Source organism: Pelobates fuscus, chromosome 3, assembly GCF_036172605.1.
Source record: "Pelobates fuscus isolate aPelFus1 chromosome 3, aPelFus1.pri, whole genome shotgun sequence".
NCBI lineage: Eukaryota > Metazoa > Chordata > Amphibia > Anura > Pelobatidae > Pelobates > Pelobates fuscus.
The window spans coordinates 40830918-40903006 of NC_086319.1; positions in this window are offsets into that span (position 1 = coordinate 40830918).

Genomic DNA, 72089 nt, shown 5'->3' on the forward strand with positions numbered 1-72089 from the left:
AGCTGCATTGAGATCATTAGCAAGATCCTCCCATGTAGTTCTGGGCTGATTCCTCACCGTTCTCATGATCATTGAAACTCCATGAGGTGAGATCTTACATTGAGCACCAGACTGCGGGAGACTGACAGTTATTTTGTGTTATTTGCGAAAATTGGCACAAACTCTTGTCACCTTCTCACCAAGCTGCTTGGCGATGGTCTTGTAGCCCATTCCAACTTCGTGTAGGTTTGCAATCTTGTCTCTGACATCCTTGGACAGCTCTTTGGTCTTTGCCATGGTGGAGAGTTTGGAATCTGATTGATTGCTTCTGTGGACAGGTGTATTTTATACAGGTAACGAGCTAAGCTTAGGAGCACTCCCTTTAAGAGAGTACTCCTAATCTCAGCTCGTTACTTGTATAAAAGACACCTGGGAGACAGAAATCTTGCTGATTGATAGGAGATGAAATACTTATTTCACTCATCGACATGCAACTTTTTTGACATTTCTCTGGATTTTTTTTTTGTTATTCTGTCTCTCACTGTTAAAATATACCTACCATAAAATTATAGACTGATCATTTCTTTGTCAGTGGGCAAACGTTCAAAATCAGCAGGGGATCAAATACTTTTTTCCCTCACTGTATAAACCATCATAAATTTAAAATGATTATGTTGCTTGGAGTCTGTATATGCAGTGTTTCGCAATGACTGCACCTCTGGCAACATCACAGGGGGCATCACTAGCTAGCCCTGGGCAAGAGTTCCGAGCTGACTAGTGTCAGTTCTGTGCATGTTTGGTATCTGTCGTCAACACACACAGCATGCTGGTGACAGAAAGCCAATAGCGTCACATTGCCCCCCTTAATGCGGCCTATGCTCTCCCCTCAGTCAGCCTCCTTGACATCCATCTCGCAACAACGAGGGCGTGGAATGTAAATAGAGCGGGATCAGGCTTAGGGTGAACTTGGACTAGAAATGCAATAGAGGGGAGTTTTAGCTCAATGTCTTTCATTGTATTGTTCTAAAGTTTTATTAAGGGAACATTTGTAGTTTTAGTGAGTATGAAACATCAAAGTGAGCCAAATATTACACTTGTGCACAAATCCCTTTCGGCTGCTTTGAACGAATGACTCATCTATCTATTTAGATAAATCACGAATGACTCATTTAGTTTGTCTGTAGATCGTCAGGCATTTGTTTCATTCAACATAGCTGAAAAGTTTTGCAAAAGTCTACCAAATATATAAAATAATTAAGTTAAACATTATATGCTTCAGCAAGTTTTGTGGAGTATCACAATGGGCAAAGCACACACTTTTAGTGTTTAAAATGATTTTATGGGGGGCTGTTTAGAGTAGCAGGTGTGTTTGATTAATATGCATTAAATGCCTGAATACAGAAGATGAACTATTAAGGCATATCTAATTATTGCTTAACAGACTGAATGCTTTATGAATTATAATGCATCATACAAAAGCAACTCAAGGTGGAGAGAATATTAACCCTTAGTAAATACACATACACACATATTACAGAAGGTGCTATAAATATGTATTATGTATTTAGGACAAAAGGCTCTCATTACTGCTTCTTAAAACATATCCCGAATAGTTAAAGTCGAACTTAAAGCAGCAACATATAATATAATGCAATCCTCTGATTATAATGTTGAATAGTGCAGCATTCTTAGTGAGAAGTGAGCACAAAGGTTAACTATTATATTGACTGATCTAAAGCGTTCGGCATATTTCAATGATACAATTAAAGCTTCTATACATTCTAAGAGGCAGCAAGGTGCACCATTCACTATAATATGATAATGAGCAATATTCTAGAATGACAGTCAATGTTCTATTATAGTAAATGCCACTGCGCCCAGCATTAGCCCTATGAGAGCAATATGTCACACGAAAGTTGAAATATTTCAAAGAAAATACATGTGACTATTATAAGGAAGTGACAGAGAATGTATTAGGCCATCATCCTTTTGTACAATTAACGTGATTCTTAGAAAAGGTCTTTAAGAGCTAGTGTTATCTCCTGAGGGGGGGAACAAACAGAATATTCTATAAAGACAAAAAGGCAGCATTGTTTGAATGGCAGGTAATAATATAACCAGGTGGAATAATTAGAGGATTAGTTTGAAATGCTTTATATGAATAGGATGCATGTGACAAGTTCCTTTCCCAATACTGCTGTGATTGCTCCCTCCATTATCACATGTAGTTATACAAAAGAAACCTTTTGACTCACTGTGGAAGAATGGATCATTTCATTATGTAAAAACAATAAATATACAATCTGTTTCTAGAATTCTGAATAAATTATGGACCAAAGGCCATCAGTACATGACAGGTGAGGTATAAATTCAGTTCAGCGTGTATTGTCTATTCGTTTTCTGTAATTAACACTTTGAATGCTAATTCAGCAGCAGATGCTTCTTGTAGATCCATATATTCCATACATGTATTTTATGTGTGTTCTACATGCGTCAGTCTCTCTGCCAATCTTCCAATATATCCTTTTCTCAGTGTCGCGTCACACAGTTTTTATGTTCTTCCCACAATGTTACTTTTATATCTTTTTCTGGCCAGGCGCCATTTTGGATGCTGGACACTTCTCCCTTCCCCTCCCCCTACCTCCCCTCCCCCCTTCCCCCCCCCCCTCCCCGACATTATTATATGGTGTTTTTGTTTCTTTCTTCAATTCTGATGAACAACGCTCTCACATCATAATAGCAATCATACTGGCACATTCTCGCGCGGCAATTAGGGTTTTTTCTTATTCTTACGTAAACAGTACCTTGTACTAAGAACAGAACCTGTCTTGATTTTCTTCTGGAATCCGATAGAGAGTTATACACCATTTGTATTTCTTAGTATTCTGACTCCATCTTGTTTTCATCATGTGTTTCTCTGTTGTCCCAGACCTTGGCTAGTTTATTGATTATGTATACCTCTGTTCCTTAACTTTAGCTTGTCTCTCAAACTTCTCCTACAGTCTTTAGGCTGTCTGTTTTTTGCTATCTGCATTAAGCCCAGCCAACCCCAAGTATGGAAGGTGGCCACTAAAGTCAAAGAAGAGGGGTGACAATGGAGTTTGAAGGCAATAATGGGTTTTGTTTGGCGGTGGGGCATACAACTCCCTCTTTCTTTTGTCTTCTTCTCAGCTAGTTGCCTTTTCATTTATCCCATTCCTTGTCTTTTTCCATTCTTCATTCTTCATTCTTCATCTCCTCCATTCCCCAGAATATCATCCTCTTAATCTCATTTCTCCTCACCGTCTCTGTTTTTCCCTCCCAGATCCACTTCATGCATCCCCTACTAATTTCTCAATGCTCCTTTCTTCCCAGTGTTATCAACTTTAATAAAGCCATTTAAAAATCACCTATTTTGGAAGGATTATCAATTGACCAATTATCTTCTCTGTTTTGTCTTCATTTAACCTTACTGTAGTCAGATACTGTGTCACAGACGTACCTGTACCTTGCGTTTGCCGCATTGCTCTGGTCCCGAACGCTCCATGAGGCTGCGCAGCCTGAATAGGAAATATACTCACTTTCATTTCTGCGAACAGCTCCCTTAGCTGGTTTTAAAATAAATTGTGAAAATCATGATGTCACGCCATTAAAGGGACCACGTCATTTAGGTGACCACATGCTGTTTGGAGTCACAGAGATGATGTGGACCCATGAGAACTCATATGAACCGATTTATTGTCCGTTCTCGCCCTGGCTTATTGCCCTATCTGGGTTTCTGTTTAGTTACACATTTAGTGATTCTACGACTCTCTTGTGATTTCCTGTTTTTTACTTTGACTTTATTTTGACACTGTTAACCTCTGGTATCCTATCCCGTTTGATCTGTGTATTTCTGGCATCCTGATCCGGATTGTATTTTGACATGTGTATACTGACCTGGCTTGTTTTTCGTGTATCTGTATCTATGTATTTCTGATCTCATATAATATAACATAATGCAAACCTCTGATTGTAATGTTGAACAGTGCAGCATTCTCAGTGAGAAGTGAGCACAAAATTAACTAGTGTATTGACTGATCTAAAGTGTTCGGTATATTTCAATTATACAATTAAAGCTTCTATACATTCTAAGAGGCAGCAAGGTGCACCATTCACTTTAATATGATAATGAACAATATTCTAGAATGACAGTCAGTGTTCTATCACAGGTACCCTTGATAAAGGCAGCCAGTTGGTGCCGAAACATTGGGGGGTTTGGTAACTCGTGTTTCTGTCTTGTGGCTTGTAAGAATATTTTTGGTATTTTACCATTACATTATTGTATTTGCCCTTGCTTCTGTCATTGTGTTTATCTTTCTTGTATGTTTTCACTTTGGTACTTTTTGTACATAATAAAGTTTTTTGAGATTGTTATAGTGTGCATTCTATATTATATAGATATTTGGATATTTGAAACATTTGAGGGAGTGTTTATATGGTTTGCACCTAGCTATTTAATACTATTGTGTCTTTCCATGTGCTGTTGGTTTGTGAACTATTGTAGTAAATGCCATTCTCTTCTAAATGGTCTTCCCACAAACTGTATTGCTATAGTTTTTAACGAATGCTTCCGCCAGGCTGATGTTCCTCTCCAGTTGCTCCTCTCACATCTCGTCCTATTGTCAATTCTTACAGTGGCTTCCTGCATCCTACTGGAGTAAATTCAAAACACTAACCCTTACCTATAAAGCTCTCAACAACTCTAGCCCTGTTACATTACTTCACTGATTCATAGATATGCTCATTCTCTGTCTCTCTGATCTCCTGTCCGCTTCTCACACCCTTACTGCTAACTCGCGCTTGCAGGACTTCTCCCGGGCGGCTCCCTTAGTTTGAAACAACCTGCCTGCCATCATCAGACTCTCCCATACTTTATAATTGCTTCCCTAAAAACCCATCTCTTTAGGAAAGCTTATAGCCTCCCAGAGTAACCTCTGTCTCACAAACCTGTCTCTAGCTCTCTCCTAAAGAGCTGCACTCCATTATCTCTGTAAATGCTTTTGAGCAGGGTCCTCATCAGCCTATTGTTCCTGTGACATTTTGCATTTGTCTAATTTATTGTTAATTTTCCCCTTTTTATAATATTGTAAAGCACTACTGAATATGTTAGCGCTTTATACAGGGAGTGCAGAATTATTAGGAAAATGAGTATTTTGACCACATCATCCTCTTTATGCATGTTGTCTTACTCCAAGCTGTATAGGCTTGAAAGCCTACTACCAATTAAGCATATTAGGTGATGTGCATCTCTGTAATGAGAAGGGGTGTGGTCTAATGACATCAACACCCTATATCAGGTGTGCATAATTATTAGGCAACTTCCTTTCCTTTGGCAAAATGGGTCAAAAGAAGGACTTGACAGGCTCAGAAAAGTCAAAAATAGTGAGATATCTTGCAGAGGGATGCAGCACTCTTAAAATTGCAAAGCTTCTGAAGCGTGATCATCGAACAATCCAGCGTTTCATTCAAAATAGTCAACAGGGTCGCAAGAAGCGTGTGGAGAAACCAAGGTGCAAAATAACTGCCCATGAACTGAGAAAAGTCAAGCGTGCAGCTGCCAAGATGCCACTTGCCACCAGTTTGGCCATATTTCATAGCTGCAACATCACTGGAGTGCCCAAAAGCACAAGGTGTGCAATACTCAGAGACATGGCCAAGGTAAGAAAGGCTGAAAGACGACCACCACTGAACAAGACACACAAGCTGAAACGTCAAGACTGGGCCAAGAAATATCTCAAGACTGATTTTTCTAAGGTTTTATGGACTGATGAAATGAGAGTGAGTCTTGATGGGCCAGATGGATGGATTGGTAAAGGGCAGAGAGCTCCAGTCCGACTCAGACGCCAGCAAGGTGGAGGTGGAGTACTGGTTTGGGCTGGTATCATCAAAGATGAGCTTGTGGGGCCTTTTCGGGTTGAGGATGGAGTCAAGCTCAACTCCCAGTCCTACTGCCAGTTTCTGGAAGACACCTTCTTCAAGCAGTGGTACAGGAAGAAGTCTGCATCCTTCAGGAAAACATGATTTTCATGCAGGACAATGCTCCATCACACGCGTCCAAGTACTCCACAGCGTGGCTGGCAAGAAAGGGTATAAAAGAAGAAAATCTAATGACATGGCCTCCTTGTTCACCTGATCTGAACCCCATTGAGAACCTGTGGTCCATCATCAAATGTGAGATTTACAAGGAGGGAAAACATTACACCTCTCTGAACAGTGTCTGGGAGGCTGTGGTTGCTGCTGCACGCAATGTTGATGGTGAACAGATCAAAACACTGACAGAATCCATGGATGGCAGGCTTTTGAGTGTCCTTGCAAAGAAAGGTGGCTATATTGGTCACTGATTTGTTTTTGTTATGTTTTTGAATGTCAGAAATGTATATTTGTGAATGTTGAGATGTTATATTGGTTTCACTGGTAAAAATAAATAATTGAAATGGGTATATATTTGTTTTTTGTTAAGTTGCCTAATAATTATGCACAGTAATAGTCACCTGCGCACACAGATATCCCCCTAAAATAGCTATAACTAAAAACAAACTAAAAACTACTTCCAAAATTATTCAGCTTTGATATTAATGAGTTTTTTGGGTTAATTGAGAACATGGTTGTTGTTCAATAATAAAATTAATCCTCAAAAATACAACTTGCCTAATAATTCTGCACTCCCTGTAAATGCCAAATAATAATGATAATAATACATCCAACCCAGTTCTACCTTGAATAAAATATACTCTTCCCTTACCAGTTGTCTATATGTATCCTTTCTCTTTCAGATTGCTGGTTTGTTTGAGTGGAACACTCATTACCGTTTGTTCCTGTAAGTCAAACTTGTGAGTTTAACTTACATGTATATCTTGTGAATCCACTGCACAGCACTATGGAAAATGTTAGCGAATTATAAATAATAATATTAATAAAAATCATCACCATCGTTTCCTCTCCTCCTGGTATCACAGTCCTCCCCCTACCCAACCCCCCGCCCCCACCCCACCCGCCTCCAGGATCATCATCATCCATCCTCCTAGTGTTATATCCATCTTCTACAAATGTCATTATCTCTAGAATTGTAAAGTCAGTTTTAAATAAATTGCAATGTGTCCGAATTTTGGACGACCAGAGTACAGTTCAAATTTAAGGTCAAAATAGCTGATCCAGAAAAATTGTCCCAGCCAGCTATGCTTTCAGTTTGGCTGCTTTGGTCTTCAGTTGAAGATTTGCTTTTATTTAACCTTGAATTCCCTGCAATTCTTACTATAGTGAATAACCTTGCTAACGTAGTTTTGGCATGACAAAACTGTGTTCTTTTAATACAATTCAAGCACACATTGTTAGAGCATAGGATTGTGCTGAGATTGTAAACCACAACTGCATTATCGGAAGCCTGTGGAGAGAGAAGCATAGGCCTCCATTATTACCGGGATATGGCTGTCAGAACCTACTAACTCATTGTATCAGACTGATCTGGTAGAACCTTTAGCTACAGCTGTATCATGCTCATTCCACCTACAGCTGAAGGATAGAATATATCCGAAATATTAGGCATATGCTTAAAATCTAGTTTCTTACTGATTTATAAAAAAACTGAAAAAAATACCTATCCACTCAATAAGATATAAGATGGTCAATCAGCAATGTGAGTTTTTAAGTATCTTTATACTGAGCATATAAAGACATGAAACATTTGTGTATCAGTCTATTCTATTAATGGGATCCAATTGAATGTCCTTTCTTTATATCTAAGCAGCTTTCCAACAATCAAAATATTTCTGGTAATCGGTATACTTCAAATAGCATTTTGCTAAAGTTGTTCCTAACAAGTCAATTAAAATGCTACAGACATGTCAAAGTATGTACCATGCACATTCACATCAACTGACACTTAAAGCTCAATAGAAATACATTTGGTAATATACCATAACAAGCTCTTTCACTAAGACAAAACAAAGAACAGAAAAATATCATATGTGTTTTCAATATATTTAATATAAAAAAAAGCAATTGTTTTTAAAAATAAGTAAGCTTACAATGAACAATGAAGTATGGATTTTCCTGAGCTATTTACACCAACGCGTTTGCTTTTTTTGTATGCTTACCTTTTCCCACTTTAAATGCCTTTTGTCACTAGATATTCTTTGAGGCAGAAATCATGTAGAATGTATGATTGTTACCATAAAGTGTTAGCATGGCCTGTTAAAAAACCTGTGAAAAATATGTCCGTGGTAGAGGGAAGCTCATCGTTAAGTACGCCAGTGAAAGAAAATGCTTTGGTTCCAATAAAAATATTTTCTACGATTTTCAAAGTATATCTTTAACGTAAAAATATTCTATACATAGGTCTACCTGTAGGTGAGTCAAAAAACTTTTTTCGCTGTTGAGTTAATCAACATCATTCAGCACTCAGTGTTCATCATTCAGTGTTATGTTGTCTTTTTTTCACACTTTGTTTACAGTAGCTAATAACTGCACTTTTGCTGGTTTTCTGCCAGTGTTATCGCTTTGTCCTTAAGGAGCAAATCAATGTCCGTATATAGTTCCTCTGGATGAAATCTCGGCCTGTTGCTTCGTCAAGATGTCTGAAACATGAAGGAACTGTAAGGTATTTTGTAGATTTACAGGAAGGGGGGGGGGGCTTTACTAAGCTTGGAAGCCCTGTCATTATACTGTTATATGGCATAGCAAACATGGTGGATTCAATGAGGTGTAAATCCCTTAGTTTGAAAAGGTCTGTGTATGGCATGGAAGTCCACTAATAAGGAAACAAGCCCAGAGTGCAGGAGGTATAAAATTATCTGGTAAGCAGGGAAACTCTATCGCATGTAAAAAAAAAAAAAAAAAGCCTTTTAATTAATAATGGTCACATTTCCAGTCCCTGCAGTGTTTTACACAGATAATGGTCAGAAAAATGATATGTTAATATATAAATATATTAATAATTATAACATGGTAAAAAATAAAAATAAAGGTATTGTTAAATCTATAGCTGTCATTAAGCAAAACAGAATTAGAAACATAAGGGTGACCAAAAAAGTGTTACAAAGTCTGGAATCAGGAACAGGGTTAAACATTACAGAAAAAAATAAAGTTTCACATATGTAGAGACTAAGGAAACACATAGAGCATGAAGCATCATTGAAGAACATCTGAGCGGAGTAGCTTGGCACTCAAAGAAATAAATGTCAAAGTGCTACTCCAACACAAATGCTAGAAACAAAAAATGTTAAAGATAAAGTATTAATTATGGGACCTGAGCTTAACATAAGGAGCAACGAATATAGGCCTAATATAGAATAAGGATGACTGGAGACAGGTCAAGGTCCATAGAGCTACAATGCAGTACAATGTCTCTGTATACTGTTCCAGCTCTCTCTGTCTAACTCTAGCTCTCTAACCATCTCTGCTTTTCTAGCTCCCCCTTTACTGATCTCATCTTCAGTAATGTTTCTGCTATGACAGCTTTAGGTTTCTAGTAAATACTGATGCTGCTGTTATGAAACATCAGCAGCTACTCCTCGCTCACTTTTAGCTCTCAGCACACAGAGTACACAGAGTTAAAGCAGCAGGATACGTATAGACTCCTTATTACCTTTACAGCTGGCAATATGATTAATCTGCAGAGTCAATATGGAGCCAAGAAGTAGCTGACATGGTTAGCAGAAGCAACAATCATTACAGATTGAATCTATCAGAATCAGCTCAGTCATCAGAGTCACAGTCCCAGTCCTGCATAAATGAGCTTCACAACTTGTGAACTAGTCACAGCATGAGTGCCTTAGGTCTTAGCTGTAAAGTGACTGAGCAATTTAAAGAAGATGGTGAACACAGGGTAACTGAGCCTACACCATGCAATAATCCCGGCTGATAATCGAGATAAAAAGGGTACCCAAAGTGCGGTGACATCGGGGTGCACAAGTAGATACCAGAGAAGTGACAACACACACCCCATCCACCCGACATGAAGCTGAGACCCTCGAGCATGGCAGGCGCAGGAGGGACGGCCTCTCTCCTGCAGCCACAGCTGACCAAGGACCAAACATTGGGCCCATGTCCCCCCCTATGGATCGGTGGGGGATATCCCGGTCCACCCCCATAAGATGCTCCTGCAAAGCGACGGGAAAACTAAAACGACACTGAGACCCGAACCTGCCGTTGCGGAGGCCTCCAACATGGCGGATAGCACCCATACAGCCTACGCGCAAGAAGCATGGCGGGAAACCGAGATCCGGCTAAACAGCATCTTTACCTCCTTCTGGCAGCAACTGGAAGCCCGCATGCGGCCTCAGAGATACAAGCCGATGACCTCAGACTGGCCACAAACTCCTCCATGAGATACTCCGGGGGGGTAACAATCCCCCGACCCGGTCCTGCACACGCGAAAGCCCAGCTCCAGCAGGGGAAACCTCGGGACCACACCTGAACACGCGGGCAGACGGCAGCAAAGAGGCAACCCCCACAACACCCCCACATAGACGCCAAGCCCCGAGACTCACCCCTCAAAAGGGCAAAACCAGCCCGTCGGGACATGTGAAGTGGAGGGGCGCAGGACCCGGAGAGGCGACCGCATCAGGAAGACAATCGTGGAGCTGTCCCTGCCCAAGATGGGTGTACTCAGCCTGGCACACAGCTAGCAAAGCGCCACAGCCACCGCACAGTGCACATCTTCATGGCCTAGGGGCACCAGGCTTCCGCACACCGGAGAGAACATGACGACTGCACTGACCGACACGGAGAGCACACACTCAAAAAGGCATCGGCTGATACGGCTGGGACTTGGACTCAATACCAGGCATAGTAACTACTGTCACTCTAAGCCCCAAACGAACTCTCATGAACCTCCGTTGGCAACAATATTTTCCTCCCAGTTTTTCTGCATGAACACACAGGGTCCCCTGGGGGGAGGGTCTTACTTGTAGAGTGCTCCGATATGTGGTACTTGAAAACCTTACCCCACTCAGGGACTTCCAAACCAAACAAAACATATCTGGAGCTTATCTCCCCTGATTGATCCACCGGGATGGCGGGTTGCAGGGAAAGCAGGTGAAAAGTAAAGCTTGTTGTTTGCACTTATGCACACTTTTGGCGACTGGAGTATTTAGGAGGTCCCAGGACTTCATTTGGTTTAAAGCTGTTTATTTTTGCGCAGCGACTTATAATGTAAATATATTTGAATGCTACCATTATGACACATTAAGATATGATCCTGCATGCACTACACTATGTCTCAGCTTGCACACATATAGACGAAACACTGTTAATCTGCCTAGCATACTCTATAAACGTTGAACTAGCTAAGACTGCTCATATATATATGAACGTGAAACTCATAATTTGTCTAGCATGTACTACAACATGAAACGTTATCTTACACAACTATCACAGACAGTAAGAAAAGCTTACACTCTATCTATGTCCACCCACTGTCTATATCTCAAAAATTGTGCTGCCTATCCATATGCCACGTTATGTTTAATAAGTCTGTTACTATACGGCTTGTGACTGCTATTGTGGCTGAGCAAGCCTATTGTTATACCATGCACAACAGAAAATAAAGAATAAAAAAAAAGGAGACTAGGCATTTACAAAACCTGTTGCAATAGGACAGATTTCAAACTTGTCCCATTGTTGACACTTAGTTGCTCTTGAGAAAACTTATCCAGAGAGCCACCAAAGAGAGGGGAAGAGGGGCTGCAGACCTGAAACTAATTACAGAATTAAAGAGACACTTAATTTTGGAAATTGTATTATGACACACAAATAGGCAATAGCTGGTGTATGTTAATCTCCTTTTCCCTCAATGTCTTTTTCTTACTTCCCTTCCTCAAAGAAAAAGAATAATGGTGTTACTAAACTATTGCAAATAAATTTGTCCCACAGGAAACTGATGGGGTGCCCTCCCATGTGTCCCTATTTATGAGCCTCAAGAGAGCATCACATGCAAAGCCACCCAAACATAATGCAGCCCTGTAGTTGACACCTGTGAGTTGAAAAAGTGGTGCATGCCATGATCCAAACAGGGCACCCACAGATCCATTTAAAGACCTGGGAGTTAGTGAAGTACTGGATCTTCTAATTCCTGGTTACATAGAGATCTCTCCATCAGAATAAGCCCTTGAGTCTCTACCTGCACTGACCAATACGATTCTGGTTATATCCATGAATCAGTATAACCGAAAGCAACAAAACTGTCATTAACCCTCACTAAACTCTGGAGGAGCTAAGAACTTAAACCTTAACGGAATCTAATATCCACTACCTCCTAACAGGAACATTTATTTAGATGGATAATTCATGATTAACTGTGTTTTTTGTTCTATCAACTTTCATACTTTCTTTATCTAAATGTGAGGCAAAGACAAGTTTGATGCATCCATGCTTAATCAGAGTCTAAATGAACTTGCACCATATTAGTCTCCCCGATTGCAGGATTAAGAGGACAGGAACACTGCACTCGGATCATTTCATTCATACAATGTGGTCCGGGTGACCAGAGTGTTCTTTTTATTATAACCTTCAAACACACAAGAGAAAAAAAAAAAAAATCTAACCAAGAAAAGTTTTTCCTTCTGTAACTTAAATTTGTATTCTCTGTCCACATGTGAAAAATCCCCTGTAATAAATGAAGTGGGAGGACAGATTGTTTTGAAACAAGGCATGTGTTATACGGTGGTATGAGGTGTTTTTGAAGAGCACGTTAGACAAGTCTAAAGATAGAACGCATGCCAGGAAAGGATATGATTACCCCCATAAGATATACTAGACAAAAAGAAACCTGTCAGTGCCATAAAATCCTTATGACTAATGATTACCCCCCCAACGGAAGTCACCTTAGAAAGTTAATGCCATTGTAATAAATAGAAATAGATAACAGCAGGTGAACGATTGGAATCGAAACATAAGTATTTATCAAAGTCTTTAACGAAAGGACATATTTTCTTCTATTTGAAGCTCAATCATCAAAACAAGAACATTAACTCCCACTCAATGGAACTATTGAAAATATGATATAATGAATCAAGATTGGAGCCACTTTACTCCAGAAAGTCTTGAAAGTCTAGTTCATTATATAGTCACTGCTTTGGTAGATGTAGACCCCGGTGGGGTTAATTTAGTCAACTTCCATTGGTGGGAATTGTTTTCTAACTTTAAAAATCTTATTTGTGAGAGAATCAAGTGAAATTGTTGTGAAAAGTGCTATGGCGATCAGATAAATAATAATAAAGTGTTTAATAAGGAAAGTTACATTCAGATTACTCGGGTTTCCAAGGACATTCTGGGGATGTTACCTTTGCCCAACATCCAGTTACTATGTTACTATTTCCCAATTTAATGGTACTCATTTTATCTACCTTGGAAGGATAAATGGCTGAGTCAACCCTGCTGAATTGAACAGACTCTACTGATAATGCGTTAGCCCAATGAGCGATCCCCTAATTTAATATGACTTGCCCAATATTTATTAGAAATGCCAAAATTAAAAAAAAAGGTTTTTGTTACAATTTGCCAAAAAATGCCCTTTGTCTAATAATAACTATAAATAATAAATAACTATGAATAATAATAATAACTATAAATAATAATTTCTTTGGAATTTCAGAGAAACTCTAATACAGTTTACATACAGGGTTTTTTAGTAAAGTGAGCATTTCAGGAATTTTGAAGTGTATTTCAAATTTAAGGCTAGATTAGCCAAACCGGAACAATTCTCTAAGTCACCTATGCTTCCCGGTCAACTATTATGGTCTAAAATGTACAATTTTCTTCTGAATTTCTGAAAATTCTAAATTTAGTAAATAACCCTGCCAGGATTTTCATAAATATTTTTTTCAGAAAGATTTTCCGTCTTATGGATAATTAAAAAGTGACAGAGCCCCTTTAAGGAAGTGAACAATTCCATAAGTGTTTATGAAAAACACACAATTATTTTCACATTCTGTCTCTGTGTCGTTGAAATTCCAGTGTTGAAATAGTTAGAGAAGTTGAGGAAATGGTAGGAAACTACCTGCTTGAGAAATGTCTTTGGGCATTGATATATATATAAAATTTTAACAAGTGCATTTGGAGGGTTTCTACGTAGGTCAAGAGCAAGTCAAGTTGATATAGTCTGGTGAGATCTCGACTTGCACAAATGACCAGAGTAAAAACTTGCTGACAGCATTAACCTGCCAGAGGCCAAACAGTCAAACATAAAAAAAACAAAGTAAAACTGCAATGAGGGTTGTCTAAACATCTTATATAGCACACTTTGCCAAGGATCATTGCTTAGCAAGTAAACCACAACTAGAAGATTATCAAAACAAAAATTAGCTAGTTTTTTTTAAAAAGAACTTAATACAGATCAGATTATAGGTAACTATATATTGTATATCAGAGTGAATTTTTATTGTTATTGACATTTATATAACACCAACATTTTCTAAAGTTCTTTACAATTATGTAATTGGGTTATTTAACTAATTAACAAACGCAAGAAGAGAAGAAGGCTCTGTTCAAACAAGCTTACAATTTAGGAATTTAACTGTATGTCCAATCAGCAATAGCTTCTAATGAAAATAAAAACAGCTAACTTTCATGACACCTATTATATGGCGGGCTCCTTTGTAACATACAACATTGTCAGTATGCAATGAATATCTGTTTGGCCACCAGTGGTAGCGAGAATCGGATACTTAAAATTTCCATCCTCCGTTGTACAGACTTGCCTCACTACTTTACGGTTTAATTTCATATCTCCTCGCCATTTCTCCATGAATCCTAGTTTAGTGTATAAATACCATTGAGGTTTCTACATTTTGTGACAAGTTTTTAAAATTATAGATGAGTAATTTGGCTTTGCAGCTTCTGTGGACTTGACAATGCAAAGGTCCGCGAGAATCATAATTCATAACAATTGGAGTTTATTTTAGATTTTCTTTTAAAAAATGTAAAAATCGAACTGAAATGGAATTTTTTTTTTCGATTTCGACTTCAAATTTTTAAGTTCTTTGGTCAATTCTTAACATTTATTGAACCTCGAGCATGATTTTATATGATGATTTCAGAAGAGATGCAAATTAACCTTGAAGCATACAATAGGGAAGACTAGATCTGTTTAGCATTTTATTTCAAAGAAAATAATGGTTTTTTTTTACAAATAATTTTAATGATAATACACGTTAGGTAGGCTTTATTAATATATGCATGGATATATTTTTAGAACCTGATCTACTAGGAGTTGTTGATATTTAAGCATTAGACAGCTTGCTCTGGATAAAAGAAATTAAAACTAGAGAATATTTGGAAGCAAAACAATTTTGACTCATATTGTTTACAATTCATGATTACAGATGGATGGATTTAATCCCATTCACAAGATATTCCTGTCCTATATTATAGATACTAATTAACACATAATTAAAAAAAATATGTGCAGAATTAAGCTTGACTTTCTATGAAAGTAGTCTAATTTCATACACAGAACGTACGCAGCAAAAGAGAATCCTGTATGTGGGAGCACTTCGTAGGAGGTGTAATGGGACACATTTAAATGGTGCAACTGTTGAATGAATCAGTTTTCTAGAATGAAAAACCTATCCAAATGTTACCATATGCCTGTCATCATTACCTACAGAGCTAATTAGATATGTTCACGAGATCCCGGAGAAACATGTGAGTAAGTTCAAAGCTAAAAATAATATATATGTAAGGAAAAAGCAAAAAACACACAAAAGAAAATGTCAAAACAATGCAGATCATTTTTCATAGACATGTTGACTTATTATGTAACAAAACAACAAGACGCAACCAAAAAATCCTCAAATTTCTTTTTTTATCATGTGATATAAATGTTAACATACATTCAAAATTCCCATACTAAAAAGCATTTTCAGAACATGCAAGACTTACAAAAAAAAAATGTTACTCTGTAGTTACATGGCACATTTAATATCTCAGCATTATTGCAAATAATCAAAAAGCATAAAAAAATAAGAGTCCAGCAATCTCATACTAGGAATACTTTCTTCGGTCTAGGACACACGTGATCAGCCGTGGCCCACTATAAAGTCCAGCTTTCTTCAAGTGATCAGTATTCCATTTTTATTGGGTCACAAGCATGATTGGGATCAACATCTCACTCTTCCAAAGGTCCTTTTTAAGCCATCTTGACCCAATTAAATATGGAATGCTGTTTAGGTGTGTACTTGATCTTTCTACTGAATTCACAGAAAGATCAAAATTTTCATACTAATGTTACACTTAAAAGAACACTACAGGGTCAGGAATACAAACCTATAGTCATAAACCAACTATTTAAACCACCCACCCTCCTTACCCCCCTTAAAATGTTAATAACTCTCCTTTTTCCAGCACCACGCGGGGCTCCTCACGCTTGGCTCTGCCGCCCTCTTGGCTGACATCATCAGAATTAATGATCTCAGCCAATCAATGCTTTCCTATAGGAAAGCATTGGATTGATTGATATCACCAATTCTGATTATCTAAGCTTCTCGTCAAACATATACATTGAATCAATGCTTCTCTATGAAGAAAGTTCAGTATCCCTGCAGAGCGTGGAGATGCTAAACGTCAGTGCTGCACACTGCTCCAGGAAGCACCTCTAGTGGTCGTCTGAGGAATGGCCACTAGAGGTGTTAATAGGCTGTAATGTAAACCCTGCCCTTTCTATGTAAAGTCAATGTTTACAGCAACAAGCCTGTAGTGACATGGTGTAGACACCAGAACAACTACATTACACTGTAGTTGTTCTGAAAACTATAGTCTCCCTTTAATATTGTTTGAAAGAAACTAAATGCTCATTGTATATTTCTGACTTAGTAATTTTGATTATCTAGAAGTCTTCCATTACTATTGTTTAACCAAAAAATGTATACGGTTTCTCACCAGTCTAAATGGCCCCATACCGAATGGGGCAAAACCATTTGCTGCAGTACAGGGCCATCAGTGCTGTTAAATCTGGATATTGTTCACTGTAAAAATGTCCTGACTTTCCAGAGTGGGCAATAAACCTGAATGTGATCCTGATTTCGGCCAGCTAGAACGGTTGATATCCAGACCCGGATTGTTAAAGTCTGTGCATGAATGCTTACAATCAGGGCCCTGTTTAAAAAACAAAAAACAAAAAAACAAACACATTTCCAGAGCTAGCAGACTGCATGCAAACAATAAAAAAGAAAAAAAACTTTGGCAGTGCAAAGGTTTTACTCATATGGCTGCTGGTCAGTGCGGCATGAAAATGTAGCTCCAATATCAGTATAAGGGATATATAAAACCTCCCTTATTCCCTCACCTGTCAGGCTGCAGGTGAGGGCATATCTGCTAAACAGTGAGCCAGTGACTGAGCAGCTATTACACATTTTTTTCTCATTTTAACACATGTTTTCCCATTTTATTTTAATATCAATGTCAGGATATTATGGATTTTTATGTGGCATTTTTTCTGTGCTGAAAAGGAGATGCATTAAGAAGACTTCTGAAGGTCAATATGTTTTTTTTTTTCCTAACCGGTATTAGATGTATTGGCCAGCCTTACTATTATTAGGGTGAGTGAAGTAGGTAGGATTTTTATTTTTTTATTGGGGAGTGGAAAGGAGCTTGGGGACACCTAAGAACCCAGGGTGGGACAAATGGACCTAACTATTGTGGCTCATTCCCTAGTAAAAATACAGGGGACATGGCCAATGGCTGGACGCGCTGTTTAAAAAAAGATTTTAAAAAAAGGTTTGGGGCAAATAAAGCAATACCCACTGTTCCCACCCAAACCCCACCAATGGGTGGCAGTAGGGGGCTATTTTAAAAATCCTTTGGTGAGGTGACGTGTTATGGTCCACCGCTATAAACATCCACCCTCGGGATTTGGGTGGGGGTTTTAAAACAAATTTGGGGTGCCTTGCCTTGGGGGCCCCAAAGGTTAGAGCTATTTGTGCCCTCCAAGTTAACTAGAGGGCCTCAAGACACCCCCAAACAAAATAAAATAAATCTACCTTCCCCCCTCTCCTAGTGGTAGTGAGAGTGGCTCAATAAATCTGTCAGAAATAAATGTCAGAAAAGCACTATGAGTGAATGGTGTGTAAGCCAACCAATTAGAGAGCTATGGCAATTAAATCTCAACTCTTGCAAAACGTGCACAGCAACAGCTTCCTAGTCACTAGGTTTTTAATTGCACACAGCTGTACACAAATACAGACGTGTACTTTTAGATACACATTTCAAAATCTGTTGTTTGTAAATATTACTCTTGTTTCATCATGTTTTTATGTAATCACTATTACACTTGGGTGTCACCGAAATTTTCTTTTTGTACGAACCAAATTTCTTCAGTTTAATCATTCAATTTCAGAATAAAGTATTTTCATTTTTTTTATTTCATTAGAATGAATGAAATTCCACAATCTGTGCCCCTACTGCATATTGCTACCACTAGAAGATAACTTCCTAAATTGACACACTTGTGGAATTGCCATATTTAAGGGTACAAAGAGGAAACTGTTTATTAGACATTCCCTTTGTGTTATCCTTTTGGCAATCCCAGATAAGTATTGACGAGCTATCTACTAAGAAGCTGAAAGACCAAAACATAACAAAAAGCCCTTTTTTTTCTTAATTTTGGTCTTTAAGGTAATTCACCAATACTAAGTAAACCAATACTTAGTATTAGTAAATAAGGGAGGTTAAATTCTCTCTCCTGCCCCTACTCACTGTGCTGTGAGTCATTGCACAGGTCACCTATGCCTCCATGGTTTGTCACCTAATAAATTAATGAACTCATGGGGAAATAGTGTTTTTTCCAAATTCCACCCATGCTCCATGAGTAGTCTTCCCTTCCTGCCCCCACCTACTGGCAGCAGGAGGGGGCTCTAAAAATAATAACAGGGGGACACAGTTTACACCCATTACCTACTTCCCTCTACCCTATTAATAGTGAAGCAGGAGCAATAAACTAAATACCTGTAAAATTAAAATGTCTAACTTTTCTTCTATCTTCTTTTCTTCAGCCCCAAAAAGGGCAAACAAAAAATCCATAATTTAGCATCACAGATATTAAATAAATAAATATCGTATCACAAATAAACTACGCCCCTCCAAAAACGTTGTGATGAAAAAATGATCCATCTTCAACCCGTGAGGGCACTGCACATACTAATTACTTGCAGCACAAGGAAAGCATTATAAAGGCTTTCACACACTGTGCATTTTGAGTCAGACCACTCTGATTGGTTGGCTTCTAAGCCAGTCAGTGCTCTCACATTTATTTTCAAATATTACAAGGAGGGAGCCACAGTGTGAGAGCTGGTAGCTCCCTCCTTGTAACTAACTAAAACAAACGAAAAGAAGAACAAATTGCATGGCTGAAATTCCATCCAACAAGCAATTCGTTTGTTTCATTTGCATAAATTTGCATTCTTACTAATGGACGAAGTACCAAAAATTCTGATGAAAACATCTTTACGAATGCCCAAGTTTAATCACTATAACTGTTACGTCTGTTACGCATTTGACAGGAGGAGTCCATGAGGCAGGAATCAGCCAAGGCGAGGTATCAAAGGAATAATCAAAGTCATAGTCAAGGAAAGCTAAGGGTGAGGTCAGGCGGCACATATTCAGAGACGATTAAACAGGCGAAGGGTCAGATAACAGATAAATCAAACAAGGCAGGATAGGCACACTGACGATAACATCACAGTAAGCACAGTATAACTAAGCACTGAGGTAGAGGTAGACTGAGATTATATAGGGGAGATGTATGCACCTCACATATTGTTGGTTAAAAAGCAATTAGTCCGGGGCGGGGCCTGACCACAGAGCTGAGCAGACGCTGGTTAGAGCTGCTCCTGCTCCTTGCGGCTAACTTTCCTGATTTAAACGCTCTAAACGGACTCCAAACTTGCTGAATGGACCACCAACCAGGAGCTGAAGGCAGGGGCTACACGCTGACACCAAATATGTGGCACCAACTGCAAGAACCCTGGCACTGCAAACCAAGGCCTACCAGCATGGCTGGCGCGGGGGAGGCGGCCGCTCCCCCGTCACCCTCGGAGGCTAACAGCTTGAATCTGGGTCCACGTTCCCCCCCCTATGGACCAGTGGGGGTTATCCCGGTCCCAGGAGGGCCCCATCAGGTGTTGGGGCAACAATCCAAGCCGAGTCGATCCAGCCTTAAAATGGCGGCGACCGGCCCAGAGTCACTCATCATGACGAGAAGGGCTGACATCCTGGAGAGGCTGGATGCCCTATTTGAGGCCTTCTGGCGCAAGCTAGACAAGAGACAGGCTGCAACAAACCCCCAAGTCGAGCACTTACTGACAGCACCTCCCTCTCGCGCACAGGTCAGCGGTATGACAAGATGAAAACGGCATGCCGGAAAACGGCGCAGAAAACAGCGCGACACCTCATCGACATCCAAACCCACACGACGCCTGCACCGGACCACTGCTAAACTCCAACGCAGGTCGAAGCCAGCCTCACTCCAGCCTCCACTAACACGCGGCACAAAAATCATGAAGAGCCCGTTCCCATATCCACGCCGAACGACAAAGAGAAACGGAGCTCCGACATACGGCTGGAGGAGACCAGGGCAGGTGCCCCCTACTGAACACTCTATTTGGTTATCCAGACTTTACCTGACAGGCGTAGGCTGAACCTAGAGCACCCCGCAACCTGTCAGCCACAAGGACTAGGGCTATATGTGCCTACCAACCCATTATCACCCAGCGGTACTCTCCTCAGTTTGCATGCCTTTCATATGTTTTTTCATGTCTCTCATATGTTTTTTTTTTCCTATGCCTATCCTCTGAGCCCCAAATACATGTATTATTAATATGTGCTAGCCTCCTGACCCACAAGCTTTCCCATGGTAGCATGTAGGGAAACATGGAACCACTCTAAACACCCAGTAGGGCACCAACATCATTGTACAGCAACTACACAGAGGGGTGAACTCTCAACATAGACTGCCCACATTTAAAGTTTATTATGTTTTATGTTTACAAGTGTAAGGGCACCCTCAAGCACCAGGAAATAAGAAATCGATTTTCCTCCTCCTAGGCTAGACAGGGGTAACAAGCTTGACTTTAAAATAAAATGTGGTAGTATTCAGGGGCCTCATCCTAGCCTCTCTCGGCATGATTAGCCTATGTCTAGCAACATATTAGCACCTACTACATGTTTCACAAGCATGTATATTTGGATGTTAACATGTACTTTACTCTCGACTATCAATCACATAACTCTATATATAAGTGTGTCTATAGTCATTATCTCTCTTAAAAATGTGCTGTTTCTCTATGCCACAAAACCTGACATTGAAAAGCCTGTAACCGCTGTTGTGGCGCTACAGATTCCTATGTTATGTAAACATATGCACATGAAAAAAAAAAAAAAAAAAGTAATTAGTCCCTTTAAACAATTTCAGGTGTACTATCCCTTTAAGAGGTCGGCTTTCAGGCGTGTGCGCCTAGTGGAATTACACGTGGGTTAGGCTGGGGCTTCCCGCTGGTCGCAGCGTGATGAGGAGAGCCGCGGTACCACGTGTTTGCACTGCAAGGATGCCGGCTGACAGCACTCTTGAGTCCTCTGCATGAACCCGAGAGGAGACTTCCGCAGCCGTAGCGGGACCTAAAGGTAAGTGCGGCCATGACAATAACAAAATATTAATAATATTCTTTATGAAATGTTAAGAATCAAAACATCTTCTGATGGCTTGACACTTATCTGGGTCCTTCATTCTCCACAACCCAGAGCCTCTACATAGGTTTTACTAAAGCGTAGCTTCCCTTTCCACTTTAGCAATTTCAATTTTGTCGGCACAGAAGTTATTTGTTAAGCGTGTCAACTGAAGTGTGACCAAAGATAGGCAAAAAAACTCTTATTGCTTCATTTATCTGTAAAGAGAGGCTGAACTGTGTGTGACCAGGGCTCCCATGAAAGTATCAAACCATGCAAAATATTCTGACTCTTAACAATGATACGGCACCGTTGGTGTACTGCAGTGGTTATGGTGCTTAGATAGCACCTTTAAACATAGGTATATCCAATGACTAAGAAATACTGTATTATAAACGAGCTGGCTGGAATATCTTGCATAGTAATCTAGACTGGGCTGGGGAGAAATTGTTACATTTGAAGGTTTGTATTAGAGGTTAATGATGTGGACATGAGAGAGTACTTTTGGAGATTAGAAATTAATTGCATGAGAAGTCACAAATTAAGCCTCTTAAATGTCATAGATAATTAAAAGGGAATCAGGTTGGTCTGGTATGCCTAGTGCAACACCCAGGGATGAGGGAGTCTGACTTGAAATGAAGTGCTCAAAACTGGATATAGGCAGAGATTTCACCAAAAATCTGTCTGAAATGCGAAGTAGGGACCGATCAGGATGGATGTGGATAGTATCCTGGATCCATTACACTGGACTTACAGTGTTAACCCTAATTAAAAGGGAATGTTGAAAGGACGAGTGCAAGCTTTATTTGTTTAGTAATACATAGAGAGAAAATGTAGTAGAGTGCCACTAGTCGGTCTCTAAATTTGACCTTTCCCGTACCCGTGAAATAAAAGGAAGTGAAGTGGAAGTAGGACCAGAGATGGAACAAACAAATATTATATGAATGAAATCTGCAAGATCAGGTTAAATAGTATCTACAAGCTGAGCTAAACAACTCTATCAAACGTATTACAGATATAGGAGAGCCAAATAAAAGACAGTCATTCGACATGAAAGCCAGAAAGTCATTAGTAGGTGCTATTTTGGTTAAGTATTTTTTATTCTAAGAGAGATAAACTGCCATCAGTCAGAAGAGGCGAAGATGAAGGTGAAATGATTTAAGTGAAACTAAGGACAAATCACTCGAGCAATTTCGAAGCAAATGAGAGCAAGAGCAGTAATTAGGTGATTTTGCTTCAAGTGTGAACTTCTTTGAAATGTATGACATAACAGAAATTTGAGCTGAGGCAGAAGTTAAAGATTTATTCAGTGATTTTATATATTAAAATACCGAAGAAACGGAGTGATTGATAAAGGAAAAGGTTAAAATGGGACATTGTCAGGGTCCTAACCGCTTCCCATATCTCTGGAAACACTCCACATAATTTCCACTCTTTTGGCATCCTGTCTTGACTGAAAATGGCTACATCAAATTGACATGTGCCATTCCCATCTGTATGAAGATGACATATGAATCTGAACTAGATATTTTTCTATAAAATCCAGACTATGTGTTATCCTTAACACTAATATGTTTTTTGTTTCATACTTTAGTAGGTACATTGTGAACGATTGTGTTTATGGTGTCTGAAATGGACCGCTCTTCATTCCTCCTGATTAATGTAATTCTTGATCATTTTTCTCATTATGGCATACCTCTGTCTCCTCACATCAAATCTTGTCCTTGACTATGCTTTTATCTGTGACCTCTCTCTGTCTTGCATTAAGTCTGACCATTCCAGCGATCTATCTTTCCAGTTTCCAAGTCTTGACTGTTGACTGTATTCCATATGGACCCACACTTTACTGATGTATTGTTTAATTGCTCAAATATTCTGTTTAAAGCACATCTTCACCACTTCTGTTATAGTTAATATCAGGTGGGAAAGATCAAAGGATGAAGATTACGAGATTATATTTGATGTATTTCTGATCTGTACTGTTCATTTAAATTTAGACATTTTCACAATATTTTTACAGACATAAACTGAAATTTATGAACAGTTCACTTGCTTGGAAGATATCTGTGCACACATACATCACATTAGATAAAGTTTGATCATAAGATTGCTTGCAGAAAAAAAAGGGCTAAGGGTGAAATTTCTGCTAGATGATCTACATTTCAGTATTCAGGGGCGGGCTGGGAAGGGGGGCAGGGAGGCAATTGCCCCCAGGCTGCCCTAAACCCAGGGCCGCCCACACCCAGCAAAAAAAGCTGCTGTCCACCCCTCCCTGGCCTAAGGTAAGACTCAGGGAGGGGGGAAATACACTTTAGTGTTTTTTTTTATTCCCCTCCTCAGCCCTGTCCCCTCCTCAGTCCCTGTCCCCTTAGTCAGCCCCTGCCCTCTCCTCGGCCCCTGTCCCCTACCTCAGCCCCTGTCTCCCTTCCTCAGCCCTGTCCCCTTAGTCAGCCCCTGTCCCCCCTCCTCAGCCCCTGTCCCCTTAGTCAGCCCCTGTCCCCCCTCCTCAGCCCCTGTCCACTTAGTCAGCCCCTGTCCCCTCCTCAGCCCTGTCCCCTCCTCAGCCCCTGTCCCCATCTCAGCCCCTGTCCCCACCTCAGCTTCTGTCCCCATCTCAGTCCCTGTCCCCACCTCAGCCCCTGTCCCCTTAGTCAGCCCCTGTCCCCTCCTCAGCCCTGTCCCCTCCTCAGCCCCTGTCCCCATCTCAGCCCCTGTCCCCACCTCAGCCCCTGTCCCCACCTCAGCCTTAGTCAGCCCCTGTCCCCACCTCAGCCCCTGTCCACATCTCAGCCCCTGTCCCCACCTCCCCTTCGTCAGCCCCTGTCCCCTTAGGCAGCTCCTACCTCAGCCCCTGTCCCCTACCTCAGCCCCTGTCCCCCCTCCTCAGCCCCTGTCCCCTACCTCAGCCCCTGCCCCTCCTCCTCAGCCCCTGCCCCCCCTCCTCAGCCCCTGTCCCCTTAGTCAGCCCCTGTCCCCTACCTCAGCCCCTGTCCCCTTGGTCAGTCCCTGTCCCACCTTTTCCCTGCTCCTTTCCCCCCTCTCAGCTCCGGCCCCCTTCCTCAGCCCCATGCCCCCCACCACAGCCCCACAACATCCCCACTACAGCTCATCTCCCCCAATTGCAACCCATATTACCCACACCACAGCCCCTTTCCCAAATTGTAGCCATCAACTTGCTTCAGCCCCTATCCCCCCGTACATTTTCTAAACCCACAATTACAGCTTATACCCTCCACTACCATCCCCTGTCCTCCACTATAGCCCTGTCCCCTTACTCAGCCCCTGTCCACTGGTTTTAAAAGTGTAAAGTTTGGGTGTGTGTGTATGAGTATGTCCGTGTGTATGAGTATGTCTGTGTGTGTCAGTATGTCTGTGTGTGTCAGTATGTCTGTGTTAGTCAGTATGTCAGTATGTCTGTGTGTGTGTGTGTGTGTGCGTCAGTATGTCAGTATGTCTGTGTGTGCGTTAGTATGTCAGTATGTCTGTGTGTGCGCATCAGTATGTCTGTGTGTGTGCATCAGTATGTCTGTCTATGTGTGTGCCAGTATGTCTGTCTGTGTGTGTGTCAGTATGTCTGTCTATGTGTGTGCAAGTATGTCTGTCTATGTGTGTGCAAGTATGTCTCTGTGTGTGTGCCAGTTTGTCTGTGTGTGTGTCAGCCAGTATGCCTGTGTGTGTGTGTCAGTATGTCTGTCTGTCTGAGTCAGTATGCCTGTAACAGTGTGTCTTTCTGTGTGTGTCTGTGTGAGTACCAGTATGTATCTCTGTGTGTGTGTAAGTATGTCTGTGTGCAAGTATGTCTCTGTGTGTGTGCCAATTTGTCTGTGTCAGCCAGTATGCCTGTGTGTGTGTCAGTATGTCTGTCTGTCTGAGTCAGTATGCCTGTAACAATGTGTCTTTCTGTGTGTGTCTGTGTGCCTGTCAGTGAGTGTGTGCGTGTGCCTGTCAGTGAGTGTGTGTTTTTTAGTGTGTGCCAAATCAGCAAGTGTGTGTGCCTGTCATTGATTGTCTGTTTAGGTGACTGTTCCCACCCACCCCCACCCCCACACACACACACTTTCAATCACATGGGAAAGGTATTTTTACTCTCCTCTTGGTGCAATGGGCCACTAGACTGGATTTGCCCCCCAGGCCTAAGGCTGCCAGCCCTCCCCTGTCAGTATTGTACATGAAATCTCATCAACATCCTCATTATCAGTTTTTATGTTAGATAAAGAACTATGCCCGTGCCAAGGAGGGCATCATAACATCTTACACAATGATTCAATGATATCGTAATAGTAAAAACAAAATGAAAAACAAAACAGAGAGAAAAAACTAGGTAAAGCACAGAATAAAAGTCAATTCTAGTTGTTTTTTGTTCAATTTTACATTGAATGCATCCAGCATATTGCTTCTCTGTATGGTGCTACTATGTTTTGGTTTCTTTTCTACATTTTGTCTTCCTACTTTATGCCTTCCTACTTTATGTCCTTTCCTCTTTACCTGGGAACATTGTGCTGCTATTGCTGTCCAGGATCTCAAAGCACATCCTGCTAAACAAGTACAGTCAGGATGTTAATGTGATCCCACCATGCTACCTTACTAATAAAGGGGTGTGTAGTACAAAGTTATGTTCCCTAGCACCTGACAGTCAGCTGGAGGACACTATACTACAGGCACCGCAGTACATGTGCACTGAAGATTGTGTGGGGGGAGAGGGTGGAAGACGCATGCCCATTGGGTGATCCTTAGTGCATGGACCACTGAATGTACCCCATCAGCGCATGAGCCACGGTGTAACTGAATTGTGTGTGTGTGTGTGTGTGTGTAGAGGAGTCTGTTTATTGTGTACTATGTGTAACTAGGGGCTGTAGTGTGTGCACCTGCTCAAGTATAGGAGCTTTCGAGATTGTGTGTGAAGAATGTATGTGTGTGTGTGTGTGTGTGTGTGTGTGTGTGTGTGTGTGTGTGTGTGTGTGTGTGTGTGTGAAGAAGTGTGTATGCAGGTGAAGAGTTTGTGTGGGATGGTGTGTGTGGGGTGCACTGAGTTTTTATGGAGAGGTGTACTCTGTGTGGGTGGGAGTATACTGTGTGTGTGGGTGGGAGTATGCAACTGCAGAGACAGCCTACATATCAGGTAAGTGGGGGATGGGGGGTAGACTATAGATCCGGCAAGTGAGGCATGGGGGGCAGCCTATAGATCAGGGAAGTGAGGCATGAGGAAGCAGATTATAGATCAGGGAAGTGAGGCATGGGGGCAGCCTATAGATCAGGGAAGTGAGGCATGGGGCAGCCTATAGATCAGGGACATGAGGCATGGGGGGCAGCCTATAGATCAGTGAACTGAGACATGGGGGGCAGCCTATAAATCAGGGAAGTGAGGCATGGGGGGGCAGCCTATAAATCAGGGAAGTGAGGCATGGGAGGGGGCAGCCTATACATCAGGGGAGTGAGGCATGGGGGGCAGCCTATAGATCATTGAAGTGAAGCATGGGGGTCAGCCTATAGATCAGGGGAAGTGAGGCATGGGGGGCAACCTATAGATCAGGGAAGTGAGGCATGGGGGGACGCCTACAGATCAGGTTAGTGAGGGGTGGTAGAGACAGCCTATATATCAGGTAATTGAGGGATGGGGGGAGTCAGCCTATAGATCAGGTAAGTGAGAGATGGGGGAGACAGCCTATAGATCAGGTAAGTGAGGGATGTGGTAGACAGCCTACGGGAAGGGACAGCAAGGAGCAGGAAGGTAAAGTAAGAGAATGAGCAGAAAGGAGAAGGAACAGAAATGAGCAGGAAGGGACACCAAGGAGCAGAAATGGGCAGCAAGGAACTGAAAGGGACAGCAAGGAGCACAAAAGGTAAAGTAGGAGAAGGAGCACAAAGGAACAGAAATGAGCAGGAAGAGTCAGCAAGGAGCAGGAAGAGTCAGCAAGGAGCAGGAAGAGTCAGCAAGGAGCAGGAAGGGTCAGCAAGAAGCAGGAAGGGACAGGAAGGGTCATCAGGGAGTTGGAAGGTAAAGCAGCACAAAGTTAAAGTAGAAGGAGCAGAAAGATGCAGAAAGGTTCAGCAATGAGCTGGAAGGGGCAGAAGGAGCACAAACGTAAAGCAGGAGAAGGAGCAGAAATAAGCCGGAAGCATCTGCAAGGAGCAGGAAGGGTCTGCAAGGATCAGGAAGGGTCTGCAAAGAGCAGAAAGGGACAGAAGGAGCACAAAGGTAAACGAGCAGACAAAATCAGAAGGAGCACAAAGGTAAAGTAAGAGAAGGAACAGAAAAGGGTAGCAAGGGACAGCAAGGAACACCAAGGTAAAGTAGGAGAAGGAACAGAAAGGGATCAGAAAGAGAAAGTAGCAGAAGGGTGTAAAATAAGCAGAAAGTAGCAGAAATGTAAAGGAGCAAAAGGAGCCAAGGAGGAGAGAAGACAGTGTCAGAAGAAAAAGAAGACTGTGTCAAATGAAGGATAAGAAAAGGAGATTGGAGCAGGAAGGACAAGTGCAGTGAATCATCCACTTTATTCTGGACACCACATCATAAGGCTTTGGTACCTGGGCCTGGCAGGGAAACTTTGGACCTTCTCATCTCCCCAGGTAAAAAAAAATATCAGTGTTAATGTGTTTACTTTTATTTAAGTGTCAGGAAGCACAGAGTGACCACTCTAGCCAATCTGCAGCACCCATGCCTGATGTAAATCTGCACTTCCTGACACTCCGTTTCAGAAGCCTGTAATGGTAAATTAAGTAATTTCTTTATATTTATGAAGTTCTGAATTTCATAAATATGAAATAATACCACAAATAAAATAATAATAATACTGGTCAATCACATAAATATTAGTGAATATCTTGAATGAACAGGCAAGAGGCAAAGTTTTGATGAAAGTATAAACAAAACTTTACGGGGAGTACAATTATCAAGCAAACAAAAAAACAAATACTTTAAAAAAACACACACTGCTATAAACAATACATTCAGGTAAGAAATCTACTTAGCTCTATTCATGGAGATTCAGCAGCTTACACAGGATAATTGGATCAGCATAACACACAGAACAATGAGGTGAGTTCCTTGCCACATGTTAAATGGATTTACATGGGCACCTCTAAAGACACCTGGCTTCTTCCGACTCAGTCATGAAACTCCTCTCAGGTTTCTGGTAACCCCTTGAATAACCTCCCATCTAGTATCCGCCCACAGAGGTAACATAACCAATACCTAATGGTCATCTCTAGGAGGCAGATACTACATGTGGTCATTTGTGAAAGGAAGTGACTTAAGAATTCTCAATACCTTCCTAAAGCACATGTCTCATTGACTATGCGGCAGCCATCTTTATTCACTCGACGTCACAGTGCTCACTAGGCCACCTATAGGTCACTTCCTCCCTAAAGCACATGTCTCATTGACTATGCGGCAGCCATCTTTATTCACTCGACGTCACAGTGCTCACTAGGCCACCTATAGGTCACTTCCTCCCTAAAGCACATGTCTCATTGACTATGCGGCAGCCATCTTTATTCACTCGACGGCACAGTGCTCACTACACCCCCTATAGGTATCATTAGTTATTGCACATGAATGGGAACACAATAATAGAACATTTATCATTGCCCATAACCAATACAAAGCCGAATACCACTGAACGACCTGGAGATCTGGAGCTGGAGGAAGCTTTTGGGGTTAAACCATTTGAAAGCGGAAAGAGAGCACCCAGGGGCTTCCTGGCATCATAATATTTTCATTTAGATGAAGTTGTTATGGTGACCAGAATGTTCCTTTAATTTGCTTAAAGGAACACTATAGTGTCAGGAATACGAGCATGTATTCCTGACACCATAGTTGTGAAAACGCTATTCACCCTGGCTTTATGTGATAATGACTATGCCCCTTCCCTTTCATGACACTGTCAAAAAGGGACCAAGCATGGATGTCATTACAATTTTGCTCCCCCCCCCCCTTGAAAAATTCCTGCGGACGCCCATGCCTAGTGCTCTGGGCACCGGTGCAGTTGATATGTCTATGGGAAGGCTGTGTTGTTTCCATGTGTGTGTGTGTTGTATTTGTATGAGAATGTGTGGTGTGACTGCATGTGTTTTGTCTGTGGAAGGATTATGTGTGAAGGGTTACTGCCTTGTGTGTATCGTATATGTGTCAGGTGGTTGTGTATGTTATAGCTGTGTGTGATGGCTGTGTATATATTGTTACAGTATGTGATGTGATGTGAATGTTTGAGTGTATATGATGTGTGTTGCTGGCAGCGTGTGAGTTGTGTTTGTGATGTGAATGGGGTAGGCTGTGTATTTTTTTTTATCCAGCCTCTCTGCACAAAATAATATTTGTAAAAAAGTGCATCTCCTCCCTTCTCCTGCTTACTTGCAGGGTGAACTATGATTCTGATCCTGAAGAAGAGACAAAGTGGGAGATAGATCAAGGCAAAACCGGTGCCATTTTCAGTGCAAAGTGCTAGTAGTAAAGATGTATTTTATTGGTTTCCATGGTAATTTGCTTTATTTACCACTTTTCCCTAGAATAGCACATGCTTGTATCTTCATAAATATCTTCAATAGTAACTATTTAACTATAGGTCTGTCAATATGCTGCTCAACTGCTGTTGGATTAAATAAAGTCGTTTTATAGTATGTTACATTGTATAGCAAACAGAGTGTCAGGATTACTAATTGATCCCGCACATAGAATTGCATCACACCTAGGACTAGAAGATAACGTCTTACCGGGCCTTAGAATGTCCAGACTTAACATACCAAAGAATAGTCAGAATACTTGCCGAGGTCAGTGGGCACAGAATGAGACACAACAATAAGGGAAAGCCAGAAGTCAGGGATACCAGAACAGGGAAGTCAATACGAAGCCAAAGTCAAACTACCAGAAATAAACGCTCAGGAACACATTCTCAGACAACCACTAGGGAGACCACGACAGGGAAATGAGGAAAAGGAAATTTGAGCTTAAATAGGTGTTTTACAGTTCTGATTGGCTGAAAAAACTGACTTTGACCCCAAAACGCACGAGCGCGTTTCCCCCGCGTGACGTGGGGGTATAATTTGGTGTGGATCCGCAGCGGCCGGCGTCCATCAACATGTTGAAAGAGTCAGCTATACAGACGCACGGCCGCTTGGCGCAAATACCGCAAGGAGAGGAGGAATATGTTACACAGAGGAGGTAAACATTTCAAAGAGCATTTATAATATATTTATGCAACGTTTTGTTAATTTGCATTTTCATTGGTGATCTATCCTTTGCATTAGAAATAAGTAGTTTTGAATTACACTCTGGTGTACCGCTTTAAGTTGAATTTATGTCTGTGTTACAAACTTCTGTAGAATTACGTGTTTTATTTCCCACAATCTGATATCAATCATTTGGTTTTTAATAAATGTGTTTTTTTTTGTTTTTTTTTTACGTGACAAGTCCTATTTTTCTTGAGCAATATAAAATCCCAAATCTTATAAATAATTAGTTATGGTTGAATGGAAAAGGAAGTAAGACATTTAAACTCAAATATTTCAAACTATCTGACAGGCATTAAAGTGTCAGATGTGTCATTTAAAATTCAAATGTACATATTTCCAGTGGACCCTCAGCGTGAGTCGCTCAAACCGCTGTGCCTGTATTTTGCAATAGAACAACTTTGTTATAAATAAATGTATTTCTGGTAACAATTTGTTTCTATCATTGATTAAAACAGATGGCGAATGTTACCAATCATTTCAGAAGACTGAATACATTTGTATGAATTGTGGTTTAATCGAGCGCGCACTACTTGTAAAATAGTTTTGTTTGAAGTCAAGCACGCCTATGTGTTTGAAAAATGATTCTGGGAATATAAAACCCCAGTACATTTCACATATATGATCACGAGAACTTAATTACATACATGTTGACATCAATTAAAAGATGAAGTGATATATGACATTTCATGGTCTTTTTTTCCGGTTGGACGTTACAGGGGATGTCAGTATGGGGTATGGAGATGTGCTAGACTTGGTGATTCTGGTAGCTAAATTAAATAGTGCGGTGTGATTTCAGTGTTACGATGGGCAGTTTTTCTGAATGGGGGGATTTTTAGAGAATGTTTAAAGCATGAAAAAATGTTAAAAGGAATTTATAGAAGAAAAGTTAAACCACAGCTTAAGTCATGAAGACGCAAGTGAGAGAATTATCCCTTAAACAGGCTTTTAAAGGGACACTATAGACATCAAAACAACTTTAGCCTAATGAAGCGGTTTTGGGGTATAGATCATGTCCCTGCAGTCTCATTGCTCAATTCTCTTCCATTTAGAAATTAAATCACTTTGTTTAAACGGCCCTATTCACATTCTCTACATGGGAATTTCACAGCCTTCCTAAACAGTTCCTGAAAAGAAACTTAGATATTGTAGTTTACTTTAGTGCACAGTCTGTTTAATTTAGAATTTCTAATCTACTGCTCTGTTAATAGCCTTCTAGAGCCTACATGGGCCTCCTGTGTGTGATTAAAGTTCATGAAGTGGGATTTTCTAGATTGTGGCATTATCAGCAGTGTGAGCCAATGCACATGCTATTGCTGAAAACAAATGAGGATCAAGAAAACCTTTGTTTATCAAATGTTCAGTTTTAAGGCTGAAATAAATCAGATGCTGCTGAAATCTAAAATAATTAATAAAATAAAATCAGTCACAGTATCATTAGTAAATATTATATTTCAGTGATATCTATCACTAGACTTAAAAATATAATATTTTCATAATTGTTTGTGTGTCAGTGAGCTTTAGTGGTTATGGTGCTTGGAGTGTTCCTTTAAGCCATTCAGCTCCATTTTAGAGTTCACTGGTCTTCTACTCTGAGCACATCTTGTAATTGCCTTCTAGAATATTGGAACCAATTAAATGATTTCATATTTTTGGATGAAGTTTCAAATTGCTCTAATCATTTGAAAATTGTGATATTTTTTCTATTTTACTTTACATTTACATGTGATATATTTTTATATTTTGACAAAAAAAAACATTTTTCAAACAGTTCATCAATATATTAAATCATTTAAAAAAAACTTTTCCCAAAAATATTAAATCAAGGTCATTATTTAATACCAGATATATTGTATATCACATATGCTTCACATGCTAAACATGTATGTGAGTCCACTTGTACTAAATGTTGTCCATAGCCTATATATTGTAAGTCTATATTGTAAATTACAACCACGGAATTCGCAATTGTGCCACAGTTGTTAAAGGACCACTCCACACACATAATGCACCTCAGCTTGCTAAATGGCTTTGTGTGTCTGGAGCCTGTCATAGTTGTCATATAACTGTGGGAAGAAGCAAACCCTAAATCACTCGGACCACCCTGGAGATTTTCTTCCTCTTTTTTGTTAGCTCCTCTGAGAAAATAAGCTGTTTTGATAAAACCAAAGAAAAAATGCAGAGGAAAACACATGCATGTTTTCATTGGGGGTGTATGTACTTAAATTGTTATTTTTGCAGTGGACGTTCTTTTAATGTTTGTAAAAGGGGGCAAACTGCATAGTTTAAATGTTCAGCTCAGAACCGGCTCTTAGCTGTAATGTCACAGCTGGGGATGCACAAATATTCGACATATGCAACAGTATTGAAACAGACAGACTATAATGAAATGTCACAATCTGGGACAAGCTGTTTATCATGGCCACAAAGTCATTTTTTTGAGCAAATGCTAGCAAGTGAAAAATTCAACTTCAAGATGCAAATGTCAACTAAAAAGCTGAACTGCCAGATATGGAAACATTAATAATAATTTGAAAGGAGAAAAAAAAAACATTAACATAATAGCACAGTAAAATAGATATAGGTCTGGAGACCAGAATAATTTAGCAATCCAGTAAAAAAAAATGGTAATAAGTCCACAAACACAAATTCTGTATGTAATAACAGAAATCAGTCTTTTTTGTTTTACATTCCTATGGGTAATTATATTCCTGATATAGATTATGTTGGCCTGTTTCCAGCTAAGAGGATATGAAGCATATGTTGTGATTCCCTCTGGACACCGCTGTTTTAAAAACTAGTTATTTGGGTCTCAGAAAACAGTAATATCATGAATGGACATGAACTACAGAGACTGAGGTCTTTCCAGCTACATTTAATACTAAGCCATCAATCCTTATTAAGACTCTTCATATTCTTCAATCTCACCTAAAACTAACCCAAGCCATCAAGCATCCAAACCTAAGAATCACTAAGCATTAAGACGGTCTCACACGCTCCTCCACCAGCCGAAGTATCACTTAGCATTAGGACAGGTTTTCTTTACCTGCCATGCTGCCCACCGGACCCCCAACGGCGATGTCACTGTCGGGGGTCTTTGCAAATTATGCAAAGTCTCCAGACGGTGACACTGCCACTTTAACCCCTTAAGGACCAAACTTCTGGAATAAAATGGAATCATGACATGTCACACATGTCATGTGTCCTTAAGGGGTTAATGCACTAGCACAAGTATTTTAGTAATCTTTTTTTCTCCAAGACATTGTTTAGGGCAGGAGAGGTTTATTTTCTTCTGGATAACAAGGGTGTAAGGATTGCTTGTGTTGTAATTCCATAACATTTTTCTTCTAACACTCATGTTTATTGTTTCATTTTACAATTCTATTTCTACTAATAAAATAGGGTTGCTTGCAATTACTTTGGTGTGCGTTGGTAATTTATCTATAGTTGGCATTGCCCTGGGATTTGGGGGCTTACCTTTACTGATCTGCAGCCATTATACTAATATAAGTGAATAGATTTGCATTGTCATGGTTAGCTGAAATACCTTTACAAACTCGTCCTAATATATTTCACAGTGATATGGAAGTTATTCATCATTCATGGGGAGGTCCCCCAGAGGAAGGCTTTAGAGCCAGAACGTCAGAGTTTTAATTTCTCCTGCTCTTGGTAAGTATACCTTTTTAATGGGTGTTTGCATTTCGCACTTTATTATTACTGTGGTGTTGGTATTACAGGTTGGATATGCACTACTTTATGCACTTTCTTGCTGTCAACACCTATTGATGTATTTTTTCAATGCATGAATAAATGCTTTTTTATGTGCAAGCTTAGTTGTGCCTTGGGATCATTATTATCTTCATCAGTTGACAACCAGATATTACCATTACGTTGGTCGGCAAGCCAATTTCATTTAACTCCAATGTATTATATTTCTTTTGTGCTAAAAAAAAAGTACAGTTAAACTAATTTTGATTGCAGGTTTTATCTTTATCTGACAATAATGTGACGACTGCCGCCAAGCGACAATGTAACAAAAGGTTGCCAAAAAAACAATGTTTCGTTCTTTTTACTTTGTCTCAGTTCATGTTAGGTTTATGACTCACTTCTATATGGAATCAAGCAACAAAATGTGCATATTATTATTTTTTATAACCTAGAAAGGCATGCTTGATTTATACTTTACAGAAGTACTAAGTAGCTAATAAATGGAAGATCGTTATTTGATTACCTGTGCTGTAGACAGTTATTATTTTTAATCCATGTAGGTTTTAAAGGGACAATATAAGCACCAAAACACTTCAGCTTAAAGGGACACCCCTAGGCTTGTCAAGTAGACAACCGGTCCTGTTGCTTCCTGGTTTGGTTAGCTTCTTTGCACTGAACTCAAGAGCCCGCAATTGCCCAGAGCACATGCCTAATGTAGCTTCTCACTGAGCTACATTATGAAGTCTGTGATTGGACAGACACGGAACGTCTGAGGTTAGAAGAGGAGGGCTTGTAAAGGCAGTGTAACCGCAGCCGGTTCTCTTATTTACCGCTCTAACGTCTTAAAGCATAGAACTTAGCAGGGCTAACCATACCGATATCTTAGCTAAAATATAATATAGTTAGTAAGAGATCCTCTATCTAAAATAAATATAAAGATTTGAGAATACAATATAAAATGAGGATTGTCTTGGAAGCAAAAAAAGTTTTCTTTTTAGATATTTTATTTACTAAAATTATAAATATAGACATAAAAAAATCAATTACAATAATTTACAGCAGAGTTTATAAGATTGCAATATCATAAAAATAGAATAACATACCCTCCGGAACATGTCAGCCTCTCTCAGTCATTATAGGATGGAGCAGCGTTTCTGTCTCCAAATCTCTCCCCTCTCCGTTACCTTTTTTTTTTCATTTTAGGGTTAACGCAGTTCATATATGAAAAAGTAAAACCTCTTTCACTTTATTCATTTTACGGTTACAGCAGTTCATGGATGAATCTTTAACTTTTCAATAGAATCAGCAGCAGACAAGAGATCTGCAGTTTTTGCACACTGTTTTTAGATATAACTCCATTAATAAAATGTATAATTAAATGCATGCAAGTTTCCATTGGGGTATATCTACTAAACAGGGATTTTTATTTTGTTTGCATTTGGGCAATGAAGTGTCCCTTTAATGAAGCAGTTTTGGTGTGTAGATCATGCCCCTGCAGTCGCACTGCTCGATTATCTACCATCTAGGAGTTTTCTTTAGGATAGTCTTATAAAGCAAGTTAACATCTGATTGAAAATTAAACTTTTTTTTTTCATGCAGGCTGTGTCAGTCGCAGCCAGGGGAGGTTTGGCTAGGGCTGCATAGACAGAAACAAAAGTGATCTTACTCCTAAATGGCAGAAAACTAAACAGTGAGACTGCAGGGAAATGAACTATACATCAAACCTGCTTAACTCCTTCATTAAGCTTCAGTTGTTTTAATACCTATAATATCCTTTAACCCCTTAAGGACACACGACATGTATGACATGTCATGATTCCATTTTATTCCAGAAGTTTGGTCCTTAAGGGGTTAGGACCACTCTAGTGCCAGGAAAACATACTCGTCCCCACCCCCCACCCCTGTCCCCACCCTCAGGGTCCCCATCCCGCCCGGCTCTGGAAAGGGGAAAAAGGGTAAAACTTACCTTTTTCCAGCGCTGGGCGGGGAGCTCTCCTCCTCCTCTCCGCCTCCTCTCCGCCCCGTCGGCTGAATGCGCACGCGCGGCAAGAGCTGCGCGCGCATTCAGCCGGTCACATAGGAAAGCATTTACAATGCTTTCCTATGGACGCTTGCGTGCTCTCACTGTGATTTTCACAGTGAGAATCACGCAAGCGCCTCTAGCGGCTGTCAATGAGACAGCCACTAGAGGATTAGGGGGAAGGCTTAACCCATTAATAAACATAGCAGTTTCTCTGAAACTGCTATGTTTATAAAAAAAAATGGGTTAACCCTAGCTGGACCTGGCACCCAGACCACTTCATTAAGCTGAAGTGGTCTGGGTGCCTAGAGTGGTCCTTTAAGTAATATATTATCTAATATCTAATTCATGCAGCTTTATGTTACAGTCGTATGATCAATTATATAACAAGACAATATAGAATCCTATATTAATATGGAGATATATTCAAAACAGAATCTTATTTATACATTATTGGTATGACAGCATAAAATATTGCCAAAGTAGAAATCATTGGAAGACATCTGTATCTATAGTTCACTTTCACTTCGAGGTATCCATATTATAGAAGCAATTAGTAACATTACAGCCATCATTATTCTCCAAATTGATTAAAGTGAATGCAGATAGCTCGTATAATGATGTATAAATGATAATTATAATTATATGATTTAGTGATGCTTGAGATTTATCAGAGGTCTCTCTGTAATGGTAGTTTAAGTATTCAAATAGAATTTAATTTATGAAAAATTATTTTAACTTCCAGAAACATTTTCAATAAGGCAAAGGACATTCATTATATGTAGGATCTAATCCTTTGGTCTAGAACAGACACAAATGTTACACAAGAGCCAGTTTACATTAAGCTGTAGTGGTTCTGATGACTATAGTAACACTTTAATATTAAATGATGACACATAACTATCTTGAATTTTACTCCTTTGCTATCTTAAATGTATGCCTAAATGTCTATTGAAATATCTATCTTAAATAGCGATCACATAATATATCATGCCTGTAATACTGTTTTTCTACAATAAAATAGTTGAATTAAAAAAAAAATCTATTATTTTTTTGTTCAGAATCTGATAAAAACATTTATTTTTTCCTTTCTTGAATTGTCAAAATATAGTGCAATAGGAAATTTGTAAACTGGATATGACTCCAATGGGATTTTCCACGGCCTGATTATACTGGGTCAACACAGGCAGATGTCCCAATACTTCTGGGACATCAAATGAAAATATTTGACATCATTGTATTATGCAAAAAACTAGAGATATAACTTTATGTATTCATTTATATTTTCACACACCCTAATATTATATGACATTTGAATATATTACATTATATTATATTACTATGTATTATGTTTGATTACTATAAAGTATTCCTTTGAATGAAAATCAAAACGAAATAAAATTTACAATAAATACATCTTCATTAGTATAATCCACATAATGTACTGACACATGTTAGATATGATTACAAAACTGTGGGATATTCTGGAGTTCTCCAAATATAAAACGGTTAAAAGACAGCCTCGTCTGTCATATAGCATCACCTGTACCTCTAAATTATTCATCTTTTCTGACAGAGAAATGTCTTGACCTACTAATGAGTCACAGACATGAGCGAAGGGTGAGCCTTAAAGCAAATTTTAAAGAAATATTGTTTGATTTCATCACAGCTTTTTTTTTTTCTTTGTTCTGAAAGAATCACAATTGTTGCCTTTTTAATTTATTGAATATATTTAGTTAAGTAATCTGGCATTCATTTACAGTAATATTATGCATTTCACTGCATGTGATAATTAAAATCAAAACGTAAAATTTACTTTTTAAACATTTCACAGTACGTTATCAGCTAAAAGAAATAGGTGTGCGAAACATCACATTTCAGTTGTGATTTATGCGAGATTTTTTTCGGCTCTAAAATAGATAACATTATAATATTTGACAGTTTTAAATAAAGTATATTTGCAATGGCATTTTTTTGCAAAGCGTAAGTGTTGCCCAATTCATTTCTTCTGTTTGATTGCCAGATGTAAATTATGGAATTAAAGGGACACACTAGGCACACTCTTGGAACCAACACAACTTAAAGGGACGCTCAAAGCATTTTTAATGCATTTGATTGTGTTTGTGACCTTATCAGCTGAGTGCTCTCAGCTAACGAGTATAATGCTTGGTTGGCCGAGCATTATTATATAGAGACATCAGGCTTCTCTTGTAGTGGATAACTGATGTTGAGTGGGTGCCCAAGGAACTCAGGTAAATTGTCAAACTGTACCAAATGGGGTTGCAATTGTTATGGTGTTTGGAGTGTCCCTATAAATTGCTTTAATTTAATATTTACTGCTCAAATCTTTGTAGCAACATGCGTCATTTAAACCACCAGCAAGCTGCAAATAGTCAGAGAAACAGCACACAGACAAGTAGTGATATCCACACTGTGTGTCTAACTGGGTGTCTTTTAGACTCCTTCCAGCTAAAATAAGGCTGAATGAGTGGGCATGGCTAAGGAGACGGGTGTATGGTGCAGCAGAATTTTGCGTTTTTCTGTGATTGGCTGTTGGACCTAGTCAAATCAGCTACTCAGCTCACACTAATCTCTGATTGGTTGAGATGCACTGTGTACCCGTTTAGAAATACGTATCAAGGAATGTGCCATTTAGTTGTAACTTGCTGAATGTTGAGGCATATCCTGATGGTTTCCATGGTGACTGTAACTTAGCGCTCTTTCCTAGAATAATGCCGGTTTTCCTTGAAAAAAAATATATAGTACACAAAGCAATAAATGTTTTCCTGAGTTGACTAGCTTGCATTGAAGGAAGGCTTCCTAGTAGTGAATAATCTCAGGAAAGTCCACGAAAACTAGGAGCTGCTTGTGAAATGGTGCCTGAAAGGTCTTTTTCTTGAATAGCCTAAATTAGCCATTAACTTGGCAATCATTTTATATATTTGTAGAGGGAACTGTTAAAACTGTGCTCTATTAATAATAACTAGTATTTGTTAATAATACTAGTATTTCTCCCAGTGAGACTCAAAGCACTTTTCACCACACTGAGTCCTAACCAAATTTAGCAGTTGAATAATAACAGATGTTATTATTACCCAATTGATGGTACTCATTTTATCAACTGTGGAAGGGCTGAGTTGACCCTGCTGGGATTTGAACCTGCGACAATGCATTTTTAAACAGTCAGGGAATCTACCAACTGAGCTACCTCACCAGCAATATCAAAAATGTGTGTACACAAATTTCAGAATTATGTGGATTGCTTACTAAATCTGCTGCTAGTCTGAATGGATAACTATCAGGTGAAAACCTTAATGTAATTTCATTTGGTGGCATTCCGTTTAATTAATTTAACTGTGTTTAAATTCCCTCTAGATGCTAAAATAAAATAAAACGTAGCACTTATCTGAAAGTAGACACACTAACTTCCAGAAATGTAGGGCTTGTTTCCAATCGTGTTCCTATATAGCTGCCGTAAATGGGCATTATTAACAACAGACCGTATTTTGTTTCAAACCTCTGCTGCCAGTAACGTCTGCTCACAAAGATTCTGACCAGGTGTAGATTAGCCACTTGTTGATACGGAATATCACGCTGTTAAAGGTGTTACCATAGCAACTACACATTGTCAGTAAAAAAAAAAAAGGCTAACACCAAGCATGCATATGTCACCCTGTGATTGGTCTCAGCAGGAGATAGCGACAGGGTATATAGAATTTAATGCACTTGTATTTTGTGCTATGCCAAATACAAATCTATGTATAATTTTTGGATTAATTCTGTTATGTAACTTGGTCATTTAAATGAGACATGCAGTTTATTTACATAGAGAATAATTAGATTTTTTTTATATTATATGCCTGGCCTTTTCTTTAACCTTACTGCTTTTTTTACATGGTTTAATTAACTTTTAAACATGTTTTAGGATTACAATATAATGCTATATAACTAAAATGCTTTCTCCTATACAATTTATGGGGAGTTAGCTGGTGTTAACTTGTTTTCACCTAGCTATAGGCTGCTGAAAAGTTGTTTTTAGGTTAGCAGCAGACTTTAAACAATAGTGATAGTGTTGGAAACCATTAAACCAGTTGTTATGTAGCAGTTAGTGGTTCTTGTAGAGAATGATGGGAGCTGCTAACCACTACTCAGCTACTGGCTTTAAACGGCTGGCCAGTAACACGTAGTCACAAAACTGAAAATGAGTCCTTCATTAGTCAAATTATCAGAAAAAAAATAGTAATCTCTGCTTGACATGAATTTGCATGCAGAAAGGGAACAGCATTTGCACCATTGGGAAACTCCCAAACCAGCTTTAGTGTCACCCCTCCATGCAGAAGCATCCGGTGATGGGATCTGAAGCAAGGCTTTGTTTCAATCATGTCTGGTATATCAACACATCACTCATGCATGTTAAGTAAGTAAAAATTCTAAAGTAAAACAAATGGTTGCAGAAGGCAGTGGTCCTACACTCAGTCCTCAAGACACACAAACTCCATGAATTAGGCATTTCACAATTCTATTCCAATAGCCACTCTGACAAAAATTAGCTGTGACCGCCAGTTTGGTTTGGCTAGTTTGGTTTTAGGACTGGATCAGAAACTCACTGACCTGTGCGATTACCTTGATTAATGCATCTGAATCTATAATTCCATAGCAGAACAACCTCTACGTACAAAAAAAATCCTTTATAGAACATTATAACTTCAAGTTCAAGGTCCCATTTTTGCTCAAATCAGCAGCTTTTACAAGTATTCTTCCAGTTCTTCCAGTATATTTCTCAAACAAATCTTGAAAGACACGTTGCTTAGAAACAAATTGGAATTAAATATTTTATGTAGTCACTAAAGCTAAGCATTGACAAGATGTCTTAGCTTTCTCGTTTTGTCAAAATGCTGACCATGCAACTTACAATTGCCTGACTGCAGGAGCAATATTGGTCTCTCATGTGACTCAATTGTTCGTTTAATTGCCTTTCTATATTAAAATGTTCTTCTTTTTCATACTGCCAATTCCCAAAACCAAAAGATGCTATCAGTCAGATGTTAAATATTCTTTTTTTTTTTGTAGAGTATGTGCTCAAATATGTCTTTTATCACAAATACAAAGAACGATGTTGAAAAAAATCTCAGTTTATTAATGTTTTTAAATAAATACAGAAAGAAATGTAATTTCGCTGAAACGAACCATTCCACATATTGTCCAATTACACCAGTGAAAGCCCAAGTTTGTGTTCTATACAAAGTTAGGATTAAACTGTCTCTTTACAATTTACCTAGAAAACAGTGTGTATAATAATCAAATGATACTTTTGTCCATAACATTTAAAGGGACACTATAGTCACCGGAACAACTACAGCTTATTGCATTTGTTCTGGTAAGTAGAATCATTCCCTTCAGGCTTTTTGCTGTAAATTACATTACATTACAGCCTAGTGATAACTTCACTGGCCACTCCTCAGATGGCTGCTAGTGGTGCTTCCTGGGGCAGTGCTGCCTAGTGTGCAGCACTGCCATTCAGTGTCTACACCCTCTGCGTGCAGACACTGAACTTTCCTCATAGAGATGCATTGATTCAATTCATCTCTATGAGGAGATGCTGATTGGCCAGGGCTGTGTTTGACTTGTGCTGGCTCTACCCCTGATCTGTGAACCCTGACAGTCTCAGCCCATCCTATGGGGAAGCACTGTGATTGGCTCAGACCACTACTTCTGATTATGTCAGCAGACAGAGGCAGTTCACAGGCAAACAGGGGCAGAGCCAGGATCTACAGACTTTAATTCAAGTAAGATTTTAATTCAAGTAATATTACTATATTTAGGGAGGAAAGAGGGGTCAGGGGGGCTAGATGGTGGTTTTAACATTACAGGGTCAGAAATATGCATTTGTGTTCCTGTCCTTATAGTGCTCCTTCAATAATTTTGTTTATGCTTGAATGAAAAGTTTATTCAATGCCAATGACGTATACACATCACAAGAAAACACTCAAAACAGTGAATAGAGATTCATTAAGGAAGAAAAGTAATGGTAAATTAATTCTCAATCTGTCATGGGTCAAACACACTACAGTTGGCCAACAGTACAAAGAAACAAGAGAATAGGTAGGGGTAGGCAACCACTGGCACTCCAGATGTTGTGGACTACATCTCCTCTGGTGTTTGGCCAGCACTGTGGCTGTAAGAGCATTATGGGAGATGCAGTCCACAACATCTGGAATGCCTACCTCTGATCTAAACGGTAAACTATGTCTATTACTATCACGAAATTCAAAATTGGCTAGTACTTTTACCAGGGAACAGTGCCAGGGTACTCCTAGCATAATAACCACTACAATGGGATGTAGTGATTATGATACTTGAACTAACCCTTTAATATTTGGCATGTGATGCAACTTGTTATGTAAGGTTAGTCCTAACATATGTAATAACCTTTTTAACTTAATCAGTGTGTTTGCACAGAATTTGGCCGGCACAAAGTCCAAATCATGTTGAACATTATAGTTGCATGACACAAACGTTCTATTTTGACTGCTATCAATATATAAACGGCTACTCTACTTACCGTAGTAGGATGCTTTTAACTACCGATTAATCAAAATGAATTTATAATGAGGCCCTGAGTATCTTTATAGCACACTTTCAGAATATCTTTTTGGCTTTGCCTTTTAAAACACAAATAGAACAACTCCTTTTTCCAGCACTTAAATTAGACCGCATTTCAGATCTGCTGTTGTATTTAACAATGGTAATTGGAATCAATAAAAACATTTTCCACATTTGCTGAGCAGCTTTTCAATTAACCGACATTTATGTGTACTTTTATGACAGATGCTGTAGCTTGAAGTGAGCAAGCGTACACTCTTAAATTAGTCACTGTGCAATGGAAAACACTTTCAGGCAACATCCACAATACGTCAGGCTGCTTTTGGTTTATTTTCATGGTGCAGAATTATCACCAAGTTACAGTTTTCATAGATTGTAAGCTCCTTTGACAAGGTCCTTCTTCACTTTTTGTATCTGTCTATATGTTGTGGTGTTATTTATGTGTTAAAGGAGAGGTAAGAGGTATTAAAAATAAAATGAAAAGCTAGAAAACCACACATATTTATTTTGCAACTGGGCATCTCCATCTTAGCTCCCTGTCAATCATTGTTATAAGTTCTGTCCTTTGCACCCGGCAGTCAGCATAGTGAAAACATAGGCAGAGAAGGGTTGTCAGCATTTGGTCTGGGGGGGCCAAGTACAAACTAATGGCCTTTTCTTTGTAACTGATACTCATGGATCTCTTTGTATATATTTTGGTTTTCACTTTAAAATGAAATACGAGCTTGACAGGTCGAGGCTCTTCCACCTGCACAGCTTGACAAAGCATTCTGATAAATCTGTGCCAGTCTGATTGACTCGGTTTCCCATGACTCCACTGACACCAATGTATCATCTCACCCAGCAGGAATTTGCAATCTCTTCTTTGTCATACATCCTAATTATGGTTTGGCAGCATAGACAGCCTTAGATTCTGTAGTCTCCTGGAAACATACCAGTGGGCCAGTCCAGGCCTGGAGAACATTGAGATTATCATCCAACAACCCAAACACAGTGTTTACCATATGCACAATACAGCCCTTTGATTACTCCTGATGAAGTCTATATATAATAGACGAAATGCGTAGAGTTTTTATTGCTATTACTGGTTTTTTTTATTTTGTATGCTGTTTTTTTTCCTGCTCACGACACCTGTGAGGACTCTAGCACTCTACATCACCAAGGGGACTGTAGAATTATACTGATCGGCCTTTTATCTACTTATTTTTTGTAACTGTAACCAAAGCGTGTTCAAAATTTTACATCGGTGTTGCCCTAAGTTTTTCTTTTTATATGTATCATCCAACATTGGAACATTAGTGAATCTGCAGGAATCAACATTTTGTTGATGAGCCTGAATTATCCGGAACTCTGTAAGTGTAACCTTGAATTCTGGACATTTTGGATATTTAAACGTTATTACCCTATGAGGTTTTTTTTCTCTGTTTGATGTTATTAGGTATATCTTATTTTTTAGAAGAACTCTATAAAAGTAGGTATAATAAAACATATAAGGGCTGCTACATACACTATTAAGCGTCTTAAGTGAGAAAAAAACTCAAAAAATGAAAAAGAGTATGTGCGCTCCTCAATAATAAGATATTAAGTAGATCAATTGAAATATAACAATTTATTTTATTATGGTAAAATAATATATATATAGAAAGATTAAATACAACATATAGCCTAGCTGTTCTGAATCTCGCATAACAAATGCTCAATGAAGGTAATTCCTCCTATCGTATTAGTAAATATAAGTGCAAAAAAGCCGATCACAAAATATGTTGTGGCAGATAATAAGGTATCTAAATATTTCCAAACCAGGGTGCTGCAACTATGTAAAGTAACAATATCTATCAGGGAGCAACCTGGTTGGAAATAAACTCCACAAGATAACTATATTAACAAACACACTCAGACCTGTTTGTCAGAATTAATGATATAAATGTATACGAAATATACACAGGTAAATGATTTAAATAAATAAAATAAAAATTTGTATATATGTGAATCGCAAATCATAAAAAATTATATATAATATATGTGGGTACCTTACCTCGGTGTGGGCCCCCACCGAGGATAAAACTAAAATAAATCCAAGATGGTATATCCAGATATTCAAGACGTTGAGGGTGTTGATATCCAGGGTTCAGAAAATATGTTTATAAAAAATAAATGAAAAAAAACCACCACGTCCAAAATAGGAGGTAGAAGGGTAGTGGCCAGATATACGCTATACCGCGGTCGGGATCTTCAAAAAAGACCGCGGTATAGCGCAGAGCGGCTGACAGGCAGTAGCACTGGAGTAAACGAGAATCAGGAATCAGCTGGTAAGTGCACATCTACGCGTTTTGTCTCCCCCACGAGACTTTTTCATATCTTATTTTTTAACCCAGTGTAATTCCTGTCCACTGCCTCACTCCTGAAATACTCTGCCAACAGAAATTCCAACACATCTCCAGTTGCCTTTAAGGAGCAGATGAATGCATTCTGAAGTAACAGCCAACATCCCTTGTGGACTAGTGGCAACCTCCAGATCCCTTGCCAGTCCTCCCATGTATAGAGAAGATGATAAATGAAACAATGTTTGTATTTCTCTTTGTTTCCAGCATGTGCCCTGGCTGTTTCTTAACTGAACTGAACTGGAATCTCAAATCATTAACATACATTTAAAAGAAAACAAACCATAACATGAAAATAAGGTTAACACAAATTATAGATGATTTTCGCTGTTTTACTCAATAGTGAGATTTCCATAGAAGTTGCATTTCTCCTTGAAACACCCACTACTGCATTCCATACAATACTAAGCACAATTACAAATAGGTTCATTCTGTAGAACATTACAATCAAACCTTTATATCAGGTATACCACGTTATCTAATCTGTGCATATGCTAAAGTAAGTGGCATGCTAAAGAAATATAATCAAGCAGTCTTTAATTGTATTATTATTTTTTTAAAAGGTAACTAAAACTGTTCTAAAATAGAAACACAGAAACATAGAATGTGACGTCAGATAAGAACCATTCGGCCCATCTAGTCTGCCCAATTTTCTAAATACTTTCATTAGTCTCTGGCCTTATCTTATAGTTAGGATAGCCTTATGCCTATCCCACGCATGCTTAAACTCCTTTACTGTGTTAACCTCTACCACTTCAGCTGGAAGGCTATTCCATGCATCCACTACCCTCTCAGTAAAGTAATACTTCCTGTCCACAGGAATAAATATCGCCGGTGTCGCCAAATAATCCACACATGAGCCAAAGCTTAATGCTGGAACAGAACTTGACTGGAAGTAACAAAATGGTCTTCCTTCTACACTAGAATTATAGAATTATAAGTTTATGTGATGCGATATAAAGGAAATGGATTTGCCAATGTCTTTCCGGGGTTTGGTCATAAAACAGTGAGTAGGGATGAGTTGCCAACACATTCGGCCACATGTTTTTTGTATAGGTCTTGTAGAAACCCTCCTTTGCCTTATTTTCTACAGGAGAGAATCAATGTGTTCAGAACCGAATGAAAAGCAGTAAGGGGGATTTAATAATATCAATTTATTTATTTTCCTAACTCCATTTGGCTTAAGCTGTAACAAGTCTGTTGTCAATTCATCACAAATCACTGTTTAGTTGCTAGAACCACAATACAATATTTATAGTTTATTTGAAATAATTTCTAAGCAAATCAGAATGGTTACAAATAAAAGAGTTAGAACCAAATCTTAATAGGTTATTTATTTTTAATACTTTTGTTTCTTTACAACATGCTTGACAGCAAATTACATGTTGATTTATTTAACCTGTTAAACATTTTTTTGTATAAATAACTTCAAGTATTTAGAACTGCAGGTGAAACTGTAACATTAATTAATTACTGCTTTCACACTAGTCATTTTGTTTGTCAGCCCGAGCATTCTAAATTAATGAATCCTGGCCTGTTTATATAGCTAGGCTCTTTAATTCATCAGATTTGTCCCAATGTTTGTGCCAGTTGCTATCAATAATTCCAGAAAATGTATTCATACAGCTGTTGACATAATATCAAGGATTAAGCTCTAGCTCAAAACATGTAAAGGGATTCTATAGTGTTGGGAATAAAACCTGTATTACTAACACTATAGTGACCTCTGGTACCCCTCTCCCTCAGGCCTCCCCCTTTTCCCGTGGTTCGTAAAGGGTTACCCAATTCCAGCGCTGATGTCCCTCTGCGGAGAGTTGGCACTCCGGCTCCTACGACTTCATCCGCAAGTGGATTAGGCCCTTCTCATAGAAAAGCACAGTGAGTTCCTACAGGGTTTTTAGTGATTGTGGATGTCCTCTTAATGTACCGGGATTCCGTTCGGATCACTAAAGTGCCTCTAGTGTCTGTCTGATTGACAGAACAGTAACAGGCCACAATGTAAGGCTCTGTGCCCAAACATAAGAATCAATAATCCATTTCTTTGTTTCTACGTTAAATTACAATATTGGAGTAATTCTAAGAAATATGTATAGCCGATGGGGAGTCATTCAATTTAAGCATTTGCAAATTCTTTCCAATGTAGGGATTTTTTCCAACCATAGCCACTTTTTACTGGCCAGCCAGCACTTGATAAAGTGCCTGATGCTAATATTTGTTATTAGTGACAGGTAGTTAACAACCACCACTCCCAAGAAGCATTTCGCTTAGTGACTGGTTTCTCACTGATTTCCAACCCTGATTCAACTGTTCGTTGGTTGTCATTTACCTTCAAAATTTAGAAGCTGGATAACTACCCATACATCCTATAAGAAAAAGACATGTTAGCTACGTGATATTTAATTAAAATCCTAAAGCACATATGAAACCATATTGAACTGCAATACAATTAAAGAAAATGCTAAACAGATGAAATGAAACATAAAATTGTCTTCATTGCTCAGGCCAATCACAAGGTAAAAAATGCATGCTTAGGGTGAGTCCTTTTCACCATCAAGGCATGGTTTCTATGGCAACGACTTACACAGCATGTGTTTTTGCACTTGACTAGCAAATGGCTAACCTACGACTTGTTAGTATCTTTATGAGCAGTCATTAATGGTGGTCAGCCGGGAAATACAAGTTTGTAAACCTGGCTACTAGCTACTGACGGCTGATAGCAACAGCTACATGTCAACTGACATGGTTGGAAAGAAACCCTTAATGTTTTAAGCATTTTTTGAATGCAGTATACAACATGCTGTCTAATCAAGATCTTTCAAAAGGAAACCTACATCTTATCACTCTTTTAAAAGGTCCTCCAGCTACCTTATAATGATAATCAAGGCTGTCCCTGCTATGGATTGCTGCGAGGGGACTTCAAAATGCTATTTCTATGATCCTTCAAATCTGAGGCATCAAGAAAGAGCCCAGTGTCTCCAATCATGGCAAGACTGTTTTTCTTAACACTTGTAATGACTGTTGTACAGGATAGAGCAGCCATCATTCTGTGCATAAGTGTTAGGTGCAGTACCCTGTACAGAGGCCTTCATGAAGAGTTAGATGTTTAATGTTTCTTTAATGAGAATCAAATATATATTGCTATGTGTTCACTTCTAAACCTAAAGAATCAGTTAATCATCTTCTACTGGCATAGAATTGCTGTTGATATCTCACTTTTGCAAAAATTCTAATATTCTAAAATTTGTGTTTAGGAGCACATTCCACAAATCATCTCTGGAAACAGAATTACTCACTTCAACTTCTACAGTTTCTGTTACTCGTATATGCTACTGCAAATTTACCATTTATTTTTTATCTACGTCCATCAGTTCGTTATTTCCAACCCTATAGTGGGAGAAAAGTTTAGATAAAGAAAAATATGTAAACAAACTACTGTCTTTTTTTTTTCACTCTTTAAGGATTCCTCAAAAGGTCTATTCTTTTTTTAATTCTCGATTTAATAAGATCCATCTCATTTTTACACATAAATGCCAGACGGTGATATACAAAAGACGCACAACTGAAAATGTTGAAATTAACATAATTGCATGATATAAATTGTTCAGTTTATATGATAAAAAAAAGTTCAGGATCCAATCATAAGCCTGTATATTTATTTATTTAACAGTTCTCATACAGCTTACAAAATTAAGCAATTAATCATATCGAGAGTTAAACACAAAGGGAATATATAACTAGACAACTGTTACAAAAGGAGAAGAGAACATAGCCGGTGTGCTTTTAATCTAAAATGTGTAGTACCTTTATATATGCAGAACGGAGCTCACAATCTAAAGAAATAATTGCAAGTAGACAAAAGGTAGTGAAGAGAAAGCACAGCAGAGAAATAAGTACCTGACAAGCATCATACAGAAGGCTATTTCAGATGTTGGCACTTGAAGAGATGTTGAGATGGTTAACAAGTAATTGGCGTTGATTCCCACACAGAGAATTATGATCTGCAAATTAGAGTGAGGCAAGGTGAGGTGGAAGAGCATATAGATGCAGTAAAAAAATATATATTTGTGCAGGCAGCTGATTTAGGAGTTTCCCAGAAAGATGAAAAATAGTATAAAGATCTAGTATAAAAAAATGACCTTTGTCTACTGTAAGCTCGTTTGAGCAGGGTCCTCTTCAACCTATCGTTCCTGTAAGTTTTCTTGTAATTGTCCTATTTCTAGTTAAATCCCCCCTCTCATAATATTGTAAAGTGCTACGGAATCTGTTGGCACTAAATAAATGGCAATAATAATAATAAAAGACAGCAAATTTAAAGGTGCACCTTCATGTGTGTGTGTGTATATATGGTGTGGCTGTTCGTATTTCGTATACAATTGTTGGCTGTCTTGAATGGGTGTCAGGGAATGTCAAAATTAATTATACTATTTTTTTTTACTAGTTTTTTTTTTTTTAATGTCTGTAATAGTAAATAATCCTGCTGTAGTAAACACATACTTTTCATACAAGAACAATCGTGAAACGGTAACATTAATTAATTACTGCTTTCACACTAGTCATTTTCATGTAAAAAAATACAGGAGACCTTCTTAAAGATTAAAACCTCATAAATCTATACCTATATATCTGTTAAAGGGATCCTATAGTGCCAGGAAATTAAACCCATTTTCCTGGCACCATAGGGTTAATAGGTCCCTTCCTCCCTCGGGGCCCCCCTCCCGCCAGGCTGAAGGGGTTAAAATGTCAGGGGTGTCAACTGAGCGTCAACTGAGAGGAGCGTAGAGACACCATAACTATGTAAAAAATGGGTATCTTTTAATACTATATATACTATTTGATAGACTTCCAGGGTTATTAACAAAAGTGACAATTTCCTATTTAACGCCAGAGTAGCCAAAGTGAAAGCATAGTTGACTTACAGAACTTTTCCCAGTCTGATTAATTTTACCTTAAATTTGATTTTCACTTGGACTTCTTACTATAGTAAAAAAAAAAAAACTGTTAGCTTTTGTTAGATTTGTCATGTCTGTGTTGATATAATTTAGATTTTTACATGTATAAAAGCAGTAACCTGGAACTTTAGGGTAATTCTTTATTCGAGGTGCAGATGTCCTCATTATTATATTACCTTTTTTAACATTATTATTAACATACTTTTTAAATTATTTATACTCTACACTAGCATACTTAGAAAAAGACATACTCAATGTATAAAAATAATCATTCCCCCCCGATTTATTTTTAATGATGCCTCTCAATCAAAATGAGCCTAACATCATGTATAGTTTATTTATTATTCCTTTAGTAACCGCCCTAAAAGAAATGCGGTTTTATGTGTTATACATATCAATTTTGTATACATTTGAAATTCATTTTCGTGTTGATCAGTTTGCATTTCACAGACCACCTGTCTCCACGAGGATGAAATTTGAAACAATGTTTGTAACCGTAAACAGCAGAATACGAGATTTCCCCTATGAGTTTCGACTTAAGAGACTTCAACTGGGTGATAACGAAGGTACGTATGTTGGCGTTTAAATTTATCTGGAAATAAATTGATAGAAAAGCAAGGATACAAGGGGAAAAGCTATGTACGACTGTATAAAAAAATGGAGAATAATGTTGCTAATGGTTTTGGTATTACTTATAATTATAGCCACCTGGATATAGAACCAATATGGAGAGATCTTTGTCAGAAACCCATATTTGGATAATTGTAAAATAATATTAGGGTAGATTTATCAAGGCAAAATTAGGTGCTTTTTTCCGCAAAGATAAGGTGCAATCAACACGGAAACTAGTAGAATGTCTCTTCATAAATTCTCCCAAAATGATACATCAGCTGAGCGGATTTGGATATGATACATTGTTGCTGTTGTTATTTACTGTTAAACTACTGGTTATCTCCAATGCTGTATGGGTAATCAGCCAAGAAAAGTGTGGTGGTCACTCTGTTAACTTTACTCTTAGTGAATAGGTTGCTTTCAGACTCATGAACGTTATGGTGACAGGCTAGAAATAAAAAATAATATTGATCAATATAACAATTGCCACGTCAAAGTAACATAAATAATCTAGGGTATTAATAAAATGTCTCAAGGTAAACTATACAATTCTGAAATGTGGCCAATATACAATACTGGACATGAGAAATGAACGATGGAGCAGAAAACATATATTGAAACGGATGAAATGAATTTCAGTGCATACAAAGATTTCTAAAACCATTATTAAAATTTCATATTAAACACTCTCAGTGTTACTAACTAAAGTGAAAATTTAAAGTGAATTTGAAGTGAATTTCAAATTTAAGGTCAAAATACCTGAACTGGAAAAATTCTCTAAGTCCGCTATGTTTCCAGTTCGGCTATTCCGGCCTTAAATTTGAAATTCACATTGGTGAATAACCCTTTCTATCTCTGTAATGTTGAAATGCTACACAGGCATTTTGAATCCTGCATTTCCTACATTGTACTATGTAATAGCTTACAAAAGCTGCAGTTTGCTTGTCTACTGCCTTTGCAAGTCCTTTTCTTCTAACCCCAGACTTTTCGGGACTGTCCAATTACAGACTTCCAAGTGAAGCTCAATGAGAAGTCTTTGCAAGGCAGGCGTTCTGGGCAACTGCTGCCTCATGAGTTTAGCTTCACTAAGCTTTACAAAGCAGGAAATAAAAGAACCAGCTGATTGGCATCCATGGGGGGTGTAACAAGGCTAGTTTATGAAAGTGACAGTTCATATTGACATCTGCTCTACTACACTTCCCTGAAGAGGTCATGGTGCATAGAGTCAACTTGTGAGTAAATATTTACTTGACTCAGACCTCCTCAAATTTTTTTATTTTTACTATGAATGGCGAAGGGGCACCAGTCACACTTTCTTCACCTCATTTGTGGTGGAATGAAGGTTTAATGAGTGTCCAGAAAGTACAGTTGCCATTATACATCATTCCCTATATCGTGGCCTATGGTTGGGCTTAGCGTAATATTGCTGGTGGCATCAGGCTTTCTCCACTGTATATACGCTCAGATTGAGACATCCGGAACATGCTACCCAAAATTTCCAGACTGAATTACACATTTCAAATATGGTTTGTTACTGTTTAAATTGCCACATTATTATTACACTTGTCCAAGTTGAGCAGAACCATTCAGTGCCGTGTGAGTCAACCGCAAAAGGTTACATTGCAACCAACCTGTATCTAGTGATTATATACTTTTTTCAAATTGGCCATTTCACCTGCAATTGTACCAATTGGTTACAAACTGATTACAACTCGCCATTAGTGGGTAGACTCCAGGGTGTCTAAAGCTTTAGAAAATTCAGTATCCCAGGAAACTAACGGAAAACCAACCAGCCTTGAAAGGGTTAGACAATGTTCTTTACATTTTTCACTTTGCTTTTTCTTTACATTTTACAGATTGTAATTGTGCCTTCATAGGAAAGACTGCTTTAGATTTATTAGGGCACCCTTTCAGCAAATTATAATGAAACTCATTTTTCATTACCCTGTTTTCTGAGTACAACGGTTAGTATCCAGCAAAACAATACATTAATTGTCTGGGTTGCTTACATAAACAGTGTCACCGCACAGAACAAGTCATCTATAATACAATATGTTACCCTGGGCAAAATAATGATCATTTTGTCTATATTAAAATAGGGGTCATGTATCGGTTCCCCAATAATAATCTTTCTGCACAAATCAATCTGCAACATAATATTTCTAGCTGCCATTATTTATATCATGATATTTAAAAAGCTTGTTTGATTTAAAATTTACTCCATTCTTCACCAACTGTGTGTTGAGAAGTAGAGGCCAAAGAAAAGTGTCTTGGATTCCCTGGAACACCCAATCGAGAAAATAGACCAATGACCTATGCTTAAACCCAATGCAATAGTGAGAAAGATTCTGCTATCGTGGGTTGGTTGCTCTTGCCCACTGGGGACACAAGGGGTTGGCTGCACTCACCTGAACATGCTTAAATGGGGTGCTGCTGGGGGCCAATAAATACAGTAAAAATGAACAGATTTTGACAGATTTTGCTAGTTTTATTAAAAACACCTAATCTAGGCAAAAATAATGGGTGTTTAGTTACATTATATTATCATACATTGTATAAGCCTGCCACAACGTCTTATCCACTGGACATGACTTTTGGTAAAACACATTGTGGAGAAGGATGTTTGGGTTAAATACAAGTATATGGAGGTACCAGCCAATCAGATAACATGGGACATTGGTTTCATTTATTGTAGGACAATTTGGGATTGTTAACAGCATTTGCCCCTTGACTTTGTTGTTTCTTATGCACCTTTGTCTAGTAGGTTTATCCTGTGAGTATTTTTAATTTTATAACATGACAGGAGGCTTCGTATTTGCTTAAGTCTCTCTTTACTAGAACTCCACAGCAGCACAGAAAACAACCAATCAGAAAAAAGTTAGGTGCTATAAAACTCCCCTCCTCATGCATCATTTCCTCTTTCTTTGCTGCTCCGCATCAGTACAGGTCAGAGTACCACTGCCTCCTGCTATTAGTTGGTGGCTGTGGGTTTTATTATGATTTATTTATGACTTATCTTAATTATATTTAGTTGTCATATTATATATTTATATTATCCATATTTTATATATATATATATATTATTGTTATATTTTGTTATATTTAGTTGTCATATTATATATTTATGTTATCCATATTATATATATATATATTATTGTTATATTTTGTTATATTTAGTTGTCATATTATATATTTATGTTATCCATATTATATATATATATATATATTATTGTTATATTTTGTTATATTTAGTTGTCATATTATATATTTATGTTATCCATATTATATATATATATTATTGTTATATTTTTTTATATTTTGTTGTCATATTATATTTATTTTTTCTATATTATATAGTTATATCTTATTTTTATTTATTTATTTCAGTTTGGTATAACTTTCCTATTGCCTCCTCTTTGCTTCCCCTGTTTCTTTGGGGTGTGTGCCTTTCAGGGTGGTGGTTTATGGGGGTTCCCTTGCAGTCAGCTTCCCCCTTTGTATTTTACCCTCCCCCACCCACCCTCAAGCGCCTGCCTGTTAGCCCAACGCGGGCTATGGGCGCTCCGCTCGGGGTGTCAGGAGACTGCCTCTGACTCCCCGAACTGCAGTGTGAGCCTGCCGGCGCCGGTGGTATCTCACGGTCAGATGCGAGTACCTGGCGGCCGGGCAGCTCACACACGTGGCCGCCTAGCCGCGGCCGGCTCCCACTAAAGCCGCGTGGCTCCTTTGATGCAGGGACAGCTCCTTCTAGCATCCGACTGGCTAGAGGAGGGTGCGCCTGCCCGCTGCCCCTCCTCCACCCATGGTGGTCGGACATCGAGGGTTTTTTACCTGGGGTTCTGGCTCTGTAAGATGGCGCATACAGAGCCAGTTTGCCTATTAGATTAGGGGTATGCTTCCTCTTCTGTGCTTCTATAGTAGCTCAGTGGTAACAGCGATGCAATGTGAACCTTCCTCCATGAGTTCGGATCCCCTGTACAACAAGAGCCCACTGTCAGTCACTTGGTATCTGCTGTATATTCACACGCATTCTACAGAAACACGTGGATCAAGTGACCATATTCCTTTCTTGGATTTGACATGATGTCTAGGAGATGTGAAGATTTTTTATTACACTATTAACCAAAATGCTTTTAGGTTGCAATCCATGTGCTTCAGTGTATATGTGCCTGATCCACCCCTGGCGTCAGAGCCAAGACTTCTCTAGTGAGATAATTGCTGTGCATGGCAAATATAAAAAGCTAAGCAGACCTGACCCTGGCTCAAACTGGTATGGGAGACCTATCTATGCTGATACCAATTCAATTCAGATGATACATGATAGTGATGAAGAATTCTCAAACAGGGCTGCAGGCTCATATGCATAACCCATTCACAGTTGAAATATGAGTCGCTTTCCATATCGTGATTTAATGGACATTATAGTCATTTTTCAGCCTATATACCACTATTTTGCCTGCTGGGCATTTAGGGACTGCTAGTCGCAGTTCAGGTGTATTAACACAGTATTGCATTGTCTAAATGGTTGGCGTCTGGGGGTCCTACCCCTCATGTTACCCTGAATATTTACAGATACTTAGGGGACACTACCCAAACACAGTGGCCCCTTATTACTCGTTCAGATGCAACCTAGGATTGGCCTGCTCTGTCTGTGCCCCTTTGATTGGCCTGCTATGTCTGTGCCCCTTTGATGGCCTGCTATGTCTGTGCCCCTTTGATGGCCTGCTACGTCTGTGCCCCATTGATTGGCCTGCTACGTCTGTGCCCCATTGATTGGCCATCTACGTCTGTGCCCCATTGATTGGCCATCTACGTCTGCACCCCATAGATTGGCCAGCTACGTCTGTGCCCCATAGATTGGCCAGCTATGTCTGCGCCCCATAGATTGGGCAGCTATGTCTGCGCCCCATAGATTGGCCAACTACGTCTGCGCCCCATAGATTGGCCAACTATTTCTGCACTCCATGGATTGGCCGGCTATGCCTGTGCCCCGGTGATTGGCCAACTATACCTGTGCTCATTTGATTGGCCTGCTAGGTCTGTGCCCACTTGATTGGCCTGCTATGTCTGTGCCTTTCTGACTGGCCTGCTCTCTCTGTGCCCTTTGTTTGGCCTGAGCTATCTGGGCCCAAAATCCCTTTTGGCCGCAGGCTTGGGAGGATATCATTGAGAAGAGCCAAGTGCCCACTATTGACATGGAGATCGATGGGTATCCGGGCAAGCACTGCTGCATTACCATCCAAGAGGACACCAGTACACGGGCACCTCAATATGATTGAAGGGTGAAGACCCTAAGCCTCATACTCTGAGCAAGGTTTTATGTTATGAGGATCCCCAGGCGCGCCACCACGGTTCACACCAATCCAGCGGCGGCACATCTCTGAAGAGAATTTTGCACAAGCAGGTACCATTGCTTAGACACCAACAGGGGAGCACGGTTGCCTTGCCTTCAGCAACTAACCATTTAGCTGCCTTTTCGGTATCAATCTTAGGTATTGGTAGTTAGTTACTTCTTGTTCAGATCTTGACCTTTTCAGTTGGATTTATTCGCTATTTACCTACTCTCCGAGGTACGTATTTACCGTTATCTACATTATTTGTTGTTTCTTGGTTTTCGAGCCTTCCAATTGTCCAATCGCTCGGGTCGTCGAGAGGCCTGACTTGACCTCCTCCAATCTCCTGGGCTCTGGAGGATTGCGGAGAACGTCTCCAGCTTTCCTCAGGCTACCAACGGTCATCCTGGACCCCGCGCGCACGCACGGGATCCGGGCGTTCAGTTGATAGTTTCCCATCATTGTTTCCGTAGGTTGCTTTTTCTCACCATCCCTTTCTGTTCTTAAGGATGGACACGGCCCGTGGCTGTATACTAATCCATCTTCCATCTGTCTGGTTTATTGCCAGTTAATTCAAGTTCAGGTGAGCAATTCAGAGAAAGGTCTCGTGGCCAGTGAGAGACCCACCTCAGATCTCAGTCTTATGCTGATATTAGTGAACGGCATCACCTCAATCCGAGAATGATATTTTACTTTCACGAACGGAGCGAACCCCTCCCATAAAAGGAACCGGACACTGATCTGTTATTAGAGGGCGCGGCCCTCCCTCAACCTCGGCCCGTTACTGTGCTAGATACAGAGGTCAAGTTTTGAGTGACACATTCTTGTAGAGAGAACCGGTCACGGAGGTAGACTCTACTGTCTGGTTATTAACGGGTGCGGCCTGCTCAACCAGACGGTGACACAGAGTTCGGTCACATTATTAGAGAGCGCGGCTGTCAGGGTACCTGAGGCCTCTACCTCTAAGGGAGGTAGAGATTTGGTGGTTTGCCCGTCCAGGCGAGCTGTTTCCTTCGTTCCTCGCGGTTCATCCAGTCACTTAAACACCGGCCGCGAGGAATCCACGTCCTTTTCTAGCAGGACGCTCAATACGTGACGTCATGACGCTATCACGAGCGACCTGTCACTCAAGTGTCCGATATCCAATCGGTACTTGTCAGAGGCGTGATTACCATCCAGAGCCAGGGTATTTAAGCTTACTTCTCTCTTCAGCTCATTGCCCTGTCGTGGTTCTAGCTTGTCTAGTCACTCAGTGCTCTGGTATTCTAGTTTACTCTATTTGGTTTTGACTCGGCTTGTTGTACTACCCTGCTTCTCTCTTCTCCCTTGACCCGGCTTGTCTCTCGCTTATCTGTCTTCCCGTTCCCTCGACCTCGGCTTGTCTCTGACTATTCTCTATTACTCTCGGTACGTTAGTCCGGCCATTCTAAGGCCCGGTATACGTACCTTTCCACTCTTTGTACTCTGCGTGTTGGATCCCTGTCCCGATCCTGACATTACGACAGGGCCAATGGATCCTGCAGGTACAAACAGTCAGCTTGGTTCTTCTGATCCCAGGTTTGACGCCATGGAGCATAGGATGGATCAGATGGCTCTAGCACTACAGGCACTTTTGTCTCGTGCTAGTAACCCACCTGACGAGACACGTACTCCTTCTATTTCTCCTGCAGTCTCAGGTCTAGAGGTAGCCACTGTAGGTGCTTCTTCCCGTATTACCCCACCAGTACGTTATGGCGGGTCACCGGAGAAGTGCCGTGGTTTTCTGAACCAGATCAGCATCCATTTCGAATTACAACCCCGCTCTTATCCTACAGATAGAGCGAAGGTTGGATTTGTTATTACTTTACTCATTGAGAAAGCTCTGAGATGGGCCAATCCTTTATGGGAGAATGATAATCCACTAGTCTATAATTATAATGCCTTTGTAGCTGCGTTTAGAAGAACTTTTGACCCTCCTGGTAGAAAGGTCAATGCAGCTAGATTACTGTTGCGCCTTAGACAGGACAATCGAACACTTGTGGACTATGCACTAGAGTTCAGGTCCTTGGCGGCAGAAGTTAAGTGGAACGAACAGGCTTATATAGATGTGTTTCTGAATGGGTTATCAGATGTAATTCTTGACGAGGTCGCTACTAGAGAACTCCCTGAGAATTTGGAGGATTTAATTTCTTTTATATCTCGTATTGATGAACGCATAAGAGAGAGGCAGAACACTCGAGATAGGACCCGTAGACCCTCCTTTAAACTAGCGCCTACCTTTCAAAATTCTGAGTTCGAGGACTTACGTATTTCTGAACCTATGCAGATAGGCAGTACTCATCTCACAGAGAGAGAGAGACAGTACAGAAGAAGGGAGGGTTTATGTATGTATTGTGGAGTCAGAGGACATTTACGCCTAAATTGTCCTAATCGTTCGGGAAACGCTCGCACCTAAGTTTCTCTAGAGGACAGGCCTTGGGTGTTTCTACTTTGTCCTCTATTCACAACTACAAAGAGTTCAGGCTTCTGTTACCCGTTTCTTTGAGGTGGGAGAAGGGAGTAGTAAAGACTATGGCACTAATCGATTCTGGAGCTGCTGAGAGCTTTATAGATCAGGATTTTGTTGCCAAGCATGCTATCCCATCCCAGTTAAAAGAGACACCACTGGCTGTTGAGGCCATCGATGGTAGACCGTTACTTGAGCCTGTTATTTTCCATGAGACCATACCGATTAACTTAACTGTTGGCATCCTACATAAAGAGGATATATCCTTAATGCTCATTTCTTCTCCGTCTATTCCCATAGTCCTGGGGTACTCCTGGTTGAGGAGACACAACCCTATTATTAATTGGGAGTCAGGGGAGATAGTTTCGTGGGGAAAGAATTGTCAAGAAAAATGCTTGCGGAAGGTCTTACCTCTCGGATTAACTAACACATCGACTACCTCTGACAATCCTACAGAGACACAAATTCCGCCTCAGTATCTAGATTTAAAGGCAGTATTTGACAAAAAGAAAGCCGATACCTTACCCCCACACAGGTCCTTTGATTGCAAAATTAACCTACTCCCTGGTACCATGCCTCCCAGAGGTCATGTATACCCATTATCTACGAAAGAGAACTCAGTTCTAGAGGAGTATATTCACGAGAATTTAGACAAGGGATTCATCAGGAGGTCCTCCTCCCCTGCCGGGGCTGGATTTTTTTTTGTTAAAAAGAAAGATGGTTCTTTGAGACCTTGTATTGATTATCGAGGCTTGAATAAGATAACCATTAAAAATGCCTACCCGATTCCCTTGATCACCGAACTCTTCGATCGTTTGAAGGGCTCTACAATTTTCACCAAGTTAGACCTCAGAGGGGCATATAACTTGGTGAGAATCCAGCAGGGACATGAGTGGATGACGGCATTCAATACTCGCTATGGTCACTATGAATATACGGTTATGCCTTTTGGGTTATGCAATGCACCAGCGGTATTCCAAGATCTGATTAATGAGGTTCTTAGGGAATTTCAGCAAGAGTGCGTCATTGTATACCTAGATGATATACTTATACATTCTAGTGAGATTGAGACTCATCACAAGCAAGTCAGGAGGGTTTTGCACAAGCTTCTTCAGCATGGTTTGTACTGCAAGTTGGAGAAATGTAGCTTTGATCAAACCCAGGTAACCTTTCTCGGCTATGTGATCTCTGGGGAGGGATTTAAGATGGATCCGGATAAACTCCAGTCCATTCTAGAGTGGCCTTTACCCAAAGGTCTTAAAGCCGTACAGAGATTTATTGGTTTTTCCAATTATTATAGGCGCTTTATTAAGGGCTATTCTTCAATTATCGCACCTATCACTAATATGACCAAACAGGGGGCTGATACTAAGAATTGGACTACTGAAGCTCTTCTTGCGTTCAAAACTCTCAAGGAGCTTTTCGCTTCCGCTCCAATTTTAGTTCACCCCGACACTTCCCTGCCTTTTCTGCTTGAGGTAGACGCATCAGAGACTGGTTTAGGTGCTGTCCTATCTCAAAGGTTGGGTGTTGATAAACCATTACATCCATGTGGATTTTTCTCTAAAAAATTGTCCGGTACTGAGAGCAGATATGACATTGGTGACAGAGAATTACTAGCGGTTATCAAAGCTTTGAAAGAGTGGAGACATTTATTGGAAGGTACTTTACATCCTGTTACCATTCTAACAGACCACAAAAATTTGTCTTATATCGGAGAGGCCAAGCGTCTGTCCTCCAGGCAGGCTCGTTGGTCATTGTTTCTTACCCATTTCAATTACGTTCTGACTTACAGACCTGGCTCAAAGAATTCTAAAGCCGATGCGCTATCTCGCCAATTTGAGCCTTCTGCTTCAGTTGAACCACTTGTGTCCTCCATTGTACCCAAATGCAATATTATTGCTAATACCAGTCTTAAAATTCATTCTCTGCTACTTGACCAGATCTTGAAGTCACAACATCTAGCTCCCGGAAACACTCCTGAGGGAAGAAACTTTGTTCCTCCTGAACTTCAACTGGAGCTCTTACAATGTTTTCACGAAAGTAAGATAGCTGGTCATCCTGGTATTCGCAAGACATACTCTCTGATATCCAAGGATTTCTGGTGGCCTTCACTTCGAAAAGATATTGAGGAGTTCGTCGCAGCTTGTGAGACTTGTGCCAAGACTAAACTACCTCATGCTTCTCCATGTGGCCTGTTACACCCCTTGGACGTTCCTGAGAAACCTTGGTCCTGTTTGTCCATAGACTTTATCGTTGATTTACCTGCTTCCAAGAGACATACTGTTATTCTCACGGTAGTGGATAGATTTACTAAGATGGCTCATTTCGTACCATTACCTAAACTTCCGACTTCTCCTGAATTGGCGGAGATTTTTGCGAGAGAGGTTTTTCGCCTACATGGGATTCCTTCGGAGATTGTTTCTGATAGAGGTTCTCAATTTGTCTCACGTTTCTGGAGATCCTTTTGTTCTCAAATGGGTATCAAATTGAACTTCTCCTCTGCCTATCACCCTCAGTCTAACGGAGCTGCTGAACGTACTAATCAAAAGATCGAACAGTATCTACGTTGCTTTGTTTCCGAACACCAGGACGATTGGGTCGGTCTGATTCCTTGGGCGGAGTTCGCACACAATAACCTTGTTTGTGATTCAACTCGCTCTAGCCCTTTCTTCATGAACTATGGCTTTCATCCTTCGATTTTTCCTTCGGTTTCCTCTTCTCAGGGGATACCGTCGGTTGATGATCATGTCGCCAACCTGAAGAGATTATGGGATCAGACTCGGCAAATTCTATTACATAGTTCTTCGTTGTTCAAGAAACACGCTGACAAGCATAGAAGAGCGGCTCCTGTTTTTGTTCCTGGGGATAGGGTATGGTTGAGTACTAAGAATATTCGCCTAAAAGTCCCATCTATGAAGTTTGCTCCTCGCTACATAGGTCCTTACAGGATTCTCACTCGTATCAACCCGGTTGCATATCGCCTTGCTCTGCCACCTGCCTTACGCATTCCTAACTCTTTTCATGTCTCCTTGTTGAAACCTCTTATTTGCAACAAATTCTCCTCTAAGGTTTCCTCTCCTCGTCCTGTTCAGGTGGAGGGTCGGGAGGAGTACGAGGTCAGCTCCATCATTGATTCCAGAATTTCAAGGGGAAAATTGCAATATCTGGTCAACTGGAGGGGATATGGTCCTGAGGAGAGGAGTTGGGTACCTCAGGAGGACGTTCATGCGTCTCGCCTTCGCAGAGCATTTCACCTCCGTTTCCCATCTCGCCCCGGTTCCTTCCGCCCGGTGGGCGTATCTGAGAGGGGGGGTACTGTCAGGGTACCTGAGGCCTCTACCTCTAAGGGAGGTAGAGATTTGGTGGTTTGCCCGTCCAGGCGAGCTGTTTCCTTCGTTCCTCGCGGTTCATCCAGTCACTTAAACACCGGCCGCGAGGAATCCACGTCCTTTTCTAGCAGGACGCTCAATACGTGACGTCATGACGCTATCACGAGCGACCTGTCACTCAAGTGTCCGATATCCAATCGGTACTTGTCAGAGGCGTGATTACCATCCAGAGCCAGGGTATTTAAGCTTACTTCTCTCTTCAGCTCATTGCCCTGTCGTGGTTCTAGCTTGTCTAGTCACTCAGTGCTCTGGTATTCTAGTTTACTCTATTTGGTTTTGACTCGGCTTGTTGTACTACCCTGCTTCTCTCTTCTCCCTTGACCCGGCTTGTCTCTCGCTTATCTGTCTTCCCGTTCCCTCGACCTCGGCTTGTCTCTGACTATTCTCTATTACTCTCGGTACGTTAGTCCGGCCATTCTAAGGCCCGGTATACGTACCTTTCCACTCTTTGTACTCTGCGTGTTGGATCCCTGTCCCGATCCTGACAGCGGCTCTCTCATACATTCAACGCACTACGGTGCTGTCCATTTGTTCATTACACAGGCTTGTACCTGTACAGGACAACAATGACTGCATAGAAGGGCGTCCCTCCTGCATTCAAATAGATCTTACGACCGTGCTACCGATTTCGTTATAGAGGGCTGCCTGATCATGCAGGATACATATTTAGACTGGATCCCTCTATTTCACCTTCTGTAATGGATCTATTGGATTCGGACCACTGTACACCACATGATAAATACTCACAGAGGTATGACGAGGGGAGACTCCCACTTATTTACACACACTCCTGGAGACGGTACAGCTAACGGATGAGCCTCAGGTATACAAGAGTCCAGGTTTTGGTATATTCTGCGCTATATAAAACAGATAATTGCATTCTGTTTTAGATATCTGGACCATTGCCAACAAACTGCACAGACAGTTTTTTACCAGATCAAGATGACATGAGATACTGAGTCCTTCATGGGGCAAACGGGCACTGCATTGCTCGGGTAACAAGACTAGGGAAGGTCCCCTACCCGGTCTGCAGGTACTCCGTACGCATGGCAAGTCCGGAAACCCCGGTTGACTTGAGTCCCCTGGTCATTACAATCTCGGAATAAGATGACAGGACTGCCCCTACTCCTCTGAGCGCATATCTGGAGAACATGGTTCAGAGGGGGAGGGCCCTCCGTCTATAGGCTATATCCCTCACGGGAGCCGTCTTGGTTTGGTTTCTCACTAACCCACCTTTTCATCTACCATCGAGAAGCCCTACGAGACTCTATAGAGGAACCCGGGGTGCCCCAACGTCAGAGTCGGGTCGCAACCTACCGCTGGGTTGTAGCAGACTCAGGATGTGTAGCAGACTCAGATAGGGCTGCCGACATTCTCAATCAAGACATCACATGATTCGGACAGTTGAAGCTAGACCCTTGTTTTTTGCGTTATATCTGCTCTCTGGATTCAACTGTTGTGAGCGAAGGAACTTTACCTCTTGCCTGCGTATTGGAGGACACTGTGTTCGCGGGACTCTAAGCTCAGAAGGGAGGTATCCCTCTATAGGGAGACCTTGACTTCGGTTATCGAACTCACATTCCTGGGTCCCTTGACCTGGGGCCTACTCTGGGAGATACGCGCCCGGACAGTCAGGGGTGCAGGGACCTAGGTGTCTCACTATGTTATACCCTATCTTGTAGGTGACATGTAGACCAGGAACCCCTACACGAATTTTGACAGGTCGGGCATGGAACAGGATCGTACTACGGGTAAGCGGATTATTTCACTCTGTCACTACAGCACGTGAGGACTCTTCGCTCTTATGCAGATCTCAATCAACATTGGGTCCGTACATCATATCACTCTTAGACGACGACATAGCTGGATGGAAATCTCAACTCAGGTTTACGTTTCCCATCCCTCTGAATATTTCCGGGATTCACTATCCCCAGAAAAGTCGACCACCGTTCCACCACGCAAGTTCAGTTGGGACCCTGATTGGACGTCCCTTGTGGAGTTCCTTCTCTACTGCAGTCGCAGGTTGCACAGTCCATTTGGAATACTGGATTCACTTAGGATACGGCTAGTTTGACGCACTCTTGCCTGCTTTATAAATGTTTTCTCGGATGAGAATACCCACCGGTTAGGTCATGAGGGAACGAAAAGACCCTATTGAGTTCTGTGATGGAATTGGTGGTAGGCTTAGACGCATTACTTGAAGTTGGAGATTTACCTGCAAGGCCACATTGCCTGGTAACCATGGCACGATCTGAGGAGCCACCATCCACATCAAGAGTCGAGACTGGGTGGCAGTTTCTTCTCACGGCCCTAAGTCTGCAAATGACCTTCAACAGTTTACACCTAAAAGAAAATAGCAGCTCATGTACCGGCTGCTAGGAAACAGGTAGCAACCCCACGTACAATGGATCTAACAGCGGATAGTGTTTTTCCACATTTGAGGTGCCTCGACAGCTGGCATCTTCATCGATCCGTCTTCTGTCACTCCTCGCAGTTGGAAGGTCCGTTTACGATGGCTCTAGTAACTTCCGGATTAGGTACCAAACAATCAGCGAAACAATCAGCGTTAGATTCGTTGACTGAGCATTAAAACAGCAAATACGAAGCCACCTGTTATGTTAAAAAATTGTAGCTTATGCTAGCTTTAGTGTACCTATAATCTTAATTTTATTAATGACAGGAGGCGAGTATTTCCCACCCTTTCTTATCCCTCCCTTGTTTAATTTTATAGTTTGGGTTCATCAGGTACGTATGCAACTCTGCTTGTTGTCTCTGCTACCTGTCACTTGTTCTTATGTCTATTTTTTCATAAGTAGGGTTGGGATCTATGCAGGCTTTGGTATTTTTGGTTGCTACACTGGGTACCTACATGTTGATTCAGAGTACATTTCATTGGATAATCAACCTGTTCGATTCTGTTTTTCTCTCATTTCAGCTTACAGTCCATCAACGCTATCTGGTTTGGCAGTTCTTCTCGGATGGTGGACATTGTTGTATTCATCGTATCTAGGACTTTGTTTCTTCCCCATTATGTTTTCTGCCGTGTGATCTGTTTTGTCGCAGCTTGAAAGAGGAAATGATGCATGGGGAGATGAGTTTTATAGCACCTAACTTTTTTCTGATTTGTTGTTTTCTGTGCTGCTGTGGAGTTCTAGTAAAGAGAGACTTAAGCAAATACTCGCCTCCTGTCATTAATAAAATTAAGATTATAGGTACACTAAAGCTAGCATAATCTACAATTTGTGCTAAATAAATGTATATTTCTTAACTAGATTTAATTTTCTTTGCTAAATCATAGGAGCTATGCGTTATTTGCAGTTATATGATATTGATATTAATGAAGAGAATAATATTGAATAATATGTTCAGTATATGATTGTATCTGGATTAAATCAGTTATATTTCAGTGATCTTAGATGATTTTTTCATGTTCAGAATACACTATATTGTATTTATTTTTTATTTTTACATGTTTTTATAGATTTTATATTATGATTAATGGGCCTTGCCATGTCAGGCTAAGTAATAGGCTTTCATATCAAACATGATGGAAGTTTTCTGTATACGAATAAGGGATCTTACTGGATATAAAAATTTCTTACAATTTACTACTGCATTATTTAGAAATAAATTATATTACTGAGAGACTTGAGACATTGTTAATACCTTAAAGGGACACTAAAGTCACCCACCCCACTTCATCTCAATTAAGTGGTGTGGGTGCAGTGGCCCTGTCCTTTTAACCCTGCATTGTAAAACACTGCAATTATTTTAGAAACTGCATTACTTACAATGCAGGGTTAGATCCACCTCTAGTGAATGTCTTCCTGACAGCCACTAGAGATGCTTAAGCTGCATTGACCAAGTAAAACTCGTGATGTAAAAGCTCATAGGAAAGCATTGAATACAATACTTTGCTTGGATGCTCTATGAGGATCATTGGAGTGGACCATCGACGGAGAAGGCCACGAGCCGTGGAACAGGACAATGGTGAGTAAAACAGTATTAAAGGAACACTATAGGGTCAGGAACACAAATATGTATTCCTGACCCTATAATGTTAAAAACACTATCTAGCCCCTTGGCCCCTCCTGGTAAAAAAATATTACCTTTATTCTAATCTGCTGCTGCTGGCCCTGCCCCTGATCTGCCTTCTTGACTGACATCATCAGAAATAGTGATTTCAGCCAATCACAATGCTTTCACATAGGAAAGCATTGGATTGGCTGGGAATGCCAAGGAGGCAGATCAGGGGCAGAGTCAGTACAAGCCAAACACAGCCCTGGCTAATCAGCATCTCCTCATGGAGATGCATTGAATCAATCAAAGTTCAGTGTCTCCATGCAGAGGGTGGAAACACTGAATGTCAGTCACTCTAGGAAGCACCTCTACAGAGGCGGCTCTCTAATTAGGCGGTTTAGGCGGCCGCCTAAGGCCTCGCGCTGGCTGGGGCCTCGCGGCCGCCTAAACCGCCTGTTGGCAGAGTGTGTCAGGTCCTCGGTCAGTGACCGAGGACCTGACACCAGGAGGGGGCCCGGCGGCTTGCCCGGTATGCCGCCGGGTGCGAGGCCCCTCCTGGCTGCCGGCCAGCCACCGCAGACACTGGTCTGCAGCTCCGCAGTGTGCAGAGCTGCAGACCATGTGACTCGCGAGAATTGGCCAATCAGAGCGTTGCCGCGGGTTACCACGGCAACGCTCTGAAATCTCGCGAGATTACACGGTCTGCAGCTCTGCGGAGCTGCAGACCGGAAGTAATGGCCACTGGACCACCAGGGAGCCCACTGGACCACCAGGGAAAGGTAGGCTCTCCCTCCCCATCACCCCCCACCACCATCACCACCCCCAGCCGTACCCCCCACAGCCTCACCACCCCCATCACCAACCATCAGCCTCACCCCCCCCCACCCTCACCCCCAGCCTCACCTCACCATCACCACCCTCACTCACCATCACCCTCCACCACCCTCAGCCTCACCCCCCTACCCTCACCATCACCCCCCACCACCTTCAGCCTCACCCCCCCACCCTCACCATCACCCCCACCACCCTCAGCCTCACACCCCACCACCCTCAGCCTCACCCCCCACCACCCTCAGCCTCACCCCCCCCCACACCCTCAGCCTCACACCCCACCACCCTCAGCATCACCCCCACCACCCTCAGCCTCACCCCCCCACCATCACCACCCTCACCCTCCGCCTCACCCCCCCACCGTCACCATCACCCCCGCCACCCTCAGCCTCACCCCCCCCCTCACCATCACCACCCTCGGCCTCACTCACCATCACCCCCACCACCCTTACCATCACCCCCACCACCCTCAGCCTCACCCCACCTACCCTCACCATCACCCCCCACCACCCTCAGCCTCACCCCCCCCCACCCCCCTCAGCCTCACTCACCACCCCCACCCTCAGCCTCACCCCCCCATCCTCACCATCACCCCCCACCACCCTCAGCCTCACCCCCCACCCTCAGCCTCACCACCCACCACCCTCAGCCTCACCACCCCCCACCCTCAGCCTCACCCCCCACCACCCTCAGCATCACCCCCCACCACTCTCAGCCTCACACCCCACCACCCTCAGCCTCACCCCCCACCACCCTCAGCTTTATCCCCCACCACCCTCAGCCTCACCCCCCACCACCCTCACCCCCCACCACCCTCACCATCACCCCCCACCACCCTCAGCCTCACCCTCACCACCATCACCACCCCCAGCCTCACCCTCACCCCCCACAGCCTCACCACCCCATCACCAACCATCACCCCTCACCACCCTCAGCATCACCACCCCCACCACCCTCACCATCACCCCCCACCACCCTCAGCCCCCCACCCTCACCATCACCCCCCACCACCCTCAGCCTCTCCCCCCCTACCCTCACCATCACCCCCACCACCCTCAGCCTCACCACCCCCACCCCCCTCAGCCTCACCACCCTCAGCCTCACCCCCCACCACCCTCAGCCTCACCCCCCACCACCCTCAGCCTCACCCCCCACCACCCTCAGCCTCACCACCCCCGACCACCCTCAGCCTCACCACCCCCCACCCCCTCAGCCTCACCACCCCCCTCAGCCTCACCACCCCCCACCACCCTCAGCATTACCCCCCCCCCCGCCACCCTCAGCATCACCCCCCCGCCACCCTCAGCATCACCCCCCCGCCGCCCTCAGCATCACCCCCCCGCCACCCTCAGCATCACCCCCCCGCCACCCTCAGCATCACCCCCCCGCCACCCTCAGCATCACCCCCCCACCACCCTCAGCATCTCCCCCTCACCACCCTCAGCATCACCCCCCACCACCCTCAGCATAACCCTCCGTCACCACCCTCAGCCTCACCCCACTCACCATCACCCCCTCCTTCTCACATCACCCCCTCTCACATTACCCCCTCTCACTCTCACATTTCTCACTCTCACTTTACCCCCCTCACTCTCACATTACCCCCCCTCACTCTCACATTACCCCCCCTCACTCTCACATTACCCCCTCTCACATTACCATCACCCCCGCTCCCTCTCACCATCGCACCCCCGCTCCCTCTCACCATCGCACCCCCGCTCCCTCTCACCATCGCACCCCCGCTCCCTCTCACCATCGCACCCCTTCTCCCTCTCACCATCGCACCCCTTCTCCCTCTCACCATCGCACCCCTTCTCCCTCTCACCATCACCCCCTCTCATCATCAACCCCCCCTTATACACACACAACACACTTCAAGCAGCTACCCCATACACATAGGGTCTCAGACAAAAACGCAAACATGCTCACAGAGACATACATTCAGACACACAAGGATACTCTCTGTCAGACACACTCTCAGGCACATACACAGGTAGACAGCGCATCAATGTGTATATGTGACACTTTTTTGTTAGTGGGGCCTCATGTTTGCGTTTCGCCTAAGGCCTCATAAAGTCTAGAGCCGCCTCTGCACCTCTAGCAGCCATCTAAGGAGCGGCCTGTGGAGGTATCCCAAGGCTGTTATATAAACACTGCATTTTGCATGAAAAGACAGTGTTAACTGCAAAAGGCCTAAAGGGAATGATTATGCTCACCATAAAAAATACAATAAGCTGTAGTTGTTCTGGTGATTATAGTGTCCCCTTAATTTGTATTGCACATATGTGGGGGGAATACCTGTATATCACTAGGAAGAGGGGCACTCTAGCATTAGTAGTGCAAGTTTGTATGTATAACACTATAGTGCTACTTTAATAGTATCTAGAATTGGGTATGTAAAGAAACTTCCATTATATAAACACTATGACCTTTAAACGCTTGTATCCACATTGTGCTGTAAACTGCTTAGGACTTTTAGTAAAATAATGACATGAAATAATGACATGAAAAGTCAAAATAAAGAAATTAGAATGACCTTTAAGAGGAAAATGCATGGCGAAGGTGTCATTTTTCTCAGGAGATGATCATTAGCATGGTAAAATACTGACACTAGGTTTGGATTAAATTAATTACAATGCTTATAATTAACCCTCTGACTGAAAGCAGTGTAACTCATGCCATGGTTAAAAATAGAAATAAATCTCTTCTGTCAAAGTAGCAGATAATAGAGTAGATAGAACAGAGTCACAAAAAAATAAATGGCATGTGATCATACATTGCATAAGCCTATCACCAGGGCCACCATATGGGTGCTACAGCCAATATGGGTCCAGGCCCCGCATTCCCAATGTGCATATATTTATAGCAATTACCACTAAGTAAAGCAAGTCACTAGCAGAATGTTTAGTGAAGAGGGGGTCCAGAAAATTTCCATCCTCCTCCTGCAGGTCCTCTCCAGCTCTTATGAGCCTGGCTGTCAATGGGTTGCCACAGGTTGCATGCATTCCGGGTTTGGGATAGAGGGATAGGTCCTGCCGGAGGGAGGAAAGGGTGTTTGCTGGGCTCATTCCTCACTATATAAGCTGCTGGCAGCTTGCACAATACCCTCACACTAACCATTAACCCGTAATTTTCTTGTACACTCACACTAACTCTAACCTAAAACTATCATGCAATGAAAAAAAGATATAGAATGGGGAACCATGAATTCGGGGAAAATAATACCATCTCTGGGAACTTCTATTTGCAAATATACTACTTCTTTATCATGTCGTAAAAAAAATGTTTTGGAAAAGGTTACCTAAACTCAGCAGTCATTTACAGTGTGTATCTACAATCTCCCAGAATGCAATGCAAATGATGCAAACTATTCAAATAAAAGCACATGGCTTTCACTTTTTCACATGCTCATTCATATGTTGCCTGTGTAGTTTCATCCACTGGTGCTCATCAGCATTGTGTCGGCTTTTGACCAGTACTGAAAATATGTCATAGCAACATGCTGGTCCTTGTTAAAAGAGGGGCGAGCTAAGGTTCTACTCAATGCGAAAAAAGCCTTAGATAAACCTGAAAAAGATTGTCATACGAAGGCCTTTTAAACTTCCCAGAATTAAAGCCTTGCAGCCTGTTGGGGATAAAAAAACAGAGCTACCGGTAATACATTGTAGCTGCTTTAAGAAAAACAAATTTAATGAAAGAAGAACTATTTAAAAAATATATATATTTTTGCTCGATCTAAATACTCATAAAATGGTTCGGTCTGATAACTAGCTGAAAGATTTAGTGATATATAAATCAAAATGTACTAACAAAGCTATATAAGCAAATCTAACTAAAAATAAGGGAATATAGGACATGCATTTGATTGCACAACAACAAACAAAAAGATGAGTCATTTGTAGAAAGATTTCCAATAAATAGCTTGTGGCATTATCTTTAGGGGATTGCTGATGCATAAAAGTATTACAAGAATCTGTACTATAGAAGCTCGAAGCACTAGAAGATTGGCAAGGTGTTGGCTGAGATAAATCATTTCTCGTTCTTTTAGAAGTGGAAATTATCCACAGTGGGTGTATGTCTGCACAGAATGTCACAACTGTACCTCTCTCTAATGAAAGGAATTTTCTTGTTGCCTGCGCGAGTCTGTAATGTAGATTTCATCCATTAGGCCGTTTTATCCATTAGATTGCAACTCTGAAATCACCACTACTAAAGTCATTACAAGTTACTGCACACCAAAATCAGTTTGATATGGAAAAAAAACCTTTTCTCTTACTTTACTTTTATTTAGAAAAAAAAACTGTCTGTGAGCTTAGTCAACATTTCCTAAGAAACTTTAAACTTTGAAATTTGTGGATCACTTTTTCCCGTACAGCTAAAAATAAATTCAGAAAAACTGAAATGCAATAAAAAGAAAAAAAATAAATTCTAGAAATGCACTTTAACGTTTTGAAGTGCAAAACGGAAAACTATATAAAAAAAAAGGAGTTAAGAAAGGTAATAATGAATTTTTGGACTCTTGCAAAAATGAGGCAAAAGGAGTGTTTGAATATCTGAAAAGGCACATTAATAAAAAATAGTGTCCACACAATATTATTCTAAACGATTCAGTAAATATAACAACCTATATTTTGGAAAGGTTACAGCGTGACTTTGAAAATGTTTCCATTTCGGATACTTTTACCCTAAATCTGAAATTCCCTTTCAGTTCACTTTGAATTCTTATTTTAGTGAATAAACCGGAGAGTGACAGTGAAGTCTTCACGTGAACTGCACAGGGAAACGTTAGACTGGCGCAAAAATATGTTTGGACCAATAGTTCCAAACATGTTGGTTCACAAGCCTACAAAATATATAGCTTTAAAAGACGAGGGAT